This window comes from Rhea pennata, chromosome 3 (assembly GCF_028389875.1).
Source record: "Rhea pennata isolate bPtePen1 chromosome 3, bPtePen1.pri, whole genome shotgun sequence".
Taxonomy (NCBI): domain Eukaryota; kingdom Metazoa; phylum Chordata; class Aves; order Rheiformes; family Rheidae; genus Rhea; species Rhea pennata.
Genome location: NC_084665.1, coordinates 74,956,368 through 75,028,456, shown reverse-complemented (window position 1 = coordinate 75,028,456; position 72,089 = coordinate 74,956,368). Strand labels below are relative to the sequence as shown.

Genomic DNA, 72,089 nt, shown 5'->3' with positions numbered 1-72,089 from the left:
TTCGTGTTATTTATAAAAACACTATGAAATGAGGTGTCCTTTAAATTCAGCTGAATTGGGTTTATTTCATTGCATAAAATATATTCACAAGAAGAATTTTTTGTTGTTGTTATTGTTTACTGTCAAGACCAGTAATTATTGCTGCGGGTGGTAAGTACTTAGAAACATTACTGACATCAGCATAGTCTAGTACTGCAGAATTGCAGTAATAGAACTAGAAGTATTTGCAAATACTCTTTTTCATTGATACTTAAGTACCAATAAAAGTAAGAATACAGTACAAAACGTCCTTTTCTTAAAATTTAGTGATTATTGTTACATCAGTACACTTTCACAGTCACCTGTATAGGAGTTATTTCCTGTGAAAAACACAAGAGTAGATGAAACTTTCAAACTTTCAAAACCACAGGTGAGGTTGAATCAAGCATAAGACTCAGGGGAACTCTCGAAGTATCATTGTCTCTAGAAAGCAGAGTTTAAGGGACTGTGCAAAGGCTGAAAACAATTTTACAAAACCCTACCAAAAAGAAGATATTCTGAGAGGCACAGATGAATTCTGAGAAGCTTTGGAGGATGATCTGTAGGGAGACAAAGATTCTCTGTTACTTTATCTGTATGCCCCAAAGCTACCTGCCACCATACTAAAATGGCTAATTACTTCTTCCACCTGTGTTCACCTCCCCTTTGAGAAGGACTAGAATGGGTGGGCTTTGGAAGATGGCCCTGCCAAAATCAGCACTAATCCTGCGGATTCCTTCTTGTAAATTCAGTTCATAAGCTTTTGGCAGCAGTGCCATACCTACTCTAAGGCTCCACAGTGTAAAACATTTAAGAGAAGTGAGAGGGACCTGAGCATGAAACTAACTGAGTGCACTGTCAGAATAGTGGATACAAGTAAATGGACTATATGCATCTCCAGTGTTTGCAGCATCTAAAAGCGAATAGCTTCTGGCCTTTGTGCAGAATAAAGTTTTGCAGCTGGCAGGAGCTCAGTCAAAGAGGGACTACATTGTGCAGGAAACAAGCATCAAGATTTTGGCTGAGTTTTTTGTTCTAGCTTTGGTCTTTTATGGAGAAGTTAATGAGTTAGATTCTACCAGGAATATGTCTTCTGTGAAGCCTGTCCAATCAGATACTGTTGCAGGAGGAAGATGTTTTTCCTCATGTCCTGCTTTATGCCACTTTTAATTGTACTGTTTACAAAACAACATACAGCACAGAGGTAGATCCTCTTTTATGCATATGTAAAAGGGAAGGCAAGAAGGAAGAAATCTGGCTATTCTGGCTGTTTTTTAGAAGAGCTGGATAACCATACTTGCCAAGCCTTGAAGGTGTGCAAAGACTTGGAGAACCCAGCAATATTTGAATAAAATTCTGCCATACATAAGTAAAGTCATGCTTGTGTAAATTAAGAGTGACAATGTGTCTCCAGATTGTTCTTGTGGAAAAACTAAGCTGTAAGAGAAAGGAAGAAGTCATGGTTTTAAATCTCTGGGCTGTGTGTCTTTTTCTCCCACTCTACCATTGACTTTTTGCATCTCTTCTGCACAGACTTCTATCATGACCTCCCGGACCTACTTAATCATTTATAGCCAAATTTCTGAAAGATTCCAATATTCTCTGAAAACGATTAGAGCCAAAATGCCTTGAGACTCTAGATTTAATCTTCCTTTGATTCATATCATATCTGCAAAACAGAGAGGACAATTCTTCCTATTTACATTGTAAACTCTTTAGAACAGCTACTGTCTTTTACTTATGACGAACACCCAGATTAAATACGGTATTTCGATTCAGGTAATAAATAACACAAAAACAAGGGAAGAGAAAAACAGCTAAACTAATCCAGGTCCCAGTGTAAATTAGTGCTGCAAAGGAGAAACGTATCTTACTCCTGTTTTAGTGCGCTATTAGAGCTAAAGAAACAGAGTGTGTTCCCATCAGCCTTCATGAACCTTAACCAACTATGTTTTACAGTACAAATGCCTGTGACTACTGCCATCTCTCTTCTGAAAAGATGATATGCCATTGCTTTGGCCAGCAAGCCACCTCTTAGTTTGTCTTTCTTCTGGGACAGTAAACAGCATGCCTGAAAGGCTCCCAGGTGGGTTGGTTGTTCCCTCAGGTCTTACTGCATGGAAAGTATGTTCCTCATGTGCATGGAAACTGATGTTCCTCACAATCAAGGCTGAAAGGCTAGTTGAAGATCTGAAAAAAAGAAAGGCAGAGAGTCAAATTTGAAGCTCAATATGAGCAAATCTGAGAACATTCCAAAACCCAGAAATACCAAGCAATATGCACTTGAAAGTTAAAACTGTTCTCCAAAATCATCATCAAATTTCTGTGCAATTGGAGGTATCATTTGTTTGCAGTGGTGAAGCCATCAAAAGTGGATATATCAACACTTTCCAGGCCAGCAGGAAAGAATTGCCCACTGTGAAATAATTTTCTTTTCCATTTAGACAGCTTCTTTAAACATACTACACAAATGGAGGGATTCAGTGTTGGTATTCTAAAACAGCAGCGTATATTGTACAATATATATAACATATGTACACGCATATGTACATGCATATATGCATATGTTATATATACATAACAAGCAGCATGAGTCAGAAGGCTAGAAGACCTTTGGCAGCCAAGCAAATGCAGCTACCCAAAAAGTGAGAACACCTGGTATTGGGCACGGGTCAATGTGTGGCTTTTCTACAGTGATTTAAACAAAAAGCAAATTTGAAACAATATTTTTAATTATCTCTTATGATTAAGATGCAATTAGTTTATGGAGCCATTTCTTTTTGATATCATATACTACATCTATACTAATAAGGATGATGAATAGAGCTGAATCTGAGGCCAAAAAAATTAAACCAGAGGAGGAAATATTGATTAGAATTAGCAATTCATTAGACTAATATCACTGTTAAAATTAACCCAGTGATTTTAGATTATCCAGTCTCTGTTAGGGAAATTTAAACAGTGAGGCAAAAAAAGGAAGCAAGTCATGCATTACTTTAGTTATATTTTAGTTATATTAAAAAGCATTCTTCTACCAGAGAATGAGTCTGGCAACAATTCTTCTGGCACTCTATCTTAATATTAAATATTAAAATTAAAAAATGGAAAGGAGAATGCCCCATTATTTTGATTCATGGCCTGTAGCAAAAAAAAAAATTTTTTTTTTTTTTAAGAACTATCAACAATGAAATGGAGTTTGGACAGATACCAAGCAGTCACATTAACTCCTGAGAAACAAACTAACTCAGTTTTCAAGGTCATATGGTTTGTCCTCTAGAATCTGTCAGCTGAGCCACATGATGGGGAGAATGAGTCCTTTTATTTCCCTGCAAGGTCACAACATTGTAATGTGTTGCCTGATGTTCTCTGAAAGCTGAATTCCACTCAATGCAGATGGTCTGTTGGAGCACCTTCGTAGAAGACTGAGATGCTGGAAATCTCCATAGAGAAGTGCTTCGATAGTGCCTTTAGCCTCCTATCCTGACAGACAGGACTGTCCTAGGAGGCCCCAGAGCAACTTTCCTTTCAGAAAGAGTTGTAGTCAATACAATCAAGGATATTCATGCACTTCTACTGTTTATGTTACCACAGAGCTATAAGACATTAAAGCAGCTTCGGTTCACCAGTGTCATGGAGGGGGAATACGTTTCATTTCTACAGCTTTTTGAGTTCAGAGCAGAGGTGCTATTTTCTTTTATCTTCTCTCTTTAATGTATGTAAAGTTAAGTCAAAAATCATTTTAAAATGAAAAATCAAATAGATTTGAATTTTTTTAAAACAGAGGACAAGTAGTTTTGGTTATTCCAAAATTGAATTTCTCTGTAAATGAACTATTCTTTCCAAATATTCTATCAAGGCTGCTCCTATCTCATCCAGCCAAGATGATAGTCAGCTGAGTAGGATGCAAGACAATTTTTCCTAAAAGACAAAGTGGCAGGCATGGCACAATTGACTAAGGTGCTTTATTTCTCTCTTGAATAAAATGTTTTCTCTTTCAAGACATATTTCTCTTCTGACTGTTTTATTTCTCTTCTTTGTTCAATTTCCTCTCCTTTTTAGTCAAAAAAAAAGTGAGCTAAGTTGTCACTCATCTATTGATAATCCAAAGATTTTGGCCCAGCTTGCAGTTAAATGACCATGCAGAGGGAAATAAAACTTCTAGTTTAGAAGGCTCAGCATTCTCCTGAGAGGCTGAAGGTCTGAGATCCAGCCCTTCTTCCAATGACTTTTTGCTGTCATATAGTGAAACCTTTGCTAGATAAAGAATGAGAACTCAAGTCTTTCCAACCCAGTGCCCCTTACTCATCGGGATGTCACCAACTGTTTGAGGGAGCCCTTCTAGCCTGATGGTTAGGTACCTCCCTCAGAGAGGCAATATACTCAGAAATTCCCAAGAGGGATTGCCTGTGGTGCCTACTATACTAATCAAGTTCTGGAAACCCCTACCTGCAAGAAAATCTGGCTAGGGATCATTTCATAAGAAAATATTATTGGCAAGCAGGTATGAAATGGATGTTAAACCTCTCAGCATTATTAATACTGAACCATGCCTTAAAACAGAATATTAGGCTCAAAGAAGTTTTGACTTTAAAAATAAAAATGGTTAAAATTTTAGATATCTCCAAAGGAATTGACTGTGGGGAATTTGAGGGTCTTAGTTTTGAAAATAAGCTGTTAAAGTGACAGCCAGCTATCTAAATCCAAATAGTTCTCTTGGTGACCTTGTGCTTAGTCTCACTAAATCACTTTTGCAAACAGTACTAAGTGATTTCTTAGCTCTTACAGTACTTGTCACAACATATAATTTCCTTTAAATTATGAGCATCTTCCTTTACTCTCTTTGGAATTGGAACAGAATTGATAATATTAAGCAGTAATTAGATTAAGAGACAAGAAAAAAGATACAGTTTTGGGAGCAGGGATTAAAAGCCAGATGGTTCCCAATTTTAAGGGAATGTCATCATCACTAGAAGATATCATGGAAATACTTACATTCTCTCTGACCTGACAAGCCTTTAATTATTCTGTGCAAACATCAGCTTGGAAAAGAATTAGAACTTACTTGCTGCCTCAGCATACAGCAGTGAGAACACTTTCAGAAAACGTGTGTTTAAGTCTCTTTGGATAGAAGAGAAAAGAAGAGTCCAAGTCTCCCGCATGTGCTGACTGACTAGATCTAGAATAGCACACCAAGGAAAGGCTTATTTCTTCTTTGCCCTGATTTCATAGCAATCCTCTTCTAATCACTGTCTTGAAATCACAGGTCTGAGCAAGCACCAAAGTGTTTATCTTCTCCCTGAACACTGACTTATTAGACACAGAGAAAAATACTACTACTTCCAGCAATGTTTTGGACCACAAGTGGTAACCAGAGGTGCCAAAGTGTAGAAGAGCTAAGTGGAATTTGAGACTCTTCTCAGTAATTCCTTTTGGCTACTGTAGGCAGTTCTCAGCTGAGCCAGCTGGTCTTGGGGAACCCCATTCTTGGGAGTCTAAATGGCCTTCAGTTTGTGGCTGAAGTGAAATGGTACTTCAAGAGGCTGAGGTCTCAAACATAGCTGTAGGGAGCTCCATAGGCAGGTTAGGAATGAGGTCCTCAGCATTCAGTTTTGGAAAACCTGACTTTGCTGAATTTCATCTGTTGTATCAAAGGCCAAGATTCTTAAAGGTAAATTGGTTTTCTTGTCCTAGTTAATTCAGTTCAAGTTATTTAAATATCTTTAAAAGCTGTCTCAAACTTTTTGATACTAAAACTTTAATTCTCAAATTATTTTGTGATTTTTGAGAGATGAACCAAGATGGTTGTTGTTACCCTTATTCTAGGACTTTTTTTTTAAAAAAATGGGTTTTCTTTTCAAATCTTAAAAGATCTGAGCTCACCTTACAAGGTTTAACGGCTTGTGTTATAAAAGTAAACATACATTTGCAAAGCGAGTACAGCCAGAACAGGTGACAGTCATAAAAATTCCTTTCAGATAAGGCAAAGAACCCCGAACAGCAAATCTGTAGGAGTCACTCTGGAGACTGACTTCAGTCTTTACAGTTAAAGACTGAAAAAAAAACCTGTTAGACTAAAAACATTTTGAACATTCCATGCTAAAATCATCATTCTTAAATCTGCATAGAATAACATATCACTCTATACATATCCTATAGCAGATTTTGCACTATTAGTTAAGGAGAGATCACACACATAACAATACTGCATTACTGATTTTGGCTAACCAGAACATAGGAAACAAGACTTTGCTTTAGGTCATTTCTGCTCACTGACAAGAAATTCTCTTTGAAGACATACCACAAGAATAAATTCACTAATTACAAGAACATCCCTTAGCATTCTGGATATACAAATCCTTTAGAAATATAATGCAAAGTAGCTGAAGGTACATAAGACCTAATTGATCTTTAATTTCATATTAAATCTGTTTGCAATCATCTTGACCTTCAAGCTAGGGGTGGTAGAACAACTATCATTATCTTCATTAATTAGAAGATGAAATAACTTACCTCAGCAGCTAACCAAAAGGTAGCAAGAATTGACTAGTATCAACCAAGGACAAAAATTTAAAAAAGCATTTGAGTTATATGAATTTCACAGTTTTTTATTTTACAGCTCTCCAGAGCAGATTTTCTGCCATCCAATTTCCTATAATTTTCCTGTATTCCCATTGTAACTTGTTTTGCTTATGATGAATATTTTCACACTGCAAGCCATAAGTTTCATGAATTTATAGAAAGTCAATATATTTTTATTTGAAGTTAGCATTTTCCTAGAGATATATTCAAATGTATGTATTTTAAAAGAGTTCTTCCTTTAGCAGTGTTTTCTGTTAGGTGGACCACTTTAAAGTCTGAAAAGCTAAGCAAAAGTTTTTGTATTACAAGTTACTTTATATACTTCCCATGCTTCTACAGTAAAGGCTTTTATATCAGCTTTATAACCCAGAGAGATAGAGGGGAAAAAAAAGAAATCCATGAGATTGAGACTGCTGCACATAATGTTTTTTCCATCATCTGTTTTGTTCTTTTAACTCAGTATGGTTTCCTTCTTTTCACACTCCAGTTTGTTTACATAGATTTCCATCACTCACTGGGAAAGTCCTGATTTCACTTTGTTGCGAGTGATAAGAAAAATCATACTTGTGAGGTAGCCTAGGAAACTGAAACTTAAAATATTTCTTGATTTAAAGGAAACTACAGCTATGATTTCATAACCAATGGAAAAACTGTACTATGGTCTAAAAACAACTCTAATGTCCAAAATCTTTAAAATCCTTCATCTACTCCAAGCACATAGAAAAGATGATATTACCTTCTCTAAGGACTTTGATAAAACTGTTCTTGTTTATATGGATGCAAAATTCTTTAACCTATATTTGTCTAAGAAGTTGGCTATACTGAATTATCTGTATGTGTGCACCAGGTTCTTGAGATAACATTTTGTTTTAAAAGGTAATTTAATTATTTCCAAACACAAGTATTCAAAAATCATGAGCCACACATAACAAAAAACATGATGAGGATGAAGATGGTGAGTAGTATTTCCATTGGTTCTTTGGCATTTAAGTCATTAGGATTTGTGAACATATCTTTGTTTAATGGAAGGTCATTCCTACTTACACGATTCCGAGAACTGAGGCTTTAAGAAAAGTCTCTACACAGTGCTATTTCATTAGTGAGAAATTAGGAAACAGAAAACTGAATTTCCATTCCAAGTTACACCAAAGTGATTTGGGGCTTGATTCTGCAGGGGTATGTTGGCTTCACCAGACAGCTCAGTACTTTTCAAGACTGAACCACGAGAGATCTTCTTTAGATTAACAGAATCTATCACATTTAGGAATGTACCAACATACCTTCAATTTCAAAATGCAATGCAGTCTGCTTAACTATCAAGGTCTTTGAAAAGAGCATTTTTAATATATATCAAATGTAACAGGCATTATGTTATCATGATATAAATATTAATAGAAGAATGGAAGAAAAATGTAAAAGTAAATAGCTTGCCTGCAAGAAATACCAACTTTCTATATTTTTCTGAATAGCAAGTACAACAGCAGCCAGAACAAGAAAAAAAAATTACAGAATTATTTTATCATGAGTACAACTTTCTATTGTATTCTAGCACTTCTGATACACCATCAATATATGTACACAAAGCAGTTCCCTGTCCCTTCCATCGTCTGTCATTCCACAGATCATGCATTTTGATCACAATGTTCAACATTTGCTGATGGACTAATTTAGATGATCTAAAATATAAGGATTTTTTTTAATAGAAAGCAAGATTTTACTGTATTTAAGAGCAGTAGTCAGTGACACGTCATGTTCAAATGCCAGTTTCAGACTACGTTATTTGTATTTAAATGTTCCTAGACTACATTGGTACCATTACGATTTCTTTTGCACAAAAGAAACCCCCAAATGCAAAACAAAAAACTTCACTTATGATCAAAAGTAATACTTGTTAGTACAAATTATTATATAGCCTGTATTTTAATTCCTAAATGACTCATCTACTGTTAACGCTAGAGTCAAAACAAATCCCTTCCCTACCAATACTGACAAAAAGTGCTTGAAGTACTAAGATGAAATGGACTTATTAATAACATACAATTCTGGCCTTGACAGAACCCTTTTAAACAGAACAAACTCTGAAGGGAGGCAGAATGATTTCTTTTTCTTTGTGACACTTTCCAGGATGGGTGGATGATTATGTGAGTTCAGTCTAATCGTTTTTTCCTAGTTGCCAACAAGACACTTGATATCTTTGAGGCAGACATTGGTTGTTATGTCACCTATCTTTCCTCTTTTCAAAACCCGGAAAAACTAGACTGTAATAGGGCAACAAAAATAGCACCGCTAGAATGTTCATCCTGGGCTTGCTCACCTCTGGACAACGACCTGTACTGGGAACCAGTGAACTTTTCTATAGCACTTTTGCATAGGATATCCCAAACTCTGGTCCCACGAGGTTGCCTTTAGGGTGCTTCTCTAGGCAAAGAGTCATCCTGCTACATTTTCTCTTATAGTAAACTCAGACTAGGAAGAAAACACAAATTGAAGAGAAGTTCAAAATTAAAGCAAAATACTCATTAAAGTACTCACTTTTAACAAAATTAATTTTATTCTGTGAGACAAGTAAAAAGTCTCACATTCACTAATTGTAAAATTATGTTTCAGAGAATTCAATGCGGAGGCATTGTTTCTGGCTATCTCTTTCTGATAACCACTTTTATGCATGAATACACAGCTTCCTCTACGCCCACTTTACAATAATACTCTTTTTCGAAAACTAACTCATGCCATAGAAATTTTATAACTAAATCTTTAAGTTACCTTTCTAGAATTACATTGATAGAGGATTTGAGAAAGTTACTGCTATTTCATTAGCTCTTAATGAGCCTGTTGTGAGGAATTCAACATGCCAGAGAAAAGATCTTTCTTAAATGCACACACACGTGAATTTTAGAGTCACAGTTTTTTCATCCCATCAGTCCAACAGAAAATGTTTTGAAAAATAAACATTTTATCCAGAGTTTCCCATCATGAATTTCACTCTCATGAGAATTTTCCTGTTCTCACCAGGCCCTAGCCTTTATTCATTCTGTTTTATTTATGTTCTTTCAAGTTTGTAAACAGTGCATGTCCAAGTGCCTTGTTTTTAATGAAGTGTGGCAGTAGTACTTGATTGGAATTTAGATAAATGAGCAGATAAATCCATGTTTGTTTTCTTCAAGCTTATACGCATATATATGAAAATATTAAAAATGTAGCTAGACAAAGATACCAAAGTATCTTTATTACCATGTATTATGACTTTGCCTCCCCAAATCAAAAAATATTTTGTGGTCAGCAAAGTTAATTATGGGATTCCACTTACTGTTGAAATAAAAGTGTTATCTATAGTCTGCTGTGGAGTATTGTGGAGAATAATATGAGGGTTGTATGGAAAAGTCACGAAAATTGTGCTTATAAAAAAGAAAGTAAGGACTTTTATTTGTCCTGGACAAAAGAACTGTAGTTATAATTTTCATAGATATCACCATGTATTATTATTGATAACACTTTAATAATTTGAGATTTTGAGGATAAGGCTATAGCATACTAGGCACTGTACATAATAAGAAAGAGTTCTTGCCCCAAAAGATTTACAAGCTAACTGAACTCAAGGAACTATTTAACTTTGTTTTACAGATAGAGCAAGTGACTTTTCCAAGGGCAAATCAGACAAACTGAAAGTAAGCAATAAAACCTGTATGTTGTAGTACCCTTTGCTGAGTACCATCATCACAACCCATCCTTTCTTTGGCAAGCACTGTCTCTATCAAAGCACTGTCAGAAAGTGTATGGACAGAGAAGTTTGGGTGAATCACTGCTCATCTGCAAACCCATTGCAATTTTGTGCACTTTCAAGACTTGAGTCAAAACAGTTTAGAAATCACTGCAATAATTCAAGAGCTGAGGTACAATCAAACCCCTGCAAGTGCCTTGTTTTGTTACAAAATAGATGTTGAAATGGAAACAGAAAAATACTTTAAATTACAGTATCACTTCAGATGCCATTAGCTGGAGAGTACCTAAGTTCAAATTGAAATAGGATGCTCTGCTAAATCCTGCACAAATATTCTGCTCACTTGTTTTGTTGATAAGAGACACAGCAAAGACTTCTCTGATGTTTTCAAAACATTTCCCAGGTTGAACAGGTGGCATTGAAGGTGTTCTAGGTAAAGGAAAGAACTAGCTGAGGCTGGCTGTGGCTGCGGAGGTATCAAACCTCCTGGTCTGGTGTGTTGAAAAGAGTAGGAAGTAAGCAAGATGCCTACTTGTCACCAATGAGGTGGCTAGTGGCCTGCCTACTGGGAGTCTGAGCATTACTGAACAGACACTGTTTCCCTCTACCAAGCCACCAATACCAACACAGACCATTCAGTCCTCTACGGCAGGTGAGACTTCAGAAACAACTACGAGCTGTGCTCTCTCTGGGTATAACCAGCCTCCAGTCAGTCCCTCCCTGCCCCCCCCCCCCCATACCCTAAGGATCTTACATTTGTCCTCTATTCACGCTCAGAAGCTCTGAAAGCAGTGTGACTTATTTGTGTTTGAAGATAAGAGATCTCTGAAAATAAGCAAAGTCTCTTTTTTGACATGGATATCAGATTCCATTTTCTTCCTGAAGAGATTCCAAAATCTGCTACTAGCAAGAACCTGTGATTTCATTTAGAGCTCAATACTTCTGTGACTGTGCACATAAACTGAACTTTTAACCATTATTTACTTAGCAAAAAGGGCCTAAACAAGGGCCCATTGAGATTGGTGTGAAAAATAATATTGCCTTTGGATCCGACATTGGACTGCTCTGACATTATCTATCAGTCATCAAAGATAACATATTTCTTAAAATATTGTCCAAAGCTACCATACAGAAAGACATCATAATTTTCTCTCTTCTGTCTCAGAATTTAGCAATGACTCGCTATTATATATGCACTTCTGGCAAGCGCCATTGTGTTAGTGACAATCAGTGACAGATGATAGCAAACAGTTGCTCCATAACCTGAGAAAAGTTTTGATGGAATTATTACAACTCAGGAACTAGCTATTGCATGAATCTCCTTCCGTCCAGGAACCTGAGATTCAAAGCCCAAGTCCTGCACCACAATACTGAGAATATACTACCAAAGGGAAGTAAAGCATGACAGTGCTTGTTTTCAGATTAATATAGGGCCTGGCCAACTTCAAATAGAAGGCACTGTCTGTCCCTGGGGTCAACAGGCTTTGGGTAGACTTTAGATAAACAATTTAAGGGAAAATTTTTTTTGAATAACAAATGTGTTATTTAACAGAATTATCCAAAGCAACAAGACAGTAAACTTAAATATAGCCAGTCATAGCACTCAGCAGGTTTCTGATCCAGAATGCTTCTGTTCATGCCTAGCAGCAAGAACATTGATAATATTCTGTAAAAGAGAGAAAGTCAAGCTCTGGGTTAAAAAGAGGTTAGTTATGTACTACAGAATTGTAACATGTTGCACAGTATATATGTGAAGTCACTTGTAAAGCAGGCTGCATAAGTCTTATAAGCATCTTTTGCCAGATGCACATTACCAATTACAAGTATGAACAGATCTGCAGCTGCACAGGCAGGTAGGTAAGCAGATCTGACAGTTTATTGCTGTAAAAAGGAGGAGGTCTCACTTCCCTCCATTCTTGAACACACACTCCCTTCTCTATCCTATCCAGTCCTCCTTTCCTTTCTTTCAGTTCCAGCTACATCATCCTTCCCTTTCTCTGACACTCATCACACTCCCTGGCTGATTTAACTAATTTAAATGTCAGAAAACTATTCAGTGGTTTTCCTGGGTTTGTTTTCTGTAATTTTAGTGTGATAAACCAGCTCCTAGAGGTGTTTTACAAGTGCTGAAGCTGGCATAAGGTTAGCCTCAGGAACAAGTAGCTAGAAGCAGAGGGAACAGAGAGACATAGAAAGAAACACCACCTCTGTTTTCAGCAATGGTTAGTTGTCTGTCAAACACAGTGCTTTTAGGGAACTGTACTCAACTGGTGGTTAAACCCTTAGGACCTGGCTTTACATAAAGAGAATAATAGTCCCCTTACTTCAGTAGTTTGCTTCTGTAAACACCTATTTAGCAGTTATTTGAGATAGGTTAAATATACAAGAACAAGTGTTGATAATAGAACTGTTCAGAGCTGTTCAGAATATCTGCAAAAACTCTCAAACCACTTTTTTCAAGGGTGAACATATCCTCCACCTCAGCTCTATTCTTGGACCATTCACAGGGAAACTGAAGCTGTTTGTATAGCTGCCTCGTGAAAAACTCAGCTACCCTCCTTATTTTTCTTTTCCACAAATGCTGCCCACCTCCACCAAAGCACACTGCAAATACATGAATAGTGAAGTGGCTGTTCAATTTTCAAGCTTGTAGGAGCATGTACTTACGCCATTAATGTAAATATTTTCTCATTATTTGGCAAAGGAAAAAGAATACATTCTCCCTGAGAAAGGGAAAGGAAGAGGAAGAGGGGAAGGAAAAGAGGAAGAGGAATAGACAAAAGGAAAGGGGAAGGGGAAGAGGAAGGGAAATGGAAATAACTATCTTAACAGGAAATTTTTGGAGAGGTAATCAGAAGCAGTTTTTACTTCCATGCAGATAAGTAAGATTACACTATAAGCTCCCCACCTGCAGTTTACCTCAACTACTTACAGACTGTAGAACCTCCCAACGCTTGTAGAGGATGGAGAAATCCGAATTGTGAAGGGGTAACTGCAAAACAAATAATAATAGTTTATTTATTTTGCAGTTTGCTCTTTGAACAGGGAGAAAAACAGAAGTTCCCGTTTCTATGTTAAACAGAATGATTTTTCATTTAAAGATCGTAAGAACAGGAGATAAGTAAACTACCCAAACATAAAAAGAGGCAGATAGACATATCTGGCTTTATCAGCCAGAGACAGAGCAGGAAATACATTATTAAATATCACCATCTACTGGATGTCAGCCTTTATTCTCCACAAAGGGATTCTTAAGCTTCTGACGTGAACTAGCTAGTCAGACAAGCCCGTACTTCTGCAGATTTGACACTGCTCATATAACTGTTAGCAGGCTAAGGTTTACGGACCTTTTCAGTACCAGGTTGAAAAAAAAATTGTCAACATTATTAAAACAAACACAAAAAGTTCTGAGTGGTATAATACAGACCGTGATAATGTTGGTAAGCCACAGTGACAACTCTAAAAGAAAAAAAAGTGAGAGTAGTCAGGCATGTAGAAACAGTGGCATTTTTTGTTAATCAGCTTGCTTGTGGTATGTGCCTGTAGACACACACACATAACATGGACTTCCCCCAGCAGCCACTTGGGTGGCACATGCTAACTGCTATTCCATGGTTGTGAATGTTATCTACTCCCTCTTTTGGCTACATATTTGCATGTTTGTGTGACATTACAGCAACTCTGTTAGCAGCAGGGCTTGCAGAGCTTGCTGATGGCACAGGGCACAGACAGGTTCCACTCCCCTCTTACAGCTGCCGGGATGGCCTTGCTGGGCAACGAAGGATGCACCTTCCCCTCCCTATGAAAAGCAGAAGTCCCTGCCCCCGTCCCGTGAAGGATGGCCCCATCCTTGCAGATGCCCACACTTTGTATCTCTTCTCACCTTCTTTTTCCATCAAGCTTGAGAGAAGCCAAAGCGTAGACAAACTTTGTGTGGTGTCAAGGGATGACATGAATTCCAGTTCCGCAGTAGTTACAGATGTGCTAAAATGGTGATGGTCTTCCTCTTCCCTTTCTTTCGCTTTCTGTAAGGTTTCATTTGCCTGTATTTGCACAACCAGTGACTCAAGCCACCAGAAACAGGTAAGTTCTTTAGAGAAATTATTTAGAAAAAAATGTTGAGGTATAAACATCTTGGGAAAGATTCAAGAAAAAGCTGTAATAACTGTGCAAAGGCAAAGAAAATGTTGTTATAGTAAGTGATAATCTAAAACCATCACTACAATTACTTTATCAAAGGGGATGACTAAATAACAATTGGAAACAATATATCTAAGTTTATGGAGGATACTTTAATGCTTTGACTCTTTAATTCATAGACAGATATTTCTCCAAAGAAAATAGTGTGATTAAAAATGTAATTTCAGGCTATAGCTCTTCAAAAGGCATTTACAGTGACAATGCTAAATGTGTACGGGTTTTTGGTTAGCACTCTAGCTTATGTGAGGAAAATACTCTCACAATGTAAATACTGAGCTGTGGTAACAGAACAAATGGGAAAGCTGTCCTGGTTGAAGTATGGGTAGTTAAAACTGTCCCTTGTAATGTGTCCTAGGAAACCAGAAAGGAATGGAGCTTGGGAAAAAAGCTAGATTCATGCTATATTGAGGCAGAGAGAATAATAAAGACTAATATTTTTAATGAGAAACTACTTTATTTCCTTATGATCTTCATAATATTGCAACTCCACCAAATATTAGTTATTGCGCTTTTATCAATCAAGTGCTGCTTTCTTCCTGGAATGCCTTCAAGCAGTGGAGAGTGAGTTGAAGAGACACTTAATTTGCTCTGAGCACCAGGAATCTGAGCCTTTTTTTTTTTTAGTTCCATAATATATCATCTTCCAGTCAGAATATGCCATGCTGGTGGCTTTTCCCCAGCCACATTTCTACATGAAAGCTGAAAAATGACTAGGCATGGCTACTGAAGAACTGGTAGCAGTGACTGCTGGCAAAGTTCAACCACTCAATCAATATAGCTTTCTACAAAATGCTTTACTATATATTGCTGGCTTTGCTTTCTGTGGCTTGTTTTCATTCCCGATATGCAGCACCACATCTGAAGTCCCTCATTTCTTCCTTCCTCTCTCCCATGCTAGCTTCCTCCTTTTTCTTTTTCTTTTTTTGAGCAAGATGATATGGTAGCACGAAGAAAAGTTCTGAGTATGAAGACAGCTATTCATAATTTGTTTTTCTAATACCCTGAATGCCATGCGGCCAGTTTTAGGTGTCCTGAGTCTAACCTGCTTTCAACTTTAATTGATAGAACATTGACAAAATAGGATTCAAAGCACATTAATGACTCCTTGTCTCGCTGAAGTTGTCTTCACTTTGTGATTTATGAGCTAAACAAAAAATAAGCATAGCCCTGTAGAAAGACCAATTCTTCCTTAAGCACTCACTCTCTTTGATCAACTGCACCTAAATAACTGGCTAGAACTCCTAGTAGTGTAAAATACAAAACATCCATTGAAAGCAATGAGTTGGCATCAATTTATGTCACTGAGAATCTGGCTTTTACCTTTAAACATGTAATTAACATAACACTCACTGGTATGTATATCAAAAGATCTGTAAGTGCATTTGGAGAGAAATAGGTGTTAGAGTATACCAAATAATACAGACATCAACACCATATCACAGCCTCTGTGTAGTCTATCTGTTTGGGGAGGATATGAGGCAATACGGTTTCCAACACTTACGTCAACATTATGAAGTTATACAGGAACCGATCAATAGTAAATTGTATTTCTATTGCTTCATTTATCTTCAAAATATTTTTCAGTTCAACACACAGAATCCCTCATGTAATTGGCAAGTCACACTGGTATAAATAAAACTGAAAACATTTGGTTTCTATGTGCTGTTTTGTCAAACAATAAAAAAGAACATTGCAGCAAGATGAAATGGTGCAATATCTGACTGCAGATATAAAAGATACTTCACATCTAAATTATGGACAATTATTCTACTGTGCAGCAGAGCACATGAATCTGAGTGTTTTATCCAGCTTGTATAAAAGAATGTAGTGAATGTTAACGTAATTACACCATTATAAATCTCCTCTTAAACTAAACAAGACTTCTTAGACATCCACTACAGACAAAGAAGAGAAATAGATTCTCAAAAAGAGGGTTTGTTCCAGCTGGCTAATGTAGCCGGTATGATTTATCCCTGTGAGACACTTTTTTAATCTCCTCTGATTATAAAGGGAGATTGAGTTGACAAAATTAGACTCAGAAATCTAATTCTGAGACAAAGTTATACAAGATATATCCCATGCTTCATGCCCAGGGACAAAGTAAATATCATGACTGCTATAAAAAAAACACAAACACAATTTTTGGATAGGAGAATAAAGAAATATATTCTGTGGATGGATCTGGTAGAACAGTTCTATTTCATATGGCATCTAGATTTCACTCAATAATGAGCAATATACTATTATCATGGTAGGATCAGAGTTCTCAATGCACACATTGTCAAATGATACTAAATTTCCCAGGTACCTGCAATACTGGATGCCTTATCTTGTATAGCTCCACCTAGCCATAATCTGCATCTGCCCCACTCATTGCCCTCTCTAAAAGGAGAAGGCAAAAGTCATGCCTCTTGGGCAGACTGTCCACTCCAGCAACTGAGGGTCCAAAGGGGTCCTGCTCGTCTCAGGCAGTAGGGCTGCCTACTCATCTCAGGTTTTAGTGCCTCTCCCTTGCTTCAGCAAAAGCAGGAACATACAGGGCTGCCACTCAGAGGCAATAGAGATATTTCATAGACATAATGGGTAAGGGAGTGGTTTTGCATTGGGCTAGCCGGTCTGTTAATCCAGAGGATGGAAGAAGAAGAGGAAGAGGTCCCAGTGCCCTCTGGTTCACTTTTTTCTGCAGTGTGCAAAGTCACCAAAACCTCCAATGTAGAGTTAGTGTATGAGAAAGATAAAAATAGTACCCTAGTCCAACACAAAGCATCCTGAGCCTCCCTGTCCTCATCTCCTAACAGCTTAGTAGCATACAGTACTTTTTGGTAATAGTGTCAGGAAATGTTCAAACAGTGTTTCCCATCCCTATGTCTCAGGCATTGTTCAGCAGAAACTTCTTGAATAACATAGGGTGTGAGATCTTTGTGTTCCCAGCTACCTGGAAAACCTAGCTCTTCTCAGCTATGTCAGTAAATATTTGAAATAGAGATGAAATAATCTGGTTTAGCCTTTGGGAAAGGATTTTCTTTCTTATTACATTGTGTAAACATGTAAAATGTGAACTAACATGCTCTAAAATTGCTGCTTCTTTGGCTTCTAAGTCCCGTATAGAACATCTACCTGTAGTCATCTAAATAGAATAGGATATTCCCTTTCTGCCTGCTGCATTATTTGTTGAATATTACTGTGCTCATATTTTTCCACAGTGCAGGGGGAGATGCAATACCTGTTGAAGTCCAGGAGTCTGTTCTTTTAACCACATTGAAGCTATAGCTAGACAATAGCTTAAAACTTGAGTTAGATTCTGAAGATTTGTTTCTAGCATGAAATTCATTTCGGAAATTTTTTCAGTTCAGAGATGTGTTTGCTATAAAGGACTCAGAGCACTTTTCTAGACACAGTATGAGCCTTGGAAGAGAGTACTAGGGTAATGATGGTAAGTGACAACGAAAGTTTTGTTTATGTGAAATATGATCTTTCCCTCAGGATGAATGCTTCTGAGATTACATCAAACAAAAGAGAACTAGTAGTTAACTCCTGGAAGTGAAAAGAATAGCACATAGTGTGCTAGTCATTTTGTAAGAGACCTCTTCAGTTGTCTCAAATCAACACTTCTCAACAGGCAGATGCGACCATTTCTCACGTGTAAGGTCTAGTAAAGGGAAAGTGGAGCTGTGATGTTTTGCTCATGTTGGAATAAGTGCTTCAGAATGAAGCTTGCTGCAGGTAAGTGAAGGCAATAGACTGAAGGGAGATTGTTAGACACTAGCAAACGTATTTTATAGATAGACTAACAAATGACCTGAGTCTGATGCACTCTCCATCACTGGAAATCTTTAGACAGGTGAGATTCATAGCTTTGGAAATAATATGGCTGTAACTATACCTATACATAACCCTGTCTTCATTCTGTGGGAATGGAGTGCATGGGCAAGATGATCTCTTCCAGAGTTTTAAGTCTTTCAACACTATATTCCATGACTCTGAAAATGAGACTGAATGAGAGAACGGGAGAATAAGGACAAGAAAAAACAATCAGGAATGCCAGCAGAAATGAAGTAGCAGAGGATAAAATAAAGTGCAGGTTGAACTGGAAGAAAATATGTGCATACTGCCAGAACACTTTGCATACTGTAAAACTATGAGTAGGGAGGGACACTTAACCCTCCTTATCTATCAGTAGGAGGGACAGGGCCATAATGACGAGAGCTATAGGCTCAGCTGAGCAGCAATCCCTGTGAGTTTGCAAAGAGATCCAGTACCAATCTCAAACTTCACATAAAGCAGACTATATAGCAAAAGGATTTGTTTTATTGCTGTAAGTAAACAGGTCAAACTACCAGAATTTCCCTTCACTTGCCAGGATTATCTTTTCCTTTTATTACTTTCATTGTCAATGATTTCATACAGAACGTTGTTGAAACATTTTGAGTTTATTAAAGAGCACTATCATCAGAAGAGAATAATTTACATTTGATTTGTTGTATGTTACTTATAAAAATCCTCACTTATATCTACTAGTTATAGAACAGATATGTTTGTTCCCTTACTGTGGCACTGGTACCTGTTCTCATGCCTGCTTTGAACATTGTATGTTTACTTAGGAGCACTGGCCTATCTGCTTTTCTTTCTTTACTACCACAAACATATGCTTAGTTTTATATGAAGCTGGTCCCAGCACACAGCAATCTTTCATTGTTCTTTGAAAGAACAAGTATATCATTATAGAATTGGTAAGGTTGGAAGGGACCTCTGGAGATCATCTAGTCCAACCCTCAAGCAAGTGGCCCATACGGGGATCGAACCCGTGAGCTTGGCAATATTAGCACCACGCTCTAACCAACTGAGCTAAACCTGTATGAGCCAGAAAGGATTACTAAATCCAGAGAGAACTATGTACCAAAAGCTCTTAAAATCATCATTAATTTTAGACACACTCTAGTTTCTTTAGAGCAGTGCCTGGCTCTCAGAAAGGACAGGAAGGGACTACAAGGTTCCCCAAACAGAAACCAGCTGGTCCCAGACCTCTCACTGAGTTAATCTGTGTTGATCGTGGCTGTAATTCTGTTACTTTCAGTGCAGATATTCTGAAATAATAGCAAGGGAGAATCCTATCCCTTCACAAGAAATATTACATTTAACTTCATATTACCAGAAAAGACAACGATACAGCAGATGCTTCTCACAAAAGATTAAACACAGCAATTAGTAATTGGGAAGACTTACTATACAGAGGAAATATTGATCCCTGTTGGCCAGATCCTGAAGTATTCTGCTCAGTCTAAAGTCACAGAGAAGTCAGAGTTAAATGCAATTTTTGCAGTAACTTCAGCACAATGATGTTGAAAGCAGGAGCTGAACTGGCCCAGTGAGTTATGCTGAGAATTGATGCCCTCACAAAGAATTTAGTGTCATATATGTAGTAAGAATAGGAAGGGGACATGAGAAAAATAAAGAAATATTTGAACAGAGCAACCAGCAAATTGTGCATTGTAATACATGACTGAACCTGTCCAGAGTTCTGAAAAGAACTCGGAAAATATAATTCTTGGGGGGGGGGGGGGGAAGAGGGGGAGATAAAAAAAATCCATTTTAAATGTCATAGAAAACTTCAATTCCAGAGCAATCCTGCAGGCCAGTCTCTTCCCTGAGCACCTGCTGTTCCTCAAAGGTGCTCAGCCCTAGCCCCGAAAGGGTGCACAAACCTCCAGGAGAGTCCCCAACAGCCCCGGACGGAGGAAGCCTTGCACTACCCAGCATGGCCCGCTCCTTCGCGGGGCTATGAGAGGCTGCTGCCATGAGGAGAGCCCCAAAGGCCACGCGTGCCCTGCCCTGGCCCCGCCGCGGGCCGAGGCTCCCCAACGGCCGCGCGCGCCCTCCCGCCGCGGGCCGAGGCGCCCAACGGCCGTCCGCGCCCTGGCCGCTTCGCGGGCTGAGGTGCCCAACGGCCGCGCGTGCCCTGGCCCCGCCGCGGGCCGAGACGCCCCAACGGCCGCGCGTGCCCTGGCCCCGCCGCGGGCCGAGGCGCCCCAACGGCCGTCCGCGCCCTGGCCGCTTCGCGGGCTGAGGTGCCCAACGGCCGCGCGTGCCCTGGCCCCGCCGCGGGCCGAGGCGCCCCAACGGCCGTCCGCGCCCTGGCCGCTTCGCGGGCTGAGGTGCCCCAACGGTCGCCCTGCCCTGGCCCCGCCGCGGGCTGAGAAGCCCCATGGCCGCCCGTGCCCTGGCCCCGCGGCGGGAAGGGGGGGGGGAAGAGCTGCTCCCTCGCGCGAGCGGGAGTCGCGGCCGGCGGGAGTTAATGATTAAGTCCCCCGCAGATCCGCTGCGAGCCGGCTCCCCTGAACCTGCCGGGACTCTTGACTATGCCCCGTCCCCTCCCGGCCAGGCGGGACCGGCTCCCCGAGGCGCGACGAGGCAGGCAGGGGGCGGGAGACCTCCCCGCTGCCGCCTGACAGCGCCCTCCAGGCCCGCACCCCCGGCGCAGCCCCTCCGCGGGCGCGGGGGCAGCGGCGGCGAGGAGGGAGTGGCGCCGGGCGGCCGCCTCTCCCCACACGGGAGCCATGCCGCCTGCCTGGAGGGCGCCGTAGGGCACACCCGTCCCTCGCCGCCGCCTCGCCTCGCCTCTCCTCCCCTCACTCCGCTGCCGCCCGGGCGGCACCGTCTCCCGCCGAGGACCGCGGCTCTGCACGAGCGGGTCGCACTGCCCATGCCCGCACCGGCGCCCCCCGTGCCCTGAAGCCGTCCTGTCCTGTCCCGTCCCGTCCCGTCGCGCCGCGTCGCCTGCCACCGCCCATGGGCGCCGCCTGCGCCGCGGCGGCGCAGGACAGGAGCCGGTGAGGAGCATGGCCGAGGGAGCCGAGAGAGAGGACGCCTTCCTGCAGCTGCCGGCCGCGCAGGGCGTCTCCCCCGCCGCGCAGGAGGACTGCTACGCCGACCTGCTGGGCAGCGGCTTGCTGCCCTGCGCCGAGCAGGGGCTGTGCGCCGCGGCCGGCGCCCAGAGGGGTCTCCAGGAGCCGGCGCTGCCCGCCGGCATCAAGTCAGGTAAGGGGTCCCGGCGGCGGCCGCTCGTGCCCCCTCCAGCCAGGACGCGGCTGGCGGGGCGGCGGCGCCGGGAGCTCCGGCGGCCGCTGCTGTCGCGGGGAGGCCGCGCCCGGAGGCAGCGGCGGACAAGGCGCCGGTTCAACGGGCGCGGCGGCGCCGCGAGGGCGCCGGGACGAGCCGCCGTGCCGTGCTGACGCGCCTGGGTTTCTCTTCTTTTCCCTCCCTCACGCCCAGAAATACGTTTTAACAGCGAAGTCCTCTCGTCGGAGGAGGCGGAGGAGGAGGATGCAGACACTGCCGACGGCCAACTGAAAGCCGCCGCCAAGAGCCTGTCTCCGAAGAAGAGCATCACGCAGATCATGAAGGACAAGAAGAAGCAGACGCAGCTCACCCTGCAATGGTAGGGCTGCTGCCGCCGCCGCCGCGGCCCCGGCGCAGCGGGGACCCTGCCCGCCGCGCCAGCGGTGCGCCTCCCGAGGCGCCGCTCGCGCCGAGAGGGACGGCTGCCTAACAGCTGAGAGGCCGAGAAAAAACACCTCTCCGCTAGTTCCTTTAGAAATATTTGTCGCTTTTTTGTAATAAGTTAGTAAGTCTCAACTAAAAATAGGGTCCCTCAAATTTCAATGTTTTTTTTTTTTTTGAGCTTTATTAACAGAGGTTTATCAGTTAACGCAGATGTTAGGAAGTGACGGTCCTCAAAATACGTGGCCATCTGTAAGAGCTCAAACTTATTCCAGCATAAAGTCACTAAGTATCAGTTCCTGAACATATAGTGCATGTACCTAATATAGAATGAAAATGAACTTAATAGGTCTTCCTGATTGCACAGGAATACAATGGTAATTGATGTATATTAGCAGTTAACTGAAAATCTTGCAAAATGTTGAAGTGAAGCATTGCTTAAGAATTAAATTTATAAATTAATGTTTTTAATTCTCCTTTAAGGCTGTAACTCCTCATATTTCATGGTCTTATAAATGTATTTTTACATTACATTCTGCCATCGGTAGAACTCCCAAACTTCATTTTATCTAGGCAAAAATTAAACCACGTATGAGATCAAATTTTGCAGACATTAGTTGGTAAAGATCCCTATTAAAGCATTCTTGAAATTAGGTACCAGTACTATTGAACCGAATGGGAACTTCGTTAGAAAATGTAGACTGTAAATATATATTTTTACTTCTAACTGAAAATCAAGAGTACTCCAAATTTCCCATTTTTCCCAGTCCAGTTTACACCTGATTTCTTAGAGCAGAGAGTAAATTCTAAGAAGTTGAATCTAAGTAGTCAGTGCAAAATTATTCCAAATACTATTGTATTCCCTTAAATGTTAATGTATTTTGAGAAATAAATTTGTTACACATCATTACAGCAGTATCAAATAATGGAAACTGATAAAGAAAAGAAACAGGGCAAGAATGAAATACCCAGCTGTTACCAGGAATTCGTTCAAGTGAGGGTAACTAGATTTTACTTCAACTTTAGAAATATCATTTTAATGACCATCAGTAGGCACTTGTAAAATGTTTAGGAAGCTGTATACAAAATGCATCCCCTTCAAAAGATGCCAGTTCTTTGATCCCCAAAATTATTTGGTCAAGAAACAGCTTCAGGTCCAGTTTGAAAATTAAAAAGCAAAAGTAAGAAGAAAAGAGAGATTAGCACAGGTGTTAAAGATACAGTGGAACAGAAGATGTAAGTCCTCAGCTCTATTCAACCAACAGACTTGAATTCAAGTCGTTCATAGTCTAGTTAATGGTCTTTTCAGTGCCAGGCTAACTCTTAGACAGCGATTGTTTAGTTAATTGTAAAAAGCAAAAACATCCACAAATTTTAAAAGACAGATTAAGAAGAGGTACCCGGCTCAATTTTTTCCATATTTTGCAACTATCCTAACCACCAAGTGTGGAGTCAGTATCTCTCTAGTGACTGTCTTGTTTAGTAGGAACTCATCTGTGTGCTGTCGTGGAGATCTTAGTAAAACGAAGACGGGGGCAGTTCAAAACAGCAGAAGGAAACTAAATTGGGGAGACATACTATGTTGCTTCTTACTCTGGCAGACTCTTTTTCTATGCAGGCTGGAAGAAAACTACATTGTTTGTGAAGGAGTTTGTTTACCAAGATGCATCCTTTATGCACATTATTTAGACTTCTGCAGAAAAGAGAAGCTAGAACCTGCCTGTGCTGCAACTTTTGGGAAGGTAAAGAGTAAATGTCTGTATCATTTGTTAGACTAATTCTTAGATAATATCACATTCTAATTCTCCTGTGTCATAATGCCTCTGAAAATCACATTTTTCTGTTGCTAATCTGCATGGAATCAAAGCAAACTATACACTTTTACATATCAAGGGATTTCGTGATGACAACCTTAGGAGAATGAAACTGAAATTTCCTTTGATTTTCAGTGTGATATAACAAAAAGGCATTATCTGCCAGAGCTTTTATTTTACAGTGACATTCGTAGGGTTCTTTCCCCCAAACCAGATCTGACATAGAGGCACTTTTAATTAAGCTAAAGGCTGTGTGTAAAGTGAGAAGTGACACAATGAGCAATACAAGAAGGGGAATAAAAATAACACAAAGAGCTCTTGAATGAAAAAATGTTGATTCATCCTCTTTTCTGTCCTCCTCGACGATTAATCCTGAAATCATTTAATAAAAGTGAGATGTGAACTCTCCAAATTAAATCCTGAGTAGTTAGTGAAACAGGAAACCAAAAATGCTTTGAGGATCATCTTTTCTTAAACACTGCTGATCTCTTCAATGTTCATAGATAGCAAAATGCATTAATTTAATTAAATAATAATAATGGAATTAAAATCCAGTTCAGAAAACGTTCACTTACTAATTTTTTCCTCATGAACTGGATATACTGGAAGAGTGTGTGTCTAATTTTGACAAACAGTTTAAGAAAGTATAAAGAACACAACACTTTTCAATTTAAACAATGCATTGATTGTGGTTTATCTGTTAGATGTGTCTGTTAGATCTGCCTCTGTTACTGAATCAGTTTTTTATTTCATAAACTTTTTGCATTAAGCAGCATTTTTACAGGAAGGCTAGGATGATTTTAGGGCACTAGCCTCTACCTCATTAACAAACTATTTTGCTTGACTTGGATTAAATCTCATAACCTTAATTCTGAATATGTAAAATAAGATTAACAGAAACTTTTGTAGGGTTTGCACTTGCATAAATACATTAAAGACTGTGCAACACTTTGATAGCAGAGGACACAGAAATACCCCTGAGGTGCATATCTGCTTGTCTTAACCTTCAGATCACATTTTCAAATAAAAAATCAATTCATTTTTAGTTGATTGACGTTGAAAATGAAATAGCTAGAGGCAATATCTTTTCCTGATTTTCTTTATAACTGAGCAACAGATACAGTTGTGCTTTGGGGGCTTATATTTGGCAGCATCCTGCTGAAGACAAGTAGAATTTGTGTTAGAAGAGAAAATGAAAAGGGAGCATAAGCTTTATTTTAAAAGTGGGAAGACCGGAGGTACAAAATCAACAGGGATAGAAGTACCCAATTGTTTATGTTGTCACCTATATATCAAAAATATTTATTCATGAATTACATTAGGCCATATATTTACATATTTATTTATATATTTACATTTTTTCCATGAAAAGATGCCTAAGGAAATATAATCGTTCTTAGAAATTAATACAGTTATTTTCTCTTCAGACCATTCGTCAGAAATTCCCTCTCCTTACCACAAGGCGGCTTGGAACAAGAGGTCATTCAAAGTAAGGCACAATTATCTATACATCCTTTTACCAAAAATGTTCTAGAAGTTGCATGTGTTTCAATGTCTGTGATAAAATACATGAATTGACAGGAGGATTTATTCAGGTAGCAAGATATTTGTGGTATCTTTTATATACATGATGAAACTGATACAGAATTTGAATTTGAAAACATTACTACAGGTATATTTTCTAAAATTAAACTGATTAAATTTGTCATTATAGAGTCATGAACTTGTTGGAATACATTTATACACACATATAACATTTAGTCATTTATTTGTTGCAACTGTTAGTCTTTCTATACATAATGTACAATTTAGCTATGGTTTTAGTTGCCTTTTTGCAAATCTGTCAACTTTCCTTTTGTTCTCCCCGTAACAATATGGATTTCTTTTGGCTTACTTTTTTTAGGCCATCCTAGTTTTACTGAAGAATATATTGGAGATTTTAGATTAGCTTTTGTTAGGGTTTAAATGAAGCTGGGAAAAAATTTAAATTCAATTTTTACAAAGATATTCTGTTTCTTGACTGCAATTCAAGTACATTTTTTAATAATAATTGATAAAAATCCAAGGGACATAAAGTCTACATACAACAACTTTCTTTTTTTAATCAAATGTCATTTTTTTCATAGTTTCTGAAACAATCTTACAAATTCATAACTTACAGTTTTTCAGGAGAAACAAATAGACATAACCTATATTATATAGAAGAAAACTGGAACTGAAATTAATTTTTCCTTCTGAAGATGACCTACAGATATTGAAAATAAGGCTTTGGAGCAGAGTTACTATTAGAAAGGAGCTTTGAGTAATTAAACATCTTTTCGGGGGTAAAGAGGGATTTCATGCATTACTGCTGTGGTGAAGTTCAGCTGTGGTTATAGGTACAAGCTTATGTAGTCTTAACCAGCTTTATAGCTGGACATTTTCTGCTGGTGTTGTGTTTAGGTTTTAAGGAGATCTGGCATTCACAGTATGTACAGGAATAAATGATAACTCACTAATTCACTAGTGTCTCAGTTAAGTCTTATTCAGTTTCATAACTGAATGTATTTGGAGAACCACTTTCAGGTTATAATGAATGAGAGAATACAAGAAGAAAATTCCCCTGAATGCTCCTTATACATTTGATCTGATTTGTCTAATAAATTGATAAGCAAGACCCAAACAGGATCCAAACTTCCAAGATGTATCATGTATGTGAATAATTTAAAGCACAGTAAATTTATTCATGAATTACATTAGGCCATATAATTAAAGGAGTATGTTTCAAATCTAATAAACATGGGAATGTAGCCACAAAATTAATCAGATCAAGACCTGTGTCACTATATGCCCCTTTTCCCTAAGACATTTAACAGTATTAGCACAGAAATACTTCGTGTCCATCATTTCCTCAGCAGATCCTACAGCTCTACTGATCTTGATAGTATTAATGTCTCATGTTTTCATATGACAATTTCTGAAGAATTTCTTCAAAGAGATGAGGCATCCGCAGGTTCTGTTTGAACATTTGGCATTTGTTTCTCTTTTTTTCACCAGACTTATCCACAGAGATTTTTCCTCTCTGACACACATTTCCACTAAGGTACATTTACATTGTTCTGGCTGTGCAAAAGAGGACCTCACAAGAGGCATGAGTGACAATAACTTCAGTTTAGAGATTCTATGCAGCAGCAGATAGACATAGAGAAGTGGCAATATAAATAGTAATTAGGATCTCCAATGTTCTGTGGATCATATTCTCCTCAGAACCGTATACTCACTTAGGACTACACTCACTTCTGTCTTCATCACATAGCAGTTAATCACACAAGCATCGTTTACAGAAGTATTTCCATTAAATGAATGAGCAAATTAATGAACTGTTCACCAGTTTCAATAAATGACTGGTTATACTCTGCCCTTGAGTCAGTATGGACTCTGAATGTAAAATGATTCTGTCTTGAATGAAGCTGTGTTACTGTGATTGTTAAAAGACGCTAGCATTTAAGTTCTTTATTTAAAGCATGGTAGTGCACTGACATTGTCTTATTTCTGTTATTGCTGTCATTATTTGGATAATAATAGTGGGAGCAGTAATTGTCCTAACAACTATTCCTGACAGTGATGCTTTGTATTATGGTGTTACCTGGGAGCTCTAATCATTGTCCAGGGCTTTACTAAGTTAGATACTGCAAAAGCATGAAACAAAAAGAGAATTCTTCTCCAAAGGAATCATCGTTATTACACTGAAAAAGAAAAAAGGCTAATTTCCCAAGAATAAAGTACTTCGTTGCCTACTACATTTGTTATACATAACAACGCATTGACAGAGCATGGGCATGATCAGAAGGGAAAGGACGTCAGTTCCCTGAAGTTATTCTTCAACCCTGAAACTAGAAAGTTTCAACTAGAACAAGCTGAAACCGTGAAACACTGAACCAGGCCCTTTCCAGCATTCTCATGGGCATGGATTGGTTTGAAAGAGAATAATTAGGGTGTAGGTCTAAGCTGTGAGATATGTAAATTTTAATTCCTCTTCTGAGCAGTGTTTCTCATCTCAGGTTCTGGGCAAAGGAGGGACTTAAAAATGTGTCTTGTAAATCCTAGAACTTTGATCCTCAGAGTCAGAGTCTCTGTATGCTTGTATCCAATAAATCATTTGTACTAAAGTTGTTGTCAATGCTAAAACATTTCTTTAAAACTATCCTTCCCCTTGGAGGAGAAGGTACAACACAGAATTTTGTTAAATAAACAATATTCACTCATGTCTGATGCCCGTGCTAATCACTCCAGATTGCTGAAAGGTAGAAGAGGTTTTCCTTATCCGTGTTCGTGGGAGAAGGCCCAGCACCATAAATACTGCAAACTCCTCTATTAAATTAGTATTTCATAAGCACCAGCTGTCTTTGGAACATGTTTTGGATTTACCTTTTTGCATAGGTAATGTTGTACATACTGCAGCAACAACTAGAATTTGGTTACAGTCTTCATGGTCCATGAATTACCTGAAACAATAATTTGGGAAAGTGTGCTTACTACTCAGACCATACACAAAGAAGGCTGTTTGAGCTCAAGTTACAATTTAATTTCTTTGTAGACTTTGATCAATGCTAAATCTTAGCTTTTATCCATCATGTCTGAAAACTATTATCTTATTTATTAGGAGTGATTTAGTGGGTTAATAAAACTGATATGGCAGCTGGCCCTGTGATAACAAGTTATTGCAAGTCCCTGAACAGCTTAAGCCTATCATTTCCTTATCAGCTATCATTTGTGTCAGTGTATGCTAAAATCAGGACTACTACTTGCATAGGAACATATGTTACAACAAACTGCTGAAATTTAAAGAGGAAAGCAGTTCAATTTGTTTCTTTTGAAGGTTTGTTAGGAAAATTGAGAATAAGTTCCTTTTCATGACTGATTTCATTTTATAAATTGTGATAGAAATACAACTTGAAAAATACATATATTCTGTACATGTATGTACATATATGCATACAAAGAGACAGAAAGAGGATACTTGAAATTGTGGATTAAAGATGTTATCAGTGTGTCTGGGATGGGTATATTACTTACAGTAGGGAATCCAAAGCAAGCTGTTCAGATAATTCAGGTTATAATAGAATAAAAATCTTTATGTGTTATTATTCTATAAAAGTATTCCAGATAGAACTTGAAAAGTACAGATTATGATTTTTTTTTATTGGTTCTGTGTCGTGACTGGAAAGCTGATTTTTTTGGTACTATAAGTTCAACTGCACAAATCACTAAATGAAATTAGAAAGATAGTTACCACACCTTTATGACAAACTGAAAAGGTACTGAAAATATCTCTTCCTTACATAACAAAGTGTAACGATGTTAAAATCTGATATCTTGGGACATTTCAGAGCAGGAACAAATATTTTGCCTGCCACTGGAAGACTGAGAATCCAAGTCATACAACAGTTCTATTTCTAGCCCAAATACGGTGATATTGAGTATCACCTCAGATACTGAAAAGCCCAGATATTGAATTGTAACCTTGTGGAGAGGTGTTGCTTTTCCTTGGCCTCTAGCATACTCCAACTTTATCAGTAGAGAATTTCAAATTTGTGGTCAAAGTGGGAAGTTTTACTTTTGAAATTTAAAAAATGGCATGTGATTGAAACAGATGTGGGAGATTGGAATGAGACATAGGCAACTACTTGCTTGCATGGGCAATGAGAAATATAGCACTGTGCATATAACATTTTTAAAGAAGGAATCATAGCTCTGCCTTGTGTTTTATCCAGTTCAATGCACAGTAAATGTTGCTTTTTCAGAGAATTGATGCATGTATATTTCCAATACTTCTTATGTCACATCTAAAATAACTTAATTGTGATAAAAAAAAAAAAAAAAAGTTCATGCCTTTAGCATTTATGTCTGAAGTCTGTCTAATATTAGGAAATTTCAGATCCGGGTGTTTGGTCCAAGTCCATCTGCTTAATGCTTGCTAAACCAAAAGTAATGAGTGAAAACCTTCATGACTTTAATTCATAACACAGGTGACACACTGCTGTATATGAAATGGAGAACAACTGCTTAGCATTGTGACATTTAATGAAAGGTCACATTTGCATCCTAAGCCACCTTGAAGTGTCACTTTGATTTGATCAATCAGCTTTGACTTTTTTGGATAAAAGGGGAGCTGTCATGAGCAGATGGCCCTACTTCTGAGTGTTAACATATGTTTAAAACTGGCCTACTCAGGTATACCTCACCACATCAGAATCCCTCAGAAAAATGTACTTTTGACAAATAACTGATATTAAAGAAATAGGTGAGAAACTTTTGGCCCTTCTAAGGGTCACCAGGTACCACTCTAGACTGGCAAGTTTCAGGCAAGCTATAATAGCAGTGATACATTTAACAGCAGCCACTTTCTATCACATATTCTTAGCTGTAAAATCCTGAATGCACACAACAGATTACCCAGAAGTAGAAGAACTACATCGACTGAAATTTTCAAAGCTATCAGGGCAAAGTAAACATTATCACCCTAACAAAAATTTTCTTGGATATCATTAGTATCTAATGCCTTTAGTCAGTTTTTGAAATATAAAGCATTTGAGCTTTTTGTTCTTATTTATGTTAATCCTATACAAGAACAAACAGTAAACTTGTTATTTTTTTGTTAAAATGGACATCACTGGAAACAATAGAGGTGAGCTGAGATTATTGCATCCTGTGTTCTGTGAACTGTTGCTGGAGGCTTTGTATCTTAAGCATGCACATTTCTTTAAGCTTTTGAGTAGTTTCAATGAAGTCAGTGCAGTGACTCAGCTTTAAGTATGTACTTGTGATGCTAGATTAAGGTTCATATTGTGTGTCAGTCCACTGTATGTTAAGCACATCTGAAGGCACAAGTGTTTCGTTTTTACCCTTGTCTATTTTACTTCATTGATGATTCTCTTGGTGGTAACTGATTCAACATTGAACTTCATTACATTGTCAATGTCTATGGCTTTTAATGCACTGTCATTACTTAGGTCTGTTGTGCTGAGGAAAAGAGTTAATTTATTTTTCAAAGTAGTTCTTTGTGACATTTCTATGAGCCAATAAAATAAGAATCTGTTATGCTGGCTATAATTTTGATTAGTTTCAGAGCACGTGGTTTTCTTCCTTTTCTTCTTAGGCTGATTTTTAAGCTTTCCTTAAAAATGATTTTACATAATAAAAAACATAATATCCTCTTAACCAGTATGAGGAAGTTGGATCACTTAATTGTTTTTAGGTACCTGACCCGTGTGAAATCAGTGCCTACAAGAGTCAGTGTGGTCTCAAACTGGGTTAAGCCTCAATGAGACACCACAGAAAAGAAAGGAAAATGTCCAGGGGTATGTGGTGTAAACCTTTCCTGGGACGTGATTTTGTAATTAAACAACTAGTTTGGACCTAAAGGAATTTCTTCATCAAGATGCCTCTCCCTCTAGCTGTATTTTCCTTTAATACATTAAAAGTTTGGTGCTGAAGAGATTAATATGGAAAGTTAGTAAAGTAGGTTATAACTCTGTGATTTTTGTCACCAAAAGGCACCATATAACTCTATATTTTATAATCAAGAAGATGATATAGATATAAGTGGCTTTTATTGATGGGTTGCTTTTAAAATCTGTTACTACATTTATTGTTTTTATCTAAATTATACAGCCAGGGATCTCAGCATAACTGATCTTTCTGGCAAACTGAATGACTCCACTGCATTCAAACTGTTATCAGTATGTTAGACCTGATTTACATGTCATATGCTTGAACTAGAAGTCTTACTTTAAAGCAGTTCAGTTAAATCAATTACCATGGTATTTTCGAGCTGACTTCAGTCTAGACAAAATCATCCTTAATGCATTGTCCATAGTATTAATAATTCAATTTGATTTAACTCAGTTTTTTAATCTATTTACTTGAATTTTTAAGACAAGGCCTATCACCTTTGACAGATGAACTCAAATAAACTTTGCTCTGACCAGTCAAGAAATAGCTGCCGCCAGCTTACTGCCCTGGGCTACTTCAGAAGGTCACTGCTTTTGTAGCAAAGTCAGTGGAAAGCAGTGGTTACACAGCCAGGTTCCTTAGCACTGCCTGTATTTATTAGTGTCTTAGGTTAAGATGCTGTGCTTAGCATTGCAGAGGCTGAGCCACTGGCACATGTTTCCTTCTTCCAGTTCTGTTTTGAGGGAATAAACTGCAGGAGAGCAGCAAGGGAGACAACTGAGGCTTAAGCAGCTAAATAATGCAGCAGAGCCAGTCAGCCTACAACCTAAGAGAAGAATGAATGAATGACATGTTAGCACTGCTAGTCATAGGAGGCTGAAGATAAGTGCTGTGGAGTTATTTTTCAACTAAATGGTCCTTTATGGGACTATCTAGATACAACAGTGGTAAGCCTGAAAAAATAAACATAGATGGATGAATCCAGCACCTTTTCTACAAGCTGAAAGGAAAATGAAAGAGAATGCACCTTAGAGAAAAGTTTCAATATGAGTCTGGAAGATCTGATATTCCAGCTATATTCTTGTAAGAGAGAAATTGTTTTAAATTTAAGGAAGATGCTAGCCATGAATTTTGGATCAAATCAGTGACAATATTGTTTTCTATGAGACCAGAATTTATTCCAGCTCGATGAAAGGAATTAGTAGATACTGTTAAGAAAAATTTTCATAAGGCATTGAAAATCAACTTGGCAAATTGTTTTATTTACTTGATATTTCATCCAAAAATATAAATAATCCTCTTCTTTTTCACAGATATCACTATTATGGAATTGGGATTAAAGAAAGTAGTGCATACTACCACTCCGTGTATTCTGGAAAAGGCTTAACAAGGTACAGTAACATAACTTCTGAGACTTAACCTCTGCTAATACTTCAGAAAGATGATCTGTGATTATCTAATCTTAACCTTCCCTGAGAAAGGTATTTGTAGGATGCTAATTGTTTTTGATACCAGAACTAGTATTGCTGCAGATCTCAACATATGTTATTCCCAGATCAGGCAGCAGTTTTTTTCCCTAAGGACCCGTGTTTTGTTTTAACGCATGATCTAGATGTTTGGCTAATATCTTCCAGTATGGCTTCACTGCAATCAGCGTAGAGCTGCATCAATTTACACTAGCTGAGGATTTGTTCAAGTGTATGGCAAAAAGCTCAATTTTCAGAACACTTGTCTCATTTTGATTGCATGTGCGTCACCCTCTGAGTGCTTTCCCTAGGACAGCTTCCCATTATGAAACATCTGGAGAATGGTGTGAAGCTGGCACCTGTGGGCAAGAGGGAGGGGTCAATGTAGATTAATATTTACTGGTCCTTTGACTGGCTAATATCTGTTTAAACCTAACCCAGGAAGCTCTAATTATATTTATTTAAGGGACAGCTAGCAGGATCAATACGTTACGATAGCTGCCTGTTGGTTTACCAAAGATTAATAGTTCGTAGAACAAATGTCTCTGTTCACATATGGCTTGAATGACGGCTTTTATTGTCTATGGCAGTATACTTATATAAGTGGGAACTCTGAGAAAGGAAAGGAATAAATGAGTTTATGATCACACACAGAAAATTCAACCACTGGCAGGTTCAGGTTATGTCCATACAATAGGGCAAGTGTAAAAACTGAGCATAATGTTGGCAGTGATGCTGAAAAAGAGGGATCTTTCCACTGCAAGACTTCAGGTTTAATAGAGCTGAATATGCCATTTCCTTATCCAATATTTATCCAGAGCTGTGGAGGTGTTGGTGGTACACAGCTATATGAGATTATTTCATAGTACAGAATTATCTTAAACAAATTGCTCATTTAATTGACTAAAAGACAATTAGCTTCACAAAAGGGGATACAATAATTCTTAGTCTTCAGCTTTATCTCAGCCAGTACCATTTTATTCAGAACTCTATCCTTGTACACTCTAGCAATGATAAGTGCAGATATACTAGAAGGTCTGCAAAATTCCCCAGGGCTGGATTTCCAAGGATATATGGTCACATGAAGATGTACAAAGATACCCTCTGAGATTTTCAGGCATAGTCATATTGCTGACAATCATTAAGTCATAGCAATGAGATATTTGGGCACTTTTGAAAATCCCACGTGATGTATTTAAATATCCTTAGGCAACTGCTGACAAATCCACCAGGGGACTCCTATCTGGCAGTACCTAACTTTTAGGTGGTTTGTTTATGAGAGAAATTTGTAGCTCGATATTAGGCATCATTACAATGAATGAGAAGTAAGTGCTTTAAAATGAGATCCAGACAGATCAGAATATCGAGCAGGTGAAGGACCATCTCAGGTGCATCAGTAGCAGTCTGACAATCTACAATGGCAATCTGATGCTGAGGCACCTAAGCCAGTTTAGTCCACGCCAGACATGACAGCACAGCTTAGTATGAGTTACAGAGCCCATATGGGAAACATGGTGTGAGTTCTGGGCTGCCATAGTTTCTACTGTTGGTTTCTGATGTAGCTTTTATAAATGCGCTGCTATTATTTCTGTGACCTTAACTAAACCTAAAAAGAGATATGAGAAGAGGGACTAAATGGTCAGCTTATGAATTGTTTGGTTTTGCCAATTATGAACCTTATTTTGGTATTAAGCTTCATGCTCTCATGCTCTCATTTAGGAGGTGCTGAATTTTCACGTTCCAGTGTTCAAATTACCTCCTTGGTAATTGCTTTAGAGCAGAAGCTCAATTGCTGACTTCACATAGTCTTATCCCTCACCATGCTTGTATATAGCTATGCAAAGAGAATGACTTAGTAGCATGGGGTTAAGATCCAGCTCCTGGGGAAGAAAAGTGTTTAGCAGTGTAGAAATTCAAGCTTGAGACTTCTATGTGAGTGTCACAGTTGTTGGCTACAGAATATAATGAAATATCTGAAAATCTCCCCTTTGTCTGATATATGATCTAGTAAGCGGGCTGTAAAAATGGTTTCTGGACCAAGCCTGGGGCAGAAATAGGCAGGAAAAATGAATGGTTTGATAATGGTTTCAGATCACATCATGCTCACCGGCACAAATAATATCCTCATAGAGAGGTCTTTACCCTATGGCTTGCAAATTAGAGACAACTTGTCAAAAAATGGAAGAGTCAATGGTCTCAGCCAAGTTGCCTAAGTATATTGCTCTTTCAGTTGCCCTAAGATATCGAATACACCTGAATGTGACTGGCAGATATGATATTGTGACTTTATGGAATGTCAGCTGGAGGGCTGCAGCACTTAGCTGTCATTAATATATTAATATTTAGGAAATTGAGCTGAATACAATAGTCTCAAAATATTGGATGTAGATGCTTGAATCCCTAAATTCCACTGAAAATTTGACCTTACAATTCTTTCTAAATACCTGGCCTTGTGCTGTAGAGGGAGCATACGCTAACACCAAAAATCATTAATATACGCAGTATTATGAGAAGTATAACTTTAGCTAATGATTAAGGCTCTGGAGGACCAATGCTAGCACAGACTGCTTGCTGTTTTTCCTGTAAATTAATGTCCTCTTGCCACTCAATCCATGATCCACAAAAAACACACCTAGCTGTGAAGCCAATTAGCTCCACATTGTAGTCAACTGATTTGTGCCGTTTCTCTTGCTCATCTATCAGCAAACAAGGGAAGTCTATACGCTAGATCATAACGTAACAAGAACTGTCACTTGCCTGTGTGGGGGGCTCAGGCAGGCAACTGCTCAGCCACTGGGTTTCTTCCTCACCAGCAAAGAATCTCAACAGCATGAAATCACAATATTACTGCTAATAATTAAAACATTTCCTATTGCCCACAGAATCTTATCACTTGGCAGCCAGCAGAATGGGAAATATCAATAATCAAACAAGCTGTAATTAACTTACACTGTTATCATTTTACTGATCCATATAAAACAATATCCGTAGAGATTCTCTGGTTTATAATTTAAAATAAGTGTTTTCTAGTTTCTACACTGTAGAGTTGCCTTATAATCCAATGACTTCATTGAGGATCTTTTATGTGGATTATTAATATCACAATCAGCACACTTGCAAAACATTTCTGATGGTTAAGGAAACTTTCATCTCAGAGGTGCATTTCACCTGCATCAAAATAATGTTATGGTTAAAGAGAGTGGAAAATCATTATACTTTCTTCATTCTCCTCAAAAGTGGAAATTCTGGATGTATTTTTTTCTATTATGAATTTACTCAGCCATATCTAAAATATTATGGATTTCCTGGTAAAGACCTCATGGACTTGCACCTATGCTACCCTTTTGACATTTATGAAATTAAAAAAGATCCAAGGAAAAAATTGAAACTGAATTTTGTACTTTGCTACTTGGTCAATGATCTAAATTCTCATTTTTTAGAAGTCATCTTCAGTAGGTTCCCTGATATCCTCAGGCACTTGCAAGCTAATTGAAAAAGTTAAGAAAAAAAAGATTTTTATTATAGTTACATTTGGAGGAGCACATGGTTATTTTTCTGATCTATTTTATAAATATATATGTATGTGTGTATATATGTGTATATAAATTATAATAAGTATAATGATGCATTGTCTAAATGTATATTTTACTGCTATATTATTGTAGTATAATAATATTAGATTATATTATTTGCATATTTTACTTTATACACTTTATATATAAAAATTAAAAATGCTCTGCTCATGAAAAAATAAACAAATGTATTTATTTTTAAAGATTCTCTGGAAGCAAGTTGAAGAATGAGGTAAGTGCTGTAGTGTGTTTCCTTTCCTTTCTGTCATAATCAAAATAGTATTTGTGATCTGCAGTTTTCTTCATATTCATTTCTTTGAAAATTTCAATAGTAATTTGCATTAAAAACTAGACTGAATTCTTCATGATGAGGAAGAGTAGTATTTGCTCCTCTAAATAGTCAAAAGAGCGTAAGGTTAGAAGGCAATTTCTGCGGTCCATTTTCCAGTCCAGTTCCCCATACCTACAGAGGTTTATAAACACCTCTAAATAAAAAGAGCAAGTTCTAGCTTGTTTTTTTTTTTTTTTTTTTTTTTGGGGGGCATCCATTACTTCTATAGAAGAGGCCTTTTAAAGAATCTCATTTCTTTCTTTGGAAGCTGGAAGATGATTTTTAATAAACTTAATTTTATACCTGTTTTCTCTTGTCTAGCATTGTCTTTCTATATTTTTTGCTCTTTTCATGGCATTTTCCTACATGTCTTTTCTTTGCCTTGCTAGATGGAACAAACAACAGCTTTCAGTCACTTCTGAGCACTTTACAACTTTTCACTGTGTTTGCTCCAAATTGAATATCTTTCTAGAACAAAGATCTAACAAAAGTTTTGTAAATGGCATGTCTCAATTCCTATTCGGAATATCCTATCTGATGGTCCCTTCTCTAGGACTATGCCTTTTTTTATATATTCACATCTGTACTCTTGCTCATGTTGGTCTGGTCACCTTTACACTAGAAAATTATGAATTTTTGTACTACTAGATGGAGGGTTAAAGATTGCTGCTGGGATTGTTTTTTGACATTAGAGTTCAACCATCATGGAGTAGCCTGAAGCCATTGTATTAAACACTCTAATCTTATATAACAAGATAGGCACGTCTAAACTACGTTGCCAGGGAGGAAAGTCCCTGGCACGCAGTAACTGTTGAAGTGTGACCAGTAGTTGTTTGGTTGACTTCTAACTGGCATCAGCCAAAAGCTTGTCAAGACCCATTCTAAATAATAGCATTTCATTTCCTGGGAATGTTTCCTGATGCCATTTAATTTACCCGACTAAATATAGCTTTTGTGATCAGCTGATACACAGCAGGTCTTTCTCCTTCCTTTTCAGTTCCAGATAAGCAATTCCTAGCTGATAGCAGAAATTCTTATTGCTCCTTGGGAGTGCAGCTTTGTGCTATTGATTTTCATCCCCTTTATTACCACTGTCTCAGAACTATCCAGATATTTCTGCATGACCTCTTGGTCTTCCTCTTTACTGATGATTTCATTAACACAGGTCAGCCAATGTCATCTATGAAATTCTCAGTAAGACAGACTCAGGTTTGATCTTTGAGAATCTTCAGTCCAATCCCTTTTCAACACAGTAGTTTCCTTGTCAACACAACTTGTTATCATTTCAGCTGGAGCCAGTTCCTTAAACATTTTACATTCTTGTACTAATCCCCATTCTCACCAGCATAACTAATCATTTCCCGTGGTGACACCACATCAGGTGTTTTACTGAGGTTCAGATAGATTAAATCCACTGCAATTGCCCTGTCCAGATAATCAGTTGTCTTATCATAAAAAGATAGTGCTGTGCTTTGGGATATCCCCAATATATTCAAAGATTCATGAGCAATATTATAGCATTCGTTCTTTAAGCGTTTGGGGATGGGAAATTTCTAGTTCCCTTGACTTAAGTGAATGTACACTTTACTTCCATCTCAAATGTGGTATTCCCTTTTATCTGTCTTGTTTCTGCCCCAGAATTCAATATCTGGGCCCTCCTAAAAAAGAGAATCCCAGAGATGTCAGTGGAAATAAGTGGGAAAGGATACAGCAATGTGAGGTTTGTATTGCCTAGCTCTGTCTTGTCTGAAATTATTCAGGCAGGTCTTAAAATAAAAACTGGCTTTAATGATCAAAATTGAATTTTAACAATTTTGGTTTATTCAAAGTTTCTACTAAAGTGAAGAGATGATATATCATTATTCACTTGCTTGAACGTATATATAATTAGTTATTCCACAAAGATTTACAATGATTGCATAAGGTGTAATTCTCAGTAGAAACGTAAAGACATTGAAAAGATGTTAAAGCAGTGATTGTCTAAATATACTGAGTAAATGGCATTTGAATGAACACTTATTGAGTGCCAGGGACACTGTTTACTTCTGGTATGTTTTATCACGTTTTTTAGTATTCTCTCTGTAGGGGGAGATAGCAGCAAATTCTTTTATCTAAACCAGTTAGTGCACCATTAGAGTCTGCATGGTTAATTAGGCAGATAATATTAGTGTCATTATCTTAATGTTAAATGGCCATTAGAAACAGATGGCATTAAATTGAAAGGGCAAGAGGTAGTGGGTTAAAATATTAAACCTAGAACTGAGGGACAGTCATATAAGTCCATTAGCAAGCTGAAAAACACTGCAAATGATCTTTTCTTAAACCTCCCACCACCAACACTGCCTTCTTTTAAATGAACTAATTCCTTTTAATCAGAGCTTTTAATATATTTCATGGGTAATTGCATAATGAAGCCATCCAGATTACTCCTGTTGTTAAGAAAAAAAAAAAAAAAAAAAAGAAACTCCTGATACGAATAGACAAATGTAAAATTGCAGAAATATTGTCGCAAAGATGTATTAATGTCTCTAAATTTCTATCATTTCTTTGACTTAGGGCTTTTTATGTATTTGAATAGTAAATAGTGTAGGCAAAGTGTTGTTTGCATAATATATGTTTTCATTCTTTGCTGTGTGTTTTGGCAGACACATCACCCTTTAAAAATCAAGGATATATATGATGAACAAGCCAGCTACAGCTGTTATTTTCTGAATTCAAAGTCTGAGAAACTCACCTCCACTTGGTGAATCAACTTTTATAAGAAAATACTCCCTTTTGCACTATATTTATCTATACTTTTATTCTGACCTCAGTGAAATCTGACTGTATGCAAAGGGATATAAAAAAGCAACTTCAAGTACTGTTTAAATTTCTAGTGCATAGTCATGAATTCCATCCACTAGTGAAAGGAAAATCTATGCAGTGGTAGTGGATTTGCTGCAGGAATATACAGAAGACCTGCTCAAAGCTGTCTGCACTGCATTCAAATGAGGACTGTGTGGGCTAAAATGGAACAAAGGGTTTTAGTCAAATAGTCTTCTCTAGGTTTGAATGCAAAGCTATGGGAATATGCATAATTCAGTCAGTAAGAACAGCAGCATAATACAGATTTTACTGTTTCCCTGGAGGATAGAAAGTTTCATCGTAATTATATCATTTTAGAATGTACTAAGTGTAATGTGATGTGCACTATAAATATAAGCATAGTAATATTATATCATTACAGAATGTTACTGTTCAGCTTTGCAGAAAAGTAGGCTAAGCCAAGTCTTTGCAAAAATAATAAATTAGGAGTCTATATCTATAGTGGATTTACCATATTTTGCTGCATGGTATGCATCCATACCTACAAGATCACTGTTATTTCATACTTTGCAAGTCTCATTTCTCCAAAGGCTAGCATCTTAATCCTTCTTCAAGACCTTTTTTCAGTCTGTAACTAGTATGAGATTTGTCTTTGGTATTTCAGATGTCACAAGCCAAAGAGGTTTAAGAGACAAACTCTTAAGAACTGCAGGAATACTCAGATCAGCGGGATTTAGTATAATTCAGGAGGAATTTGTATTAGCTTGGAGTCAGTGTTGACAGTGCATCAACAAAGTAGCTAGAGAACACACAACCTCTGGGAATACCATCCTTTACTGAAATGCAATATTGAAACCATATTGTTAGTAAACACTGTTTCTGTTTTACTTCCCTCTTTTGTTGTTAAAGAGTTAGCTCTAGCATCTTGGCAAAATTATGCATTCCCTTCCTGTAACTTCCCCTGGAACTGCATTTCCTCCTTCCAGGACTAAATTGCTGTACAGGACTGTATTGTGTAGATCCAACCAAGCATGGAACAGAGTTTAATTCACATCTGTGGAATCAAGTGTATTAGACTTGCATCCTCTGCAGACAGATAGGTTCCTAACATTGAAATGAGCTGCTAGAAACTCATAGTTTTATCCTGCACTTATGAACAAAAGCAAAATGCTCTAAAAACGTTCACAGAAACAAGCCTAGTCTCTCTGAGGTGAATGACCAAACTCCCAGTCATTTCAGGAGAGTAGGAGGGAGACAGCTAGAATCAGTGGCGTGCCCCAGGTAGGCATGCAACTCAATATCCTTTCTTTTTTCTACAAAGCTCTTGGAACATTTGTTTATATGTACCTCCATTTCAATACAGTAGATCATAGGAACAGAGGACTCAAGATTTTCTGGGGCTTCATGTCAAGTCTTCCACAATCACAGACAACTACATAATAAATACATAGTCCAGAAGTGTCCACAGACCCTACATACCATCACACCCCTAATGACATAAAATATTACCTAATCTTATGGTAAATTAGAATAGTGGTTGCTGTAGTAAAGCAGCAGAATTTTCTACTGTAGTGCTATTAGAGCAAGAAGAGAGCAGGAGAGAGTAATGGTATCACCAGTGTTCTAAATCCTTGCACTAGAAAGATACAGATTAACTAAAACTTAAGGTTGTCGTAAGAATGATATCACAATCCATACTGTAGAGGAGGGCAACTGATTATATTCTGCTTTATTTTTTAACACAAACTAAATTTGAAGCTAGAAGAATTCCATGAAGTCATTTGGCTTAAGGGTTGCATCATTCTGAAAACAGTATTTGATGGAGTTTAGATCTAGGCACATATCTAACTACCTTTTGGAGCTGGAATCCAGATCTGGATATAAGTATCAATATTTTGGAAGGATTATCTGAATGTAAGTATTTTGGAGCTTTGAAAGTCTCATGAGATAAAATACCACTTTAGTGTGGATCATTGTTGTTTTCAGTTAAATCTATATTAGTCATTTCAATGTTACTGTTTTTCCCCTCACATTTCAGGGTGGTTTCACTCGGAAATATTCTCTGAGTTCCAAAACTGGAACTCTCCTTCCAGAGTTTCCAAGTGCTCAACACCTTTTGCTTCAGGGGTGCATTTCTAAAGACAAGGTAAAATGTGAGCTATTTCTGTTCTGACTTTCAGATCAAAAATTGCTACAGAATGTTTCTTCATATCTTAGCCTTTGAGGTATTGACATGAAAGAGCCAGAAATGTCCACAATCAAACAGAGGTGACTGATTTATAGAGGGGGGCAAACCTTTACTAACACCGATTAACTGGCTCTCCACTGGAAAGGTGATTGAATTATTTACCTATTAACTGACCTAGCATTTTACAAACTGATGGTATGTAAGACGGGGAGAGCAAAACAAACAAATAGCTGAGAGCTGTATTCATTCCGAATGCCTTTGGATTTAAGGTAAATTTTGTTCTGATTAGATTGGAGCATATAATTCACAACACATGATCAGATGAATTTGACTCTCATTCATTAGTTGTCTAAAAAGAGAGGGAAAATCTGAATATATGGTTTCTTTAAAATTAGTTATCAGTTTCTTCAACAAATATCATTTAGCTTGGATATTATTTAAGAGGGGTATTGTGGAGTATATATTCAAGAATAATATTGACAGCACATGTTCAATTTTGTGTATCAGTCATCAAAAAACAGAACAGTACCATAAGACATATATTGACACATGATGTATCCTGTTAGATTGTATTTCACAATACACAATATTGCTCATCCCAAGTTTAGCTGTTCAGCTAAAAGTACTGCTGGTGTATGTGTTGTGTCTTTGACTACTTGCCTGTGTGTTATGTCTGTGTTATGTTTCTGATCCCTTTACAGGTCTTCAGGCTGCTACATCCTTGAGCTGTGCTAGATATCTTTTTGGTGCAAATTGTGAACTCTCCAGTTTAGTCTCCAATATGGGTTATGGTATTGGCTCTGCTTAGATCTGTTGCTCTAATGCTAAAATGTTTTTTTTTATTATTTTTTTTATGAGCCCTTCGTCTTAGGTTTGCTCTGCAAAAGTAGTGAAGACTAGGATTCCTATTGTGAAAAGCTAAACAAAAAGAAGCCAACTGTAGTGCACAAATCTTAACAGCAAATCTTACAGGTCCTAAAGAAAGCCAAAGAACAGGTGTACTCAGCGATGTGCATCACCTGCTGTTATAGTGCCCCTTAGTAAATTGCTGGGCATGAATAGATCTCTCTCATATATTCAACATTCTGTTAACATTTAAGTCTGAAGAACATTACGGGTTCCATGTAGACTCAAAAGAGCAGTGTAACCAAAACTGAATTTTACCACTTCAGCAATGAAGAAAGAGGCAACTCATTTTCTCTTCATTCTTGAGTCAGCAACATATAATTTTTTCTGATGCTGGGGAAAGAGATGGGAGGGCCCACCAGGACTTTGGGAGTGCCTCTGTCTAGGGACAGACTCCTGGAGTTATGAGGAGACTGGGAAGAGATTGGAGTTTCTCTGTGTGTGTCTTCCTCTCTTTCTTTTCTTGCTACTTTTTTTTTTCTTATTCTTTTTTCTTATTCCATGTTTTCTTTCCTTTTGTCTTTCCCCGCAGCTTATCTAGCCAACAGAATTAGAACTCTTTCCTGTAGTCCACACTCATGTCTTTATTTAGTTATTTCATCATCTGTGCAACAGTCCCATCAACCTCCTCTGTAAGCCCCATAAGAGCTGTCCACACATCAAACCTTCTCTCAGTGGCGGCCAGGCAGGCTCTCTAGAGCCATGGGACAACCTAAACAGTGTAACAGCTATTTGCAGTATTTGTCAGTCTTCCTCTCTAAGCACCTGTCTATGTTGCCTCATAACTTATTCAGATCTATTCAGCAGCTTCATGTTCGGATTTGGATGTTTTGTCAGAGTTTTATAAGCAGATGTATCACAGTTTCACTCTTGGAAACTAAGATGCATTCAAAACAATATGATGATTATGAAAATTTTTACAGCTCTAATAGAGAACAAAGCTGAAATTACCTTTCCTGGTCTTTAAAGTAAAGGAAGCTGGAGATTGCATGTATATATCAGTCTGCACTAAAATAGATTGATAATTGTTACATGTTCAGTTTCTGAGGAATATTTACCCAAACTTTAATTTTCAATCAACCCTTTCCAAAAAAGAAACTTTTAAAATATTTTTGAATTTTACCCTTCCACATACTGTTTTTCAAAAATATATAGTTACAGAAGCAGCTCTGTGACAATCAGCAAGGACCATTTCCAAAGAAGTCTATAGACTAAATCTAGTAAGAATTCTATTGAAATAAGGTTGCACTAGGTTCATAAAAATCTTGTGTTGGTTTACTGAAAAGTTCACAAGCCATAACAAACTTTCTGTGCTTCTGGATCATGAGACAGGTTTTCCTAGTGTACAGCTTTCTTCCTCTGGAATATTTTTTAAAAAAATCTTGTTACAATTTACAACCATTTTTTTACAAACTCTTGTAATACCTCTGTATAGTTATTAAAGTAAAGGAACACTCTACTGAGACAAATTAGCTTGATGAGATGAAAGGGAGTTCTGCTTTGTAAAGCTCAGTTCTTGTAAGGCAGTGATTAAACTTTGACCAAATGACTGGCAGCTATTTTCTCATTTGTCCAACTAGATGATGTTTCAGAACACTCATAGACGCCTGTGGTAACCTAATCATTAACTTGCACTACTCTTTGGGATTAATTCTAGCTTCGGAAATATGAATCTGGCTGGCTAATCTAGCTTCTGCCTTGCTTTGATATTCACATTTTCGCAATATATACAGCATCTAATAAAGCACTGAGACTTAAAGATGGTGATAAAAACCAGAGATGAGTCACCTATTACCTCTGGATATAGAAACACACTTAAATATGCATTGCAATACAGTTTTTATTTAAATAGTAACTACAGAAAGCAGAAACTTAGATCACTATAGCAGTAAAGGAGAGAACTAAGAAACTGTTTAATCTTTCTTTCTTCCAAAATAGGTAGATACTCTTATCATGATGTACAAAACACACTGTCAGTGTGTCCTTGACAATGCAATTAATGGGAACTTTGAAGAGGTAAGGTTTTTTGAATACGCATTCTTGGTATATATGCACAGGAAGCCAAGAAAGCATCATTTATGTCCATGGTTTTGGTTCTTACCCCTTTAGATTCAGCATTTTTTATTACATTTCTGGCAAGGAATGCCTGACCATCTTCTTCCTCTGCTTGAAAATCCCATCATCATTGACATCTTCTGTGTTTGTGATTCAATACTGTATAAGGTGAGTTAAGTATTTTGTTAAATGAATAATCTTACACACATTATAGATTTTGTTTATGTAAAAACAGTGTTGAGATTAGAATAGCAGGACCTCATGACTGTTTTCTGCCTCTCATTGTGTAAATCAGCAAGAATTCTGTTGAAATCAAGAGCCTAAAAATGGCATATGTCAAAGAACTTTAGTCCCAGCGCTGCTGCATAGTTGATCTGTGACTACAGGTAGCTCACTAATGGGGAAATCCTGTCCCGGTTGGATTCTACTAATGGAAACACTCATGAGCTTCACTGGCAAGGCTGGCTGAGTTAAGCCAAAATGAAAACTGAAGCCTTTTTTTTCTTTTATTAATTGAAAGATGCATTGCAATTTCAACCAGCAAAAAGAGTCCTTTCGGCAGTTCAGCAAGGTATTTCATCTACATCTGCTAAAGAACCCATTTTGTTAGAATAAGGCCAAGTTATTGCAATGTCATATGTAAAGTAGAGGAAAGAAGATTTTGAAAGGACCACATCAGTCATGCAATAATGTCCCTGGTGTTGCCGTCAACCTTGTCATAAAACATCTTTCATAAACTAATCAAGCCTTTTCTTAAAACTGGTCAGGACTTTTTACTTACACAACTCCTCTTGAAAGGCTAAATAACATGGTTATGTCAGCAAACATTGCAGTATGTATATGTATTTAGGTATGGATAAAGATCTGCCGGGATAAAAACACTGACTAGTACAACTTACTGTATTTTTATCAAATTCTATGTTCTAACAAGGTATGTATGACAAGTATTTTAGGATTTTTTTGAAAGTCTCTTTAATTGAAATTGCTAAATCTGTAGAAGAGCTATCTGTTCAGAATTAGGCATCTAGTCTCACTCCTCCACATGTGAGTCTGCTACTCACAGGTTATGTCAGCCCGTGGTTTCTTGTTACAGAGAGCTGGAACAGTACTGACTTAAGACATTCCTGCCTGTCCTGCATTCTACCCTTCACTTCTGTTCCTATAGCCTGAGATGTACCAGCAAAACTGTTTATTGGGCTATACTCTGAACTAGTATAGTTAAAGAAAAAAATCTGAGAAACAGTTGTTTTGCAGGCTTTTTATGCCTTGTCAGCTCTTTGAACCAGTTCACGGTATGATCACACAAATAGTCATATCAGTAAAGCTGAGGAGACTGCAAGGTCAGAATTCAGGAATAGAGAATTGGAGAATAAATAAATTTAGGAAATAAATGCCATCAACATTTCCTGAGTTTTTTATTTGGAAAATCTGAGTAAATAATTAATTATTATTAATAACAAAATATAATTAAATAGTAATGTAGAGTATTATATATATTATATAATATATAATAAACATAATTAATAATAATTATAGTTGCAAAGTAGTTTGAGCTCCTCTGATAAGATATGCCATATAAATAGAAAGGACTGTCATCCCCTCTCTGATATGTTTCACAACTACATATTGATGAGAGGAAATAACTAGGCATAGTAGCAAACATAAATCAGTTAAAGGTGGAGACTTGGGGCAGTTTGGCACTGAGTGTCTTATTGTCATGAATTTGCAGCGCTTTACAAAAGCAGAGCAAAAGTCCACAGAGGAAGAAAATAAGTATTTCTCAGAAGCATATCAAGCTGTAAAGTAAGAAGAGATATTTTAGTTAGCAGTGTGAGGTAAAGGTGTTTAGCCTAGTTGAGACATTAAGCCTCATTTACTTTTATAGGTTGTACTGTACCTTGAGTTTATGAGGCTTTTCTGCACTAAACTTGCTTTCACAATAGATCCAATATTAACTTTATTTGTAATAAATATTTAATATGACAAAAGAAGAAGAAATACTACAGGAGCGCTTAATAAGAAATTTGATAAGGCAGAATTTCTTAAAAGTTCGTAAATATACTATTGTGTCTTTTCTCTGGCTTTTTCATCATTTCTCACTTCTAATTGTATTACACGTTCTTGGCTGCACAGATGCCAGAGAAATACCGTGTTGTCAAATCATTCACATTATGAGTGGAAACAAACAGAATTTTTGGATATATGGTATCTAACAAAGTCAAAATTTACCTAACTTTCCTGTCTGTGGTAGAATCCCCCAGAAGGCATGAAAGTTAGCAGAGTTTTGTCAAAGCAATCTCACACAGTATATAACTACAGAGGATTTTTTCTAAACCCTGAGCACATCAGTGCCACGTGCACAACATGGCAGAAAGAAGAGTCAGGTAGCACTCCAAGGACCTGGGAGATGCTTGAGTTTCTGCTTCACTGAAATTCTGTGTGGTGCTAGGGAAGTCAAAGTGTTTAAGCACCTCGCTTCTAATGATTTATCTATTACAAGACACTTTCTTGTTTTAGAGGCATGCTGCAAGGAAGAATATATTATGTATAGGAAATGTGTTCATGTCTTACAGGGAAGTGAGATATCTAGGTACATAAATATCTAGACAATAGGCTGAATGGCTTTATTCTATATAAATTCCCTGTCCTCATCACTTTTCTGTCTAAGTAGACAAGGCAGGCATGAATGAGTAAATGGACAATGGAAGCCTGATAACATTTTCTGTTTCATTTTTGAAGGTTCTTACAGATGTACTTATCCCTGCAACTATGCAAGAAATGCCAGAAAGGTAGGTATTTGACACTTAATAATAATGCTACATTCTGAATGTTAGGCATGTTCCAGGAAAATACAGAGCAAACAACAGGTATTGCTTCAGATAATATAAATCCTAGAGAATTTTTCTCGCAGTATTTATCTTAATTTTTAGAACACTAGAGTAAGCATGGCAAAATACCATTAGTTCTGAAGACAGCTATAGAAGTAGAATGGCCTTAAAATATTCCACAGTATTCCAGTATCTGATTTGACTGGCTTATTGGTTATCTTGAATTAGGGTTTTTTTCACACTAAAACCCTAGGTAATCGAAAAAGAAACAAATATACTCCTGTTGTTCAAGGAAAAAATAATTTTTATCTGTTTTTTTCAGAATACTGTTGAGATTTGTATCTTATGCATCACCAAAATATATAAGCATTTTTTCCAACAAAATGTTATGAACAGGATTTTTTTTTAATCTCTGAATCTTCTCACTCTTCCTTTCCCTCGGAGGGCATATTGTTTGGATTTTTGTGTCTAAGGCCTTGTGCTTTAGGTATCTCTAACGGTTCTTGGATTTATTACAGTTTATTCTTAAAGCTGGTGGATTTCAACCTATTTCAATTGGCAGATTGCTCCCTTTTTCCAGAGGAAGTACAGATCAACATATAGTCAATTTTAGCCTTCTGATGATAGGTCAATATTTCCTGTTTCCTTTGGGGGACACCTGAGGAATAAACCACAGATCTGCCCAGGAGTCCCTGGATCATAGACTGAAACTCAATTATGTAAACTAATGCAATACAATATTCATTTATGTTTCTTAAAACACATTTTTTACTGCAGTTTATTGGCAGATATAAGAAATTTTGCAAAAAATTGGGAACAATGGGTTGTTTCCTCTCTGGAAAATCTACCAGAAATCCTGACAGATAAGAAGCTGCCTATTGCACGAAGATTTGTTTCTTCCTTGAAAAGACAGACATCATTCTTACACCTAGCCCAGGTGAGCAGAATTGGCCTATACATCAAAAAAAGTTGTAAACTAAACTTGGTACATCTCTGGTCATAAGATATAATGCATTATTTTTTTAAAGGCTCAGTTTCAGCTATGGAAGACTTAGATCTTGCAGTTTTCACCGTGCAAGAAGGAAGAGATCATAAATGAATCTGATCAAAACATTTTGAATTTCAAAATTTTGTAGTAGAAAAGAAGACCATACTTATAATGAACTACTGTCATAGGGATTATAAATATGACACCTTTAAAATTAAAAACACTCTGATATTCTTTAGAACTTCTCTCTGCAAGAACTTCTGGCAATCAGATGATGAAGAGAAATGATATGTGGGTATTTGTTTAGTCCCAAGGAGGAAAATATCAAATGAACCTCCTTGGCTGACAAAGGTTCGCTATCTTGTCCGTGGTATCCTTTATGTCACATTCAGTGAGTTTATTTCTTCCTGAGTTTAACTGAAGTGAGTACATGAGAGTGATAGGCAACTGAGGACTCCAATGCTGTGTTGACAGGAAACAGGTGCCTGCAATTAGGAGATACTTCCATATTATTGTTTTTGGTAGATTATACAAAAGGATACATTGCCTTTCTGGGAGCTTATATGCTAACATCTTGCGCTCAGGGATAGCACTCATGAAAAACTGTAGGTGTATTGTATAATTCATCTTGATTTAGTTTTCCCTTTCATAAAAATTAAGACAGCAGTAGCATATGGATGACATTGTGAAATGATCATTAGAAATTTATTAGAAATATAATGGAAGGGAAACATTGCCTCATCTGATCTGTGAGACAACATGTTGCGAGAAGAAAATTAAGTACCATACAGTTCTTCTCCTACGAGTTATTCATTTGGTCCCACGATGTGAGTCTTAGCATTTTATCTTACCTTCTCTTACAGATTGCCAGGCCAGCCCTTTTTGATCAGCATGTGGTGAATTCCATGGTGTCTGATATTGAGAAGGTAGATTTGAATAGTATTGGCTCTCAGGCACTCCTTGCAGTCTCGGGCAGCACAGACTCTGATGGGGAAGTCTACACTGAATGTAAGTCCCTGATGATATATTTGTTATATTAAAAGAAATTCAGTCTTTCATCCCATTCCTCACTAGTCTGCTTGGAGATGGACTGAGGAAAGACAGACACAGGCACTACATTCTCTAATCTAGCGCACTGTTACCTTCAGTAGTTTAAGAAAACCAACTCCTGGCCCCAGCACATCCTACAAGAATAGAAACTTGTACTGATCATCCCAGCTGGATGACTTTTGGATGATTGTTGAAAAAAATTATCTGCATTTCAGCTACTGATTTTAATAAAATCCTTTTTAAAATTTTTCCTTAGATATGGAGATATTAGCACTGATCAACTCTTGAAAAAAATCTCAAAAAGCATATGTAATTATGGCTTAGTTTAATGGATATTTGAGATAGTTTTTTTGTATATAAAGATTTGTTGACTGAAAGTTGATCTTTAAAAAATAAGTAATTTTCAATGTGATGTAATAGCTCTTTTCATAAACAGAAGAGAGAATGGAGCAAACTACAGATTCTGGAGGTTTTATTTTTTTTATATGTCCCTATACATACCTGTTGTTGAAAAGTAAGGTTTAGCCATTTTTGTTAAAAAGGTAACTTTTGTCATAGGAAGCATGTTGAGCACAGTTTGGAGAGCTGAAAGGAGAGCAACAGCAACTTGTTCTCTGTTAAATGTTGTTACTTTGATCATGAAAATTTGTTCTTTTAAACAATGGCTGCAATTCTGTTCACATTTTCACTTGAGTTGTGCTTTTCTTTTATTCCTTGTAATTGTTTTCTATTTTGTTCTTTCTTGTCTTTCATACTGGTTAAAAAGAAAAAAGGCAAGAGAAAAAAGTGCCATTAACCTGGCATTTTCTAGAAGATAGGAAATATTAGTAGTTTAGTTTTACATTATATTTTGAGAACCCGGGAACGCATAAGGAAAACCTAAGGCAGTATACAGGTCACCTATTTCTGCCATATAACAGATAAAACTGTTCTACTAACCTTGGTAATAGACAGGATTCCAAAGTTGAATCTCAAGAGGGAGAACATCAGATTTTCTTTCTGCTTTTATTTTCTTATAAAATTTCATTGTCTTACAGCCTGCAGAATTGTAATATTAAAGTAATTAAAATTTGTGTGTGATGAATTTGTCTGCTTACTTTGCTGAGTTTCTTCACTGCTCTAATCCTTTGCCTTTCCTTTCCATGCTACAATATTATCATATGGCTGGTGAGTGGCTTTTTCTCACATTCAGAATAGTGTGCAATGATATGTTTTCCTTTTTACATGGTAGATGACTCTATTACAGTGTTTCAAGAACTGAAGGATCTTCTAAAGAAGAATGCCACTGTGGAATCATTTATTGAATGGTTGGATACTGTGGTTGAGCAAAGAGTTATTAAGGTACCTTTCAAATGTTCTGCCTGATTCAGGACCAAATCCTACTCCCCTTACTCATGGATGCAGTCCCATTGACTTTCCACATGGGATTCTCATCTCTGCTCCCATCTCCCTGTTGTAAACGGGGAGTTCTTCATTTAGTGTGAAAGGTTCCAACTAGATTAGTTCTAATTAATCCCATGTCAAGTGCTGTTGAACAGTCTTATGTGTGTGAAAAACTAAGCAGTATCTTAACTAAGACATTAAAATTAACTCTGCTGTGAAACTGTACATGAAAGAGAAATCCACCCATCCATCACTATCTGTGCATGCAGAATTATAGAGTGATTGCCCGGTGAGTAAGGTGAGCAAGAGTTGTTCCTTAGAGAAGAATATGTAATTTGTTATGTATTATTTTGATGGTGATGCATGTGGTGTAGATTAATGTAGCAGAATGCTTCAGAAGTAGCTAACCTGCAGAAGGATTTCTACAGGCTAGCATGGAAGATATCGTCTTTTATTTTTATAAAGTGTTTGGTGGTGGGGGGGGAACTTTGTATTTCCTGATTTATAAGATGTTTTATAATCACAAGTATTTTGTATGCATGTAGTTATGCTAGAGTTATTACACTATAGTTCAGAACAAAATAAGATAGATGTAGACCTCCCATTTCCCTTCACATCTGTGCTCAGATTTCTGAGAAAGATACGTTAACCTGGTTTATGATTCTGATGAATGAAAACTAGCAGAAAGAAATGTTTTGTGTGGTGTTGTTTTCCAGAAGCTTTGAACACAGGTCTTCTCATCAAGGTTTTGTCTTGTTTGGAAATGCACTGATGTACCATTGATGTAATTATGGGATGTCTCCCATCATTTTAAGGAACACCTTGATATAAACCAGTGTAAGAGAGGCAGTGCTGTTAGCTTTGATCTACTCATGGAAAAGTGGCTCTGCCAGTTACAAAATAACCATAGGCATGTCATTTTCCCTGTATTCACCTCTATTTTCCCAACTTTAAATGGAGACGGTGATAATTCCTTTGTTTCTAAAGCCCTCTGGGCTTACTAACGTTTACTGTCACGTGTGAGTAACACAATGAGGTGCTTTGCTGAATCAGGGCAGTAGAGCCAAAGTGAGTCGCACTTGCTCAGACACAAAACTCCTACTGATTTAACAGAAGCTGAGCAATCCCAGCTCATGGTAGAACTGAATGGTTATGGTCTAAAACTGATTCTACGATTTTAAAAGGCAATTCCTGATAAACAAGCCCCTCAGAAAAGGTAAATCACTCTCACATTCAGCATCTACGGTGTAATACTGCATTAAAGCTAACAGCTATGGCTTTGAACACTGTTTTTCCCATGGTTAGGGGTACAAAATGCCAAGAAGTCCTGATATCAGTCCAGATCAGCTAAGTAGGAGCTAATCATTTACAGAACATGTAATCCCTCCATTGCTCTCTACCTTCTGTTCATGCTAAAATGCGGTTACTGTCAAACTTGCACAACAGCTTGTTTCTGCTTGCTATTTGAGAAAACAACCAACTGCCAGAGTAAAGTTACGGTATGAAGTGAGCAGTATTAAAAGCCTCAGTGTTACAATAGCAAACATACCATTTTTTAAGAGAAAGAGTCTGGCAAGTATTATGCAGATTACATTGAGGTATGGAAACTAATCCCTGCTCCTTATTTATGTGGAATAACACAGTGTCAAGGGTTTTTTTTGTTTCTCACTGTACAGATGTATATTTTCAGAAAATCTGACATCTTTAAGACTAGAACATGAACTAATTTAAACATCATCAGGGCACTGCAGAGCTCAAGTGGTAAGCAGTTTGCTTCATCAGATATGTGTTCAGAGCTCTACCTTGGTTGCACTGGAAGAAGTGAACGCTTCTCCTCTTTATCACTTGAAGGACATCTGTTCTGTGTACTGAAAACAAGTTATTATGCTTACAGAATTTTACTACTTCTCCCTTTTAGGCAAGCAAGCAAAATGGGAGGTCATTAAAGAAGAGAGCTCAAGACTTCCTTCTCAAATGGAGTTTTTTTGGTGCTCGAGTGATGCATAACCTCACCCTAAACAACGCATCAAGTTTTGGTACTCTGGGCTTCATAAAAACCTTCCTACTTTGTGCACATGTGCTGGCACTAATCCCACTTTTCCACCATTTCCTCAGTAGAGGAATCTGTCTGATTCTAAAGATTCTTTGATCAAAGCCACAAATATTGTGTAATGTGCTTTTCAAACCAATGCTTCAAAGAAGATGCTATCAGTAGTTTGTTGGCGGTCTGTGTTACATGTTAATTTTCCAAAGGTGTTTTTCCTTCTGATTTGCTGTTTCTCTAGTGCTTTGCCATTTAAGAGCTAGAAGCTATGCTTATTTTGATATAGCAATGAAACCATAATTACGTATCTCAGTGTATGAGACAGAAAATCTAAATTATTCTATGTGTGAATCAGATTGATAAAAAATTACTGCTGTAGAGAAGTTTTTGTGTTGCATGTTTTCATAATAGCAAAAGGAGTATGATAGATCACCACCGTTACTTAATTCTGGGGCATTTGTTTGTGACATTTAAATATTAAGGTTCACACAGCTATCTTTAGAAATGTTTGCATTTGGGGGAATCTCAGAAAGAATATTCTGTAAATTATAAAATGTTAGAACAAGTGAAGTTCACTTTAAATCCAGTATTATTTCTCAAGTTACCACAGTAGTTGTAGGGACACTGTTATCACAAATTCAGAGGCTATTTGAAATGGCTGTAAGGAGAGATATATTTTTAATGTGATATATCCTTGAAATAAGGTCAAAGACTTCACTAGTTATTGTCTGGTTATTCACCACAAGACAAACAGAAATAGAGCAGAGGCATTCTTGCAGACTTTGGCCTTATCTAGCTGCACTGTGTGCCCTCTTCAAGTATAAAGCATGTCTCACTTTCATCAGTATTTTTCTTTGATGTAATTAGTGGTCAAATAGCCTACAGGACAGTAAACAATTGAGCTAGGTGGGCCAGTGCAAAGAGAGATTAGAGCTAGAAGTTAGGCACTATTCCATGTTGGTCTTGCCAGGTCATTTAAAGTCCACAATTATTTGTTTGTTTCACTCGCTTCTTGTAGAGTGGTGAGAGATGGTCACAAAGATAACTCAGCTACTCTCTCTCTTTCTCCTCCAAAAGGCTCTTTTCATTTGATCCGCATGCTACTAGATGAGTACATCCTGCTTGCCATGGAGACACAGTTCAACAATGACAAAGAACAAGAACTCCAGAATCTACTAGAAAAATATATGAAGAATTCAGGTAACTGGAGCTTGGTTCTTTTGAATGTATTCCTTGATTTTTAGAAATTTACATGCATCAGAAGCAGACTTTCTGTCAATCAGAAGCAGACTTAACTATCTTTTGTTGAAGGTATAGTCACATACAATATTGTCAAATCCATCAGAAAAGCTTATGAGTCAGCCATTCATCTGCACTTCCCTAACATAGTTCACCTAATGACCTTAGGAACTGGGAAAGGATCTGGGATGCAACAAACACTTGTGTTGATGCAACTGAAGGGCCACAAACTGCAATGTGAAAAGAGGTGCAAATAGCAGAGAGAGCAGGAATTGGCAATCCACTATTTCCACAAACGCTGAAATATACAATTATGCCTTGAACTAGGATGTGTTAAAGATTAGCAACATGCAAAGGTCCATGAAGGGTTGGAGCCCTATTCAGCCTCTGGGCAAAGTACTACCATGTGGAAGGGAGACAAAAAGAATTTTAAATAGTCTCCTTAAAATTTTCTAGCTACCAGGCTTCTTCAGGGTGGGCAGTTTGAAGTAATACATTACAGGTCCTTTGCTTTAAAATGAATGAAGATTAAGAACTGGGATTTGGATCAAATTTTGGTTTAAGTTAATTCCTAAAAATCCAGTAAAACTCCTCTGAGTTCTTCAGAGTTATTTTTGATTAACATTAATATCTGTCATCAGCCTTATTTTTTGGTTGTTGCTACTCCAAACCTGCCTTTTGCACCAAGAAACCTGCACTGAATTTGTCTGCAAGTAGATGCTGTGCTTTTTTAACTGAGTGTTCAGGAAAAGCTTTGTCCTATGTAGCAGTTGCCTTCTCCTTAGACACTTCAGTGAAGTACCTGAAACCATAAGATGCAGTCATGGTTCTGCTGAAGAATAGCAAATCTTCACTGACTTTATCAATTGTCTGCAGAAAACTGAAGAAGTATGGGGTAAAACAAAAACTTTTTTCTAGATATCAATAAAAAAAATAAATAGATAGAGCTTAAGCATTTTAAAACTCCCACTGTCAGTTCTTTAGGATGAAATGTTGTAAGCCTGATTCATTCTTAGTGCAATTTAATGGACTTCACTGTTGACATTCGCTTCAACGAAAGAGGTCTGGTCGACTGTGATGGACCAGTAAGGAGCTGATTCTCTGTGATACAGATCTGTGGTCAGAGAATATGTTACATACAGCTTCTCTGGAAAGATTAAGACTAGAACAATATTTGTATTCATTGGCTACATAAAAAATTGGAGGCTTTACTGGATTTTTAAAATAAATAATCAAAGATATGAGCAAAACTGACAGCTCATGTAGTGCCTGTACGCTAATGATGAATTTATGTGCAATGAACACACAAAACAGCCACCAAGAGTTTTCACTTACTATTCCAGATGCAAGCAAAGCCACCTTTACTGCATCACCAAGCTCTTGCTTCCTAGCAAATCGTAACAAAGCTGCTCCACTGCCCAGCGACACTTCAGTCAAAAATGAGTGTCTAGCAGAGCAAACCTACATGTCCTTGTCAGCTAGCCAACCTAGCAGTGTACCTTCTGGTCTGAACCCCTTCTCCACGGGAGACAGTGAGAATATGCAGTTGACAGGTATGTATCTGTTCTGCTTTCTCGTTCTCTAACAATGAGAAAACTATCCTTGTACCTCTTGGCTTGGAATAATCTTCCACTGTAAAGAATGAACTGTAAGAGCTTGAGTACATAAGACTTGTAACTGCTGGAATTTCCCACTGAATATGACAATCTGCAAGCTGGAGAACAAAACTGGTAACCTTTTTAGCCAGAAGCCATTGCTTACAGAACTTGTGTTGTATAAATGGGGGGGGGGCAATGCATATCCTTTGTAAAGCTTTAAAATGATAACGCAGAATTCATATAGAGGGTTAGTATCTTAACAGAATCCACTCTATTCAGCAGTACTACAGTGTGAATGCTGACCACAACTAATGTTTATTTATTCCAGGTCAGATGGAGCTCTCTCAAAGCACTGGCCACTTGATGACTCCACCCATTTCACCAGCTATGGTCAGCCGAGGAAGTGTTATCAACCAGGGGCCAATGGCTGGGAGACCTCCAAGTGTAGGCCCAGTGTTATCCACGCATTCACAATGCTCTTCCTACTCAGAACCCCTTTATCAGACTTTGTCACAAACTAATCAGAATTACTATGGAACCAATTCCAATTACCAAGCCATGTTCAGAACTCAGGCCCATTCTACTTCAGGAGTTTATCACCATAGAGCAGAGCACAGTCGATTCAATACCTTGAATGAACAGCAGTTCTCCAGAGACTACTTCAGTAACAGTTGTGCTGTGTCTCCGTACAATGCCAGGTCCCCTTCCAGCTATGGTCCTTCATCCATGACTCAGGACACACACAATATGCAGTTTCTGAATACTGGAAGCTTCAATTTCTTGAGCAACTCAATGTCTTCTTGTCCAGGAGCATCATATCCCCCTAACACTTCCAATGGTATTAATATATATTAATATATTTTTTTATTTTTCTTTACTGTTTCTCTTTCCTTGACAGAGTAAACCATTCTTTCTCTGCTTTTTCCAATGGAAAACATGTTTATAACTTTGTGTTTTCTGCTTCTTGGATGACACACATAGATTATAAAACAGCTTAACAAGCTACTTCAGGATTGATTTTCCTCTGAGGAATCTTCAGCTGACCTCAGATTCTACTGTTGTACCTGCACTAACCTTCCTCTGGCATCATCACCCTGTCCTGCGCAATAGAAGCAAAAGGAGAATGGCTATGATTTAGTGATCCCTCAAAAAGCCGGCAAACCATCTACTGTAAAATATAGCTGATATAAAATAGCTTACTTTTGCGAAGAGTAAGCTGGGAGAGAGCTGGCCATTCTAATCATAGTGTCAGGATGGTGAAAAAAAAGCATGTAAAAATGTGGATTAGCATTATTTTAAAAGTTTGGCCCTAATATATTCTCATATTTCAATTATAAAAATGCTGCTGTTTTACTTTAGATATATAATGGGTAAAATTATTGCTATGTATCCTATAGTTTGTAGAAACATTTGTAAAGCACCTTCCTCTTCTTCAGGAAAGACATGCAGGAGTACTGCCTGCATATTCATGTATATATGCCACACATATATACTACTATATAGATTTTATTTCCATTTTTATTTTCCTTGATTGTCCATTTCAGGAGGGTGCATTGAACTGCAGATATGAGTCCACTTGGTGTCTCCTCTGGCCACCAAATACAACATTACCATTTGATTCTGAAATTAGAGTGGAAATTTAATTCTGTTCTGAAGGCTTGACTGAACTCTTAGAATCTTTTCTTTCTCTTGTTACTACCTCTCTTTTGATTCAGTCAATGCATATGACTTCATAACTTTAATGTTGCTATGCTATATGTGTACATAAATAGCCTTATTATCAAGGAACTCACCCAGTAATAATTACCTGTTGTCATAGGTTATGACAAGCTCTATTGAAATGGAATATACATGTATGCATTTGATGGCATTATCCAATCACTCATCTTTCTACCAGCCTTTTAAAATTTCTTTTTAAAAATATTTGTATACAGTCAAGAGAACTGATCATATTTAGACAAAAGAGGTGGCATCTGGAACTATAACTAAGTTTTTAAGTCTAAAATTGAGGCTGTATGAAATATAGTATCTGTACTCTCAGTGCATTAGTATTCTTACTGGCTTTTATTCCCAGAACTTGACTGCACCAAGAACGTTTGCCACTTTGGATTTTTTATTTGTCCAAATTTGGAACAGAAAATTTTAATTCTATATCCTCTGGTGTGCAGAGGGGATGTACATTTCAAGAAGTTTTGACTTCACTGTTTTGCATTTCCCTCTCATGAGCTCTTAAAGTCAAATTGCTTTGCTAGCTTTAAAGCAATTTAAGTCATGCAGCATAGTAGGAAATAAATATCCTCATGGCATAAAGAGGAATTGAAAAAGAGGAGTTAAATATGGGCTGAGTCATATAGCTGTTCACCAGCACTCAGATCAGTAAACCGTTTTTTCTAATTCAAAGCCCTTCCTCACACTCCTACCTTACCCCTTCTCTTCAACAGCAGCTTAACTCTGCTTTCTTTTTTCCAATTCTCCTGTTAACAGGCTATTATGGAAATAATGTAAATTACCCAGAATCTCACAGACTTGGATCAATGGTGGATCAACATGTTTCTGTGATCAGCAGCGTAAGCAGCATTCGATCACTGCCATCATATAATGATATTCATGATCCACTTAATATCTTGGATGAGAGTGGAAGAAAACAAACAGGCTCGTACTATACAGAGTCCTCCTCTTCAATTGTCTGTCGGACTCCTATGCGTAAGTGTAGCCAATGACTGAAAAAGAGCTATGAACTTTTTAACATCCTAACAGGTGCTTAGAATTACATTGTAGCTCACACATACAGTACGTAAGATGCAAGAGATAAGTATCCTGGTATAATATAGAGATAAAATAGATAAATTCTTAGGATATATCATATGATGTGGTTTCTTTAATATTTCAGGACAATGGGTTTAATGACTCTTTGTTCACATAAAGAGAACTAATCTTTTTTCTATGAATTGCCTGAAATACAGGAAAATCAGTATTAGGAGGCACTTTCTAACTGTTAAGTGAGCTAGAGGGCTAGGTTTCTCTGTCATCCCTTAAGTATCCTCACTTTTAAATAAATCAAATGAACCTTTTGTCAGGCATAGATTAGATATACCTCATCCTGTGGACTGCACTAGTTCCTTCCTGTCCTGTGCTTCAACAACTGTGTGAATTAGGCAAAGCTCCTAGTGATTTTAGGGGAAAGACCTAACCTGAAAGTGTTTACTTTAGTATATGTATTAATCAAATGGCAGCCAAGTTTGGTTTCATACTCTAAAAAAAAAAGTCTTAAGTATTGGATGGAAGATGTAAAATAGGCATAGTTTGGGTGTTTCTCCATAAGGTTACCTCTTCCTATTACTTGTGCAGAAGATTAGTTATTGCTTGTCTTCTTAAGGCTTTGCAAGAGCTCAATGTTTAGTTCTTTAAATGAAGCTAAAGGGGGAAGACAAGCCAGTAACACTACTCAGGAATTGCACCTGTCAGGTAACTTACATTTTCCATATTGATATGTGCCTGGTGGTAGGCTTGACTGTATGCGGTAGTGGTACCATCAGTGAATATGGAACAGAATGGTGCAAGATATGGAAAGAGGAGGAAAACAAACAGTAGTTTCAGATAATTTTTTTGAAGATGGTTCATATGCAGGCTGTAAACTTCAGTCCCATAGCTGTATTTTAGCAGAGTTCACTGGTGTATGGGTTTTGAGCTATCCCATAATAGTGTAAGGAGCCACTGAAGAAAAGTTATAAAAGTATAGGTAATTTGAGTAAAGTATGGGAAAGTTAAAATTTCAGTCTTTCACATGGTGTACCTGGTAGATAAGGGTTTCCAGCATATGAAAGTGGATTGTATTTTAACATAGTACTAAACAGAAAACTTTCAGTGATGATTACCTTTTGTTTTCATAGCTTCAAACATGCAAACTACAGCTTCCTCACAGTGTATGTATGGAACATCTGGTCAGTTCCCTTCCCAAGAAAGTCTGGAGTCCCACGCGCCACCAAGCAGAGATATGGTATCGTCTTTACCACCAATCAACACTGTCTTCATGGGAGCAGCTGCTGGAGGAACCTGAACTGGGAGCAAAATGGCAATGCTTTAAACTTTTACTTTTCAATTCCAGACATTAAGGACCTGATAACTACGGTTATGATGACTTAAGTGGGTGGGATAGAAGAGTATTGCATATAGGTTTTAAAGGAGCTGTTTTAGAGCTATTAGAACTTCTCCACACATACACACACAAGAAGCTATATTTAGATTGTGTACTACTTGCGAATCACTCAGAATTGTCACCACTATATGGCTTTCCAGTCAGAAATTCAGGGTGAGCAGAAAGAATCAGTGATTCTTGCAAACATGACTAAGTTGTAAAGAAATTATTACATCTATTCCTAATTTATTAAAAATGCTATTTTAGTCTTTCACATATATCTTTTTGTATAAAAAATGTTTATTTAATGCCTGTGTTGCTCATTATTTATTAGGATTGCAGAGTCACTGTTTACTTTCTCTTATTTGACAGATTGTCAAATGTATGTATCCTACCTCCTATGGAAATGTTTACAAGGTCAATTTTTACTGTTTTAAATGAAACTAAGCCAAATTCTTAAGTTTTTTACTGTTGTGCTTTGAAAGTCAATTTCAAATGTTTAGTGCCTGCTTGTGTAAGTGAAAGTTCTCAGGAAACAAATAAAACCTATTGTGGGGAATATTTTCTTTGAAAATAAAACCAATAAAAACAAGCAAATATCGTAAGCGCACTAATTTCAGTTGCCTGCTATTGTAGCTGGTAGCTGAAACAAATGAAACTATGACACAAAATGTCATGGAATTTCAAAATTAATATGATCCCAAACCAATTGCTGGTGAAAATCCATAAAAAGATTTGCATTAACTTTCATGGATTTAGGGCAACTGTGTATATTCAGACTAAAAGCAGTAAAGTTGATCAAAAAAATTTGCAAACTTTAGATCAGCTGTTTTAATAAAAAAAATTTACAAATGCCATGATACTCTGTGTATAAACATTCATATATATATATATATATGTATATCTAAAGAAGCCAGGCAAAACAATATTTACTTAGTGATGTTAAAGTGGACAGAAAAAAGAACAGACTTGCAGAACTAGCTTCTCTTTACATATTCATGAAGTAACAGATGTTATTAGATAATCAGATGGTCCCAATAGCAGATTCAGATTGACTTTATATCAAGTTTCGTGAACTATTTGAAGCTATTTGATACCCATTTTCTCATTTAGGCCATTGAATATGTGCTGGATCTATGGAATTAGATTGTAGGCCATTTTTGGTGGAAGAAAATAGATGATAGTAAGAGGATTGTTTCTAATCTTGTATAACTTTGTTTTATCCTTCCTTATAGTATTTTCTATTACGAAAATTGCAGCAGAAGTAGGATAAGTAGCGTTGACTGGACTAACTCATGAATCATTATTGATGTGAAATATTTTATGCAGAAATGAGAAAGACACTACAGTTCAAGTAGGTGAAATGTAGGAAACTCTAGGTCAGTTGCTTCCTAAGTCAGAGTGGAGTCTTACACTGTGATCACAAATGCCATAACGATACAGGAAAGTTTTGGTTTCCACAAAAATTCTCAATGACATGTAGAGGTAATATAGACTGTTCAGACAAGTATCCATTGGGCAAGTGAAAAAAATGCAGCAGAAGAGTTATTCTTAATTATTCAGGTTAGCATATATATTCCTTTAAAATTAGTCACTGAAAATTCATTTTTCTCATCTAAGGTCATCACACAGATTTCCTCTATAGTCAGTGTACAAAGTGTCTTTCCCATTCCAAATGACCTGACTAAGAAGAGAAGGAGGTAGAAGAGGGATAAATCACCTTCCTGAAATGTTTGGCCCCCTCCACTAACAAATAAAATGGCCTATCTAATTACTTTAAATTTGGTCTTGGTCATCAGGTCCTACCACAGCTGGTGGTACTCAGTGGCTCACATATGTTTTGTGTGATTTATGCATATCATTCACAGTCTCTCTCTCTCTCTTTTTATTTCCTTTTTTTTCACGTGAACAGTTTCATACTGGGTCTTTTTTGGCCTAAACTACTTTGTCTGCTGTTCGTCAGAGGTAAGAACCATTATTCCTTCATCGGAAGTGCAGATTATAATGATGGCTGCAAAATGCAGAGTAGCGTAAAGTTATCAAGCTGCTATAAATTATAAATTACATTTCATTACCAAAAGCAAAGGGCAGTAAAAACATTCTGATATTCAAATAGCTAGTTAAGCCAAATCTCTCATGGTATTGCGTAACAAGGCAAAACATAGTAATTGTATCTCAGCAAAACAGCTGAGAAATGTCCATCTTTATGACCATAGTTCAGTCAACTATGTGGTTTGATGAATCCAGTGCTACATTATTTATTATGGTTTCTGAAAATTTCAAACTAAGTTTTATCTTTGGGAAACCAAATCACTCATAGCTTTTAGTCTAAATGAATCTTCCCTATCCCATGGAAGATCCATACATTTGGTAGTACAGCAGCATTACAGTAAACAAATTTGAGAATTAATCGAGTCACCACTTGGTGGTCATGTATTAGTTCAGTTTTTGTGTATGTAGTCATATATTGTTTCTAATACATATATGTCAGAAAATAAGAGACAAAAATTTGAGTGCAATCAGCACCAAATTAATGCTGCCAGTGGAAAAAAATCCAAGAAAGAAAGATGAAAAATAAAATTCTTTTGATTTATTTGCCAATATCAATGAATTTGGGGCTAGAAAAGGCAAAATGGATGGATGAACAGATCAGTTCTGTTGTCAGTTCTAAAATTGAATAGATTCTAATAGAAAGTGGACCAAGCAAGAAGAAGCAGTATTGGAGAAGGATCGATTATCTTGTGAGGTGAGATTCTGCGCTTAGCAGTGCAACCAGAAACCTACCCAATCAGAGCTAGAAGAGAAGTGTTGTTCTTCTAAAAAACAATTTAGATCAGGGGATTTTGTTCCAGACTCAGAATCAGCAAAATAAAGTTTGCCTTTGTCTGTCAAATATATAGTGAATGCAAAGCAAAATTACCTTTTGAAAAAGGTAGAACTGCATGTGAGTCTGAAATCCATGCACTGAACACTGGTTTAGCACAATCAGTTTCTATTTTGCGCTCCACGATAAACCTGTGTGCTATAGTATGATTGCACAGGCTAAATGCATTTTACTGATCTGCTCAGCTTTCTGCTAACTATCTCTGTCTAGCATGTGGAATACCACAAGGAGGAGGGGGGTATGCTGTGCAGGTAGGCATAAGCCATTCAGCAGAACCTTGTATTCAAGGCAGACTATTATAAGGGCTTTGCCTGATTGCAGATATGGCAGAATGAGAACGGAGACTTCATATGGTACAATGCAGTGCTATTTCATTCAGTGTGGGATCAGATCTGAGTAAACTTCAGGCTTACAAAAATATTTGTCCAGAGAAGAAATAGCTGCAAAAAACACTCTTAGACCATTTCAGGAAAAACTGCAGAGATGCTGTCACTGTTGAAAGAGCAGATGGCACTAAAGAAGCTAAGTCTGTTAGGAATAGAATCAAAGATCAGGCAGAGAAATGCAAGAATCTGCAGAAGCAAGAGAAAGTAACACTACAGGTTCATATTTGTGGGACAAAGTATATACAGCCATAGGATGGGGAGTCCCGCAGTAACAAGTACTACTTTCAACTGAACACCCAATAAAATACTCCACTCACGCAACAAAGTGTCAACGAGGGACCTACGTAATGAGGGGAAGAGGGGAAATTGAAGAAAGCAAGCCAATCTCCACATTGCATACAGACAACAGAGTCTAGTGTGGCAACAGATATGATATGGAGGCCACTAACAGATGACAACCATAACACAGAAATCAGATTCTACTGATTTCTCATCTTTGTCATTAGAAGAGACAGTATCACAGCACCTAGCAAAAACACTGCACCTATACAAATTAGTCATATCCTACTGCTAGATCTCAAAGGGACTTCAGCAGCTTTGTTCAGTTTGGAGTCTAGCAGTAATTGTAAAAAGATTGGCCTCAGGCACAGATCAGAGTTCAATTTGCCATTACAGTTAGTGTATGGCCCAGAATATAGCACTTAGCCTAGGGTAATGATAAGTCTAAAGGGAGGCCATAAAGCCAGATTTAAAATTATCAAGTCTGCCTGCTAGTGATTAGATCTGGGTAAGGCAGGAGGCCTTTAACTGGAATCACTAATTCAGCTTTAGGGATAGGATTAGATTTTCCTATAGGTTTAGGGCTAGAATCTGGGCATGAATGGGCTGGTTAGTATGGGCCCTATGACAGTTGTAAATAAGTGGCTGTAGAGCTGTCCTTAACTGTCAGCCTGAAATAGGTCACAGGCCTAGTTATAATGACAAGCTTATGTCTACTGGATTTGGGAATAGTTATAGTTGCACTTAAGGGCTAGTATTCAGGTTGCTGTGATGGATGAGCCTGCATAAAGTCTCAACTTGGTTTGATGTTCTTGCTTGTAGGAACCATGTGGTGTCACACAGAATCACACAGAATGGTTGAGGTTGGAAGAGACCTCTGCAGATTATCTAGTCCAACCCCCCTGCTCAGGCACGGTCACCTAGAACATATTGCATAGGATCGCATCCAGGCAGATTTTGAATATCCCCAGAGAAGGAGACTCCACAGCCTCTCTGGGCAACCTGTTCCAGTGCCCTGCCACTCTCACAATAAAGAAGTTTTTCCTTATATTCAGGTAGAACTTCCTGTGTCTCAGTTTGTGCCTGTTGCGTCTTGTCCTATTACTTAGCAGCACTGAAAAGAGTTCAGCCCCATCCGCTTGACATCCTCTTCCTTAAGATATTTGCATACATTGATAAGATCCCCCCCTCAGTCTTCTCTTCCCCAGGCTGAAGAGGCCCAGCTCTCACAGCCGTTCCTCATAGGGGAGATAATCCAGCCCTCTGATCATATTTGTAGCCCTACGCTGGACTCTCTCCAGCAGCTCCATGTCTCTCTTGTCCTGGGGAGCCCAGAACTGGACACAGGACTCAAGATGAGGCCTCCCCAGGGCTGAGCAGAGGGGCAGGATCACCTCTTTCGACCTGCTGGCAACACTCTTCCTAATGCACCCCAGGATACCATTGCCCTTCTTGGCTACAAGGGCACATTGCTGGCTCATGGATGCTTAATTAATACTTATATATGCTTAATTTAATTTGGGAAAGATTGTTGGCTATTCTTAAAGATGTGATCAGGGTTAAATCTGAGCTTAAATCTGAGTTACTTATAGTATTACAATTAACTTTAGAGGTCAGGTCAACATGAAGTTGAGACCATGAGTCAACGCTGGATTTAGAAGGGCCTATCAAGCTCTGCTTAACACTGCTGTTTACAGGGATCCCCAAATTATGCTTAGTTTTAGATAATACAGAGAGACGAGTGCAGGTTAATTTTATGGTCATAATTAAAACTAGATTTTTCTTTGGCATGGATTGCTGAAAGTGGGATGTTTCTGCATTTAGCGGAAGTTATTGAGCTAATATAAAAGCTATCCACCAGACAGCTGCCAGAACAGATCATCTAGTTATGATTCTTTCAGGGTCTAATCTTAAGGGTGAACTTAAACTTGTTTTTAAATTTAGTAAGAAATGGAAGAAAATGGGCCAGTTAGGCTAAAGTTGAATTTAAGGCTTGCAAGGATCTACACTAATCCTTGAAATTTATGATAGTCATCAGTGTAGCCATCAGCCTCAGCGAAGAGTAAGAATGAAAGGCTGGGGCTGGGTCAGTAACGGCGTGAGGCAGGATCAAAGAATGCTAATCCTAGGAGACAGTGTGGAGAAGAGAGCAGCTTCTGAAATTTGAATCTCATAGTAATGTTACATTTGGGATTGCCAGTGGCTTCACATTTAGATAGGCTTAAATTTAGGGTTAAGTTTTAAATTAGCTTAATCTGGTGAGCCTAAATTACTTGCAAGTCTAAAAGAGGCCATAGAACTAGGATAAGGGCTGTTTCCAACACAGTCGTATAGCTGCATGCAGGGTATATAACCTCACATATAGCATATAGCATGCAGGGTGTATAATTTTACATATAACAGGGTATATAACCTTACAACAGGCTATACAGTTATGCTTAGTTTTACAATCTAAGCATGCTAAAGTCTGGATTTTGGAGAGAGAATATTGACTGGGGGTTCTGTTTTTTTCTTATTGTGAAGTACAGTAAATTTGAAGGGTTTTGTCTTTGAGTGTTTTCAGGGTTGCTCCGCACATTTCTAAAGGAGCACAATGTGTCTTGGCACTTGACTAGGAGAATGAAAAAAAATAAGGGTTTGTAAAGTAATCCTTGTATTCGTTCTTTATATAGAGTCCAGGGAAGAGGGCAACCTGTCATGGGATACCTTGACATGTCTAAGTGATCATTAACTGAAACCATGCTGTTGGAAACATGCATTTTTCACAGCTTAAAATAAGAATGATGTTTCTGATGGGAGGACTATAGGAATTTACAGCCTCTAGAGAAATCCTTGTGCCATTGCTAATGATTAGACTCCAAATAATGAATGTCACTGAGATGGTAAAAGATCAGGAAAGTAGGAAATCCTACTAGGAATTATCTGTGCTGCTTCCATGGTCTCCAGAAATTTGCACCAGTTATGAGGCTGAGCAAAATCACTTTTCACCAGGACCTGAGCTTGCCAGGAGACAAGCAGGCAAAGAGAAAAGTAGAGTTGAGCTCTAAAATGGAGGGAAGTAGAATATCTTGTTCAATATATAATTAACAACACCATTGAATAAGTAACAACATTCCACAAGCTCAATACATTTCATACGTATAAAAGATTCCATTTTCCTACATTTTTAATTCTTTGTTATTTGTATTTTTCCCCATTTAACAATGGCTGCATATTACAATTCTGTATGTAACAATACTTACACAATTAGAAAAATGTAAAAGATTATATTAAGTGGTTGAACTAGGAAAATCTACTTCCCTTTCTTTCAGCTTAGTTGATTATTATCCTTGATCAAATAAAGGGCCACATGTTCATACTGCCCTGTGCCCTGGTTGCTACAGTAAAAAAAAAGACAGTGAAATTCTACATTTAGAAAGAGTTTGATACTGTATGTCTTTTTTTATTTTTGCATAGCTTACTTTTCTTGTATCATTCAGTTTTGTTCAGAAGCTGACCTTATTAACTGTTTCTCACCAAGAAACACAGGAATCACAAATTAAAATTTAATTAATTAAAATTACATCTTTTAGAAAATCTACATTACAGTAAAGCTACTGACTATATATAATACAGGTGAGTACAGTAAACAATCCCTCCTTTCTTTCTAACACAGTCTTTACCAAGCCTCATCAAAGTATGATCAGCCATCAAAAACTAGCCTAGACATGCAGCATCCTCTAACAACATCTTTACTTTGACTCCACATTTGTTTTAGAGGCAGGTATACCATCTGCCAGTTAACTAGTAGACTGTATCTGTCATCTTCTGCATCCGATCTGCAGAGAATATGAGCTTCTGACAGCCTGTAGTCTTTATTCTTGGTAAGTACTTTAATTTTAGGGATCAAATGGGCAATCCCTAGACCTGCTCAAGATAGTAGGTATCCAGCAATAGGCTTCATGCTCTTGAAAAAGTGTTCATGGACTATTTTCAGTGCCCAAGCTGAAATAGGTCTCTTTCAATTTTATTTCTGAAACTACCAAAACATCTTCCATTGAATAGTTGATAGTGTGAGTAATTTTTAGAGAGTTTTAGAAGATAATCTAAGAACTTACACATATTATTAATTTCTGTATAAATTTGAAAGGTTAATTTCATTTTAAATGAAGGATACCTAGAAAATCGTAGGGAAACAATAATAAAAACACTAAAATATGTAAAATATTGAAGATGAGATGAAATGCTTTCTGTCCACTGTACTGGAGACATTACACTTTGCTTGAGTAACTAAATATGAACTGACTCAAAGGTTAAGTTAGATACTGAGCTACTGCAGCTGATCATAGTCTTTGCTCATTTGGAAGTATAGCAGATCTCTGGGCTTGCTCCAGGTGACATATACTTATTTACATGAAGCAGAACAATGCCGGCAGAAGAAACTAAAGATGTGTGTGTATTGTAAGATTGGTTTGCCCCCACCCTCCACCCCCACTTTGCACTGTGGTCCTAATTTCCTGATTATCCACCCTGCATAACCACTGGAGTACAGCCTAGCTTCACTTTGGAGCCAGGCAGTTCCCTAACCAGGAAAACAGTATGAATCAAAAGTTTGTCCACTCCAGGGTCTACATCTGTTCTACATCCCGGATATGAGCTTCATGAGACTTTACTCCCCAACCCTTTACAATCTTATAAGGGAATCCTCACAGGTCTTCTGCTGTCTTTGAGGAGCTGAGAATGAGATGCACACTACTGCCAGCAGTCGAGACATGACTTATCACTGATAAGTGAAATGCTTATGAGTCCAGGACAACATGGACATGAGCAAAACTGAACTGCTTAGGCCAAGAACTGTGATGTGGCCCTCTCTATCCTACCTGCCAGGCAATGGAGTTTGGCAACTAGCAGTGTGTGGGGATCCAAGACACCTCAGCTGAGGCTGAGAAGCCTGGTTGGCAACAGGATACATAGGAGTTATGCACACAAAACAAGCTTTAAGGCTCCTTGTGGCTGTAGGCCCTGGAAGTTCTCAGGGCAGTCTGGCAGGTCAGGCCAGACAAGCATTTGCTTGCACCATGCTGCGAACCCCAGCCTCAGCCCCACTACAGCCCTGTAACAACACAGGCAAGGAGTGTAAGACCAGCCTCAAAGAAACACAGTCACTCATCAGAGCACATTGAACTGGACATTACACAGCAGCTGAGCTGAAACTAGTTCATATCCAGATAGCTTGCAGTGGAGAAGGTACATTTTGTCTACATTTGACTATAGGTTACAGGTCTCAGGAGGTCAAGCTGAAAGATGGCCAGAGATAAGCTCACAGGTGCCCAAGTCACATATGAAAATGGACTTCAGAGTCTAATTTTATCAACATTGATGGGTGTTGAGAACTTTTGAGATAAATTAGGATCTAATGCTTAATCATGTAAATCACAGGAGATACCTTCTAAGAAAATCTAGATGTCTAATCTATATAAGACTTAGTACTTACCTATCAGTTTTTAAAGAAACAGACTTTCACCCTTGCAATGCAGAGTAAAGTAACACTTTAAAACACCTTAAAAAATATATGAATGTGGGTATAAAGCCTGAAAATGCAAGCCTTGTTTCTTTCAGCTTATTGGCAACTGAAAAGGTAACTCAAGGCTTCTACATCTACATTTTGTTTCTTAAATACGCAAACAGTTTTTCTAAAAGCACACTCAGCACTTCCTGCTGACTGGCATTCATAAAATGGCTTTTCCAGGCAAGTACATGTTGTAGAGCCGAGAGATCAGAAACAAAACTCACAAAATCTGGAGGGGGAGGGGTTTTGCTTTAAGTTACTTGCAATGGCCTACAGTACTATTGATCAAAATGCTGCACTTGTTCACAACTACTATAGCATGGCACAAGGATCCTTGTTTCGAAAAGCAGCTAATAGAAGCATGCCATTTGTTTAGAAGGGGAGTGAAAATTAGTCAAACCCAGTATCACTGATGCCAACATCTTTAGGGCACACCTGAAGGATGTTAAATTGGCTTGTGCAGAAAAGCAGCCAATGGAGAGTTAACAGTGGTTATTGTTTTCACAGGGGATCAAATCAGCTCTAGAATTTCTCACGTATCTACAATCAAGCTGTGTGGATTAATTTTCTTTTGGCCTCCAGGAATCTTGAAGAAATCTTTGCTTTCATAAGAAGACTTTTGGGGAGTGAGGTTGTGGGCCAGCCCATGTAGGATACACCAAGAGCAGGCACAAACACAGCTTTAGAATTCCTACTCTGCTTGCATTGCTTAACAGTAAAAATCAGTCTCTCTTAAGCACTCCTTTATCTGCTGTCCTCAAAAAGAGCTTCAGAAGCTAAAATGCCAAACAAACCTGGGCTGAGATCAAAGCATAGGTCTACACAACATGTGCGACCAGCACAATATGCAGGAGAACAATTGGATCTGATATTCAGGTACGTAAAGCATTTGCTATCTGCTTTTAGCAGTTTTGTTTGTTCTGACAGAAAATTCTTCTTGGCTTGGGAAAGTACAATGACAGCAAAAATGTGAATTCTATTCAAATACTACTGAGAAGATTCCCTGCCATTTTAATGAAGCAGCAGCCATATTGTTATATGTATATATATTTGGGTTCTGTGATAAAATGAGAGAGTATTTCTGTGGTTTACTGGTCAAAACAGCTGCATCTAATCGATTGACACTAGAAAAATGGTGGCAACCCATAAAACTGATGTGAGATGAAGCACAGCAAAATGAAGAGACAAAAACATTTTTAATTACGAGGTACAAAAAGATCTCTGATTTGTGATTTACATTCAGAGCAGCAAATCAGGAATGAAGAATCCAGAGTTCTGGTTAACTTTGCATGTGTAAAACAGGAAAAACCCTTCTTTATCTCACTACGCATTAAGCATGCATTTAGTTCTGCTGATACTGCAGACAAAATAAAACAAAAAACAAACAAGACAGAACAAAATAAAACAAAAGAATTCCATGTGGGTAGAAGAAAGGAAGGGATATTGTTAGTTTGTGTAACAGACGCAGAAAAAGATATCTCAGGCTTTAATATCTAAAAGTAGTCCATCATAACTATTTCAGCTAAGACTATCATTTTTGCATTGGCTTAATTTTATTGAGGTAAGTCCATAATTTTACTATTTCCAAGAGTCCAGCTTGTTTCTTTAGGAATGTCAGTTAGTTGTACCCCCAAAAGTTTTCCTGTGCCTTTGTCCATACTGACGTGGTGCAATTTGCGGGTGTAGACAAATCTTAAATGATTTGCCTGACTTTATATAGGCAGTGGTGCTGCTTTCTAAACAGTACTGAGAACCTCAGAAACAAGATGTTGCATACAGGTAGGTCAATAAATGCAAACAGCTTCACAAAATCTGCTCTTGCCCTGTGTCTTCCTCCTTACCTGTATCTTCCATTTTCTTTCCCTACACATGAAGAGCTTGGTGGCTCCCCACAGGAGTGGGCCTGCTCACCAGCTGCTGCCCTGAGGAAGGAGCAGTGGAGCTAAGCCTCCATCCCTTTTCCTTACTTATCCTAGTCAAGTTCCCCAAATAACGCAGGAGAGTCAATCGCAAAAGGGAAGTGTCCCATTAAGAAATCATCCACTTTGCTCCTGGGACCTGGGGACAGCAGGAGCTGGGAGAGGAAGGTCCTGCATATGTACCTTTGCTCTGAAATCAAATGAGTGAAAGTTCCGTGACCTGCTGCATGTTGTCTTAGAAAAAGGAAATTATCTTCATTTTCCCTTTCTACCTGTATCATAAGAGAGGCTGTGAAGTCTACTGCTTTGCAATTAAAAACATTATGATGTTTTATCCTCTGAGGGGAGGGGTGCAGAGGGGGGTGGGGAAATCACCCAGGTACCATAACAGATGGTTTAAGTACGGTGATTACAAAATCCTGAAGTTAAAATAGTTTAATTACAAAGTCAATACTGCCTCCAACCTCTGCTAAGCCGTCAGTGTAAAAACAACAGACGGTATAGTGCAAACGGTAGGACAATATTTAACCAGAACTTTGCATTAGCTACTGCAGTACAGCTCTCCATCAGGCCTTCAGCAAACGGAAGATCAACTGATTTTCCCAGCTTGTATTTGTCAACCATCTCTGCTTTAGTATCAATGGGAGGCTGTGAAAGAGTCACAAACAAACCTAAGGAAACAAACTGCAATACTATACTGCAAGCTGGCGCTCAGCAAGATTGTATGTAAAGTCCAATATAGCAAGCATACGGTTGAGACAAATATTAGAGCCTAACTAGGAATTAATGTAGAGGTAAAACAGATGAGCAAGTAGAGAAAGTTATTTATATATAAAAAGAAAACATGATTTGGTGTTTTAAGGTGAAATAAGAAAGTTTTTTTTGGCAGACTTGAGATTTGATGGAAAAAATGGGATATGGGAAAGCACAGAAGGAAAATTTGGGGATGATTTCAAATGGCACAGATTTGATCTTTTACATGCAGGGAAAGCAGTAACTCTACACACCACATTCTAGGGAAGTTTCACTAAGCTCTGCTCACACACCTGAGAACCCTTGGTCTTGGTCTTTATCGGGTATGGACATGTTGCATGTATTTTTTAATAGTTACAGACTCTGCCTCCCTTGGCTTGCCTTTCTTAAAGTCATCTTGAACATGGGCCCAGAAGAGTTAGAGGACTTTTTTTTTTTTTTTTTTTTTTTTTTTTTTTTTTTTTTGCTTTAT

At 37.8% G+C, this 72,089-nt stretch overlaps 1 protein-coding gene across 1 annotated transcript; it reads left to right on the top strand.

The window, feature by feature from the left end:
• Positions 1–21,351: 21,351 nt before the first annotated feature.
• RFX6 (regulatory factor X6) lies at positions 21,352–59,770 on the top strand. The gene is made up of 19 exons (XM_062570939.1): positions 21,352–21,550; positions 21,785–21,950; positions 23,631–23,754; positions 25,254–25,315; positions 32,574–32,651; positions 36,503–36,530; positions 41,473–41,580; positions 44,467–44,544; positions 44,638–44,751; positions 47,323–47,372; positions 48,189–48,348; positions 49,263–49,407; positions 50,681–50,790; positions 52,751–52,868; positions 53,954–54,076; positions 55,459–55,668; positions 56,042–56,551; positions 58,198–58,416; positions 59,604–59,770. Exons 1-19 carry the CDS (start codon positions 21,352–21,354, stop codon positions 59,768–59,770), a joined length of 2,769 nt encoding a protein of 922 aa, XP_062426923.1.
• Positions 59,771–72,089: the final 12,319 nt, after the last annotated feature.

Excerpts from the sequence above, each read along its gene's own strand:
- RFX6 (XM_062570939.1), top strand. The coding sequence starts at position 21,352 with ATGGCCGAGGGAGCCGAGAGAGAGGACGCCTTCCTGCAGCTGCCGGCC. Across the intron at positions 21,551-21,784 it reads GCCCGCCGGCATCAAGTCAG|AAATACGTTTTAACAGCGAA; the intron begins GTAAGGGGTCCC and ends CCTCACGCCCAG. Across the intron at positions 48,349-49,262 it reads CATTCTTACACCTAGCCCAG|ATTGCCAGGCCAGCCCTTTT; the intron begins GTGAGCAGAATT and ends CTTCTCTTACAG.